The sequence below is a fragment of the Cetorhinus maximus genome, chromosome 6, assembly GCF_964194155.1.
Source record: "Cetorhinus maximus chromosome 6, sCetMax3.hap1.1, whole genome shotgun sequence".
Classification (NCBI taxonomy): domain Eukaryota; kingdom Metazoa; phylum Chordata; class Chondrichthyes; order Lamniformes; family Cetorhinidae; genus Cetorhinus; species Cetorhinus maximus.
Genome location: NC_135884.1, coordinates 18,313,908 through 18,385,996, shown reverse-complemented (window position 1 = coordinate 18,385,996; position 72,089 = coordinate 18,313,908). Strand labels below are relative to the sequence as shown.

The following is a 72,089-nucleotide window of genomic DNA, read 5'->3' as shown; positions in this document are numbered from 1 at the left end:
ACATGACCCATGATTGGCAGGAGGGAGTGACTATACATCCAGTTACCACTTCCTTCCCTTTTAGTTTTTTTACAATTACTCCTTACAGAAAAACATTTAAACAATCCAACGAACATATATACAATTTCAGATGATTATAAATCAAATCTCTGAGGTGCTCTTCTTATATGGCTAGAGCAGCGTAGCTCTACCACTGGAGGTTCCTGAACAGGATCAGCAGGATCTGGAGCTGCACTATGAGGCAGATCATCGGAACTGGGCAGTATAGGATTTAGCAACTCTTCTGAAACATCTGCAATGTCTGCCCTGGGCCAATCACGCACCTCAGAAGTTGACGGTTCAAAGTTAATCACAGGTTGATCAGTTAATTGTTAGAATGTCTCTCTGGCATGGATGTGATCTGCGTGCTTACAGACGACTCTATATCCCACTTGCACTTGGAAAGATAATGGATCAGTCTTTGAAACAATGGCTCCCAGAGCCCAGACAATCCTTCCAGAACTCATTCTGTCACGTTTGGAGGAACAATACACTCAGTTGTTTTGGGGAACTTTGTCAGTTTGGCATTTCCCTTTTCCACAGTGTCCATCATGTTCTGCTGGACGTTGAGGTCTCAAAAATGGAACCTTTATTTCCACTTGTTTCACAATTTCAACCATTTCATTTTTCAATGGTTCTCAGTATGTTTGAGGCATTTAGTGCTTTTTATTCTGGCTGCTTGAACTTCAGTGCTGGATTACATTTTCCAATCTTATTTCTGTCTTTTCTTTCTCTGTCTGCAGCAGAGCTCATATTTGTCCTCCGCTTCACACACAGTTGGCCAGGTCTCTCTCTTGTGAATTCTTAGCTTGCTTCAGTTCTGTAATTGTGCTACTCTTGGCTTCATTATCCACTCGCATCTTGGAAAATCCCTCGGCAAGCAATCAGCGCTGAATGGCATTGTCCTTGGCTCCACATGCCAATCGGTCCCGCTGCGGATCGTTTAAAACATCTCCAAAGTCACAGTATCCTGTTAACTGCTGAGGTTCGCTACATAGATTGTGAGGGAATCTCCTGGGGCTTGAATTCTTGAATTGAATTTAAAGCGCTGCATTATCGCAAATGACTTCGGCTGGAAGTGTGTTTTCACTAGGCCCACTAATTTGCTACATGGCTTGGAACTGGGTGCACTTGGGGCCATCAGGTTACGAATCAAGTTATATATTTTACTACCGCATACACTTAAGAAGATCGCTTTCCACTTTTTCTTGGCGGCTATTTCATTTGCTACAAAGTAAAATCTGAGGTGCTCAACATCCTGGCTCCAATCTTCAATATTAGCATCATATGGATCGATTCTTCCAAACAGCAGCATGACTGGTGAGTAGTTTTAAAAAAAATTCGATTTACTAACAGCAAAAGGGCGAGGTGTAGAGTTGAAGTTGATTTTACCCTTGTCGCCAAATGTGATGACTCTATGGAGTGGATTGGTTTTGTCAAGAAGCAGTTAAAATTTATGAGAGAGACACTTTCAGTTCTTGCACGCTTGACTAGATCACTCATCAGAAAAACCCCGCCTCCTGGATTGCCCACTATGAGAGCTGACTGGTCGGAACCCCCACAGTAAATCACATGACCCATGATTGGCAGGAAAGGGTGACTATACATTGGGTTACCACACCTACCGTCTCCCCCTTCCCTGCCTGCCAGTGTCCATCTCGCTCCATTTCCCTGCCACCTGCAGCTGATTCCTTCAATTTCAGGGAGGGGCAGTGGTAATTCCTTGGGCAGAGGCCGAAGGCCTAACAATGCCTCATTTGGAGGGAAAGAGCCCAGGAGTAGGCACCGCTCCCTTCCATTAGGCTTTCAGCTCCAGTACTTTCAGGTTCAACTCAGTTTGAGGCCTGAAAACTGCAGGTCCCTCCTTGATCTTCAGGGCTGTTCTATCCCCTCTTTGAATTGCCCAGGATTGGTCCAACTGCAATTTTCTTAGGTTAAGTGGGAGCCAGTGAGGAGGTTCTCCTTCTTAGTGATAAGTATCCTGCATAACTGATGTCAGCCTTGGCTTGGTGGTCACATTCTCGCTGTTGTTGGAAGGTCAGTGGTTCAAGACCCCTTGTGAGAGTTGAGCACATAATTCAGGCTGACAATTCATTGCAGTATTAAGAGACTGCTGCACTGATGACAGCCATTTTTCAGATGAGATGTTAAACTAAGGCTAGTCTGACTTCTCAAGTGGATATAAAAGATTATTAAAGATATAAAAGTGTGAAGTGATACATTTTGTCAGGAAGAATGAGGAGAGGCAATATAATATAAAGGAAATAATTTTAAAGGAGGTGTAGGAGATGAGGTACCTGGGTGTATATGAACACAAATGATTGAAGGTGGCAGGTCACGTTGAAAAAATAGTTAATACAGCATACAGGATCCTGGGCTTTACAAATAGGAGCACAGAATAGAAAAGCAAGGAAGTTATATTAAACCTTTATAAAACATTGGTTCAGCCTGTTACGTTGCGTTACATGTACATTTAAGGGGGAGTTTCTTAAACTGTTGTCAATCACTATCACCTCAACAGGATGTGATGTATTATCCCCATGATTTGTAAATCATTCTGTAAGCAGCAGCAGGAGGAGTCAGGCGCATATACTTAGTCTCCCAGTTAACTCTATTTGTATATAGCCTTACCTTCAAATAAAGAACCCACATCATTGTTTGACCAACCCTTGTCAATAATTGATATGTTTATGTTGAAGAGAAGAACATAACATGGTGGCAGTGGTGGCATCCTGGTTTTGAAGATTTGACTGAACAGAATAAAAAACTCACCCCTTCCATATCTAGCAGAAAAACTCACCATGTCAAAGCGATTCTACAGCTCTGTAGGAATCCTACACATTGTACCTTCATTCTGGGATCACATCTTGCTCCAGCAAGCAGGCACCAGGTCCTGGTAAGATTGTTTGAATTTGGGAGAGCTTAATCAGTATAAGTCAAAAACTACAGACATCTCCCTGGATCTGTGAGTTGATCTTGTGGACCTTGAAATAGAAGATGTTCTGCACATTGACCTTATGTATTTTGGGCAATCCAAAGTGCTGCAGCAGGAAATATCCAATGGTCCTGTACTACAGCAGGTATAGACGACAGTGACTGCTGGATAGCCAGAGTCCCTCCAAGATGTTCCAGGGGCTATAATACCATTTTGGCCCTATAGAGGTAAATTCGGAATATCTCAAAAAGGCATCTTTAAGGGAAAACAAATAGTTATCCCAGGACCCATGCGACCTGATATCCACCAATTGTGGCGCCAGACACACACGGAAATTGATTGAATCAGATGATTGGCTAGGGAGATGGTATATGGGCCAGGAATTCACCAAAACATCAAAGAGGTCCTGAGGGGATGCGAGGCATGTCAAACCTTCATACAGCAACCAGAAAGAAGCACTATTGCCTCACGTGGTAACCACACATCCATGGACCAGACTCACAACTGACCTCTTCAGCATCAATGGAGGTGCTCTCTTGATTGTAACAGATCATTTTCCAAATTTCCCATTATTCATCAATTACACGACATGTCTAGTGCAACCATTGCGGACACATTGGGCTGTAACTTCCAAGTTCCAGGACAATGTAACTGGGAGGTATGCCAAAGAAACACCGGGGAAACCCCTTGGAATTCCCCAGGTAGGGATTGCCCGGGAAGTTCAAACTTCCTCTAGGCAATTGCCCTGCACTAGCAATCATCCAAAACTGCGATTTGAATTGCAAACTTCAGATAGTCCCGGCAGTCTATCAGTAATAATTACCAAAAAGGTTTGAAGAATTAAAACCATTTCTAGATTCTGGGTACCTATAGCACTGACCCACCCCCCCTCCTTGACTCACCACAGGACTCCCCCTATGCCCCCACTACCACCGATGACCCATCTCGGGACTCCCCCACGCCCCAACTTCCCCCCACAATGGGACTCCCCCCCATGCAACCCCCGATTACCCACAGGAGTCCCCCCACCCCACCTCCCCACTGACCCCCCCTGCCCCTGACCCAACCACCCCTCCCCCACAAAATCCTACCTATTTACCTTATTCACTTACCCTCTCCCTAGCTTGTCAAAATGGCTGAACCTTTAAATTTAAACTTACCTGTTTTACGGCAGCTAGTGCTGTAAAAAAGGGGCGTGGCTTACTTACTTTTGACTCAGCTGCCCATGACTGTAGGCCTCTGGAACCTGCAGCGCTACACAGATCTCGCCCGGCCTGAGACGGAAGTTCGGGCGACCTAGGAGCGACTGGCTGGATTTCAAGGTAAGTAATTTTAAGCAGATGTTACAGGCCATTAATTTCAATCTTTGGTCTGCTCGGGGCACCACAGGAGGTTGTTTTCCACAGCAGACCCTAATACACTGGACAACCCTTTAAGGTGAAGTGTGAGAAGTTGGGAGTCAACCATACCACTTCATCACCGCATTACCCCACAACCAATGGAATGGCGAAGTGTATGGTTCAAACCATAAAATCATTAGTCATGAAGTGCTGTCAAACAAAACACAATCTACATGGGGCCATGTTGAATCTCAGAGTGACACTGCTTAGTGTGACTCTCCCCTCACCTGTGGAATTGATATTCGGTCGACAAGTGCGGAGAAACCTCCCCAGTCATCACTTGTCAACAGTCCTGAGTGTACAAGGTGCGTTATTCGAGAAACAGGGGAAGGTGAAGGAAGCCTATGACCAGCATGCAGGTAACAATTTACTCAACCTGAACATTGAACAAAAAGTTTGTGCACAACACCCAACAGATGGCACAGGGAATCCAGCAGAAATCATCAGCATATGTCTAGAACCAAGATTTTATCAAGTATAAATGCCATTGGTGTGACAGTGTGATGAAACAGATGCCAAATCAGTGTTTCTGGCTGTGTTTTTGTTCTGAATAATCCTACTGTGAACAAAATACTGTCTAAGATGTAACACAATCCAAACGCTCCTAATCAGCATTCTGAAAATGTGCAGTGGGGTTCCAGCAAAGATCATCGTGACCAAGTCTGGATGGATAAGCAAACATCTGATACATTTCAGAGGCTTGTGAATGTATAGTTCTGTGTTAAAGTACATTCAGACACTATGTTATTCTGCTTTGCTGTCATGTAAATAGTTTGATTCTTTAAAGATAAACCTTTAGTTGGAAAAAAGGGGATATTGTGATATGTGGTACATCTACATTTAAGGGTTTGTTTCTTAAACTGCTGTCAATCACTATCACCTCAACAGGATGTGATGTATTAGTCCCATGACTTGTCCTCAGTCTGCAAGCAGCAGCAGTGGAAGTCAGATGTATATACGTAGGGCCAGATATTTCGTTCATCGGGCGGGCATGTGCCTGACCCAAATGAGCGTAAAATGACACATGATGACATTGAGCAAGCGTCCCAACGTCATCATGTGATATTTCGGTCGGCGGGCGCATGCGGGAGTTGGCAGCACGCCCACCAAAAATTAAGTGGCCCATTAAGACCATTTAAGTCAGAATTAAAAGAAATTTTTCGCTGCCCTTACAGTTGGCAGGCAGGCAGGCGAATCGGCCAGGTGGTCTTTAGATTTTTTGCGAAACTTCATCCACGGGCGGGTTGAGGTTTTGGTCAGTGATTTAAAAAAATTAAAAATTTTCAAACTAATTCCTAACATGTCCCTGCTCATGTGACAGAGTCAAATGAGGGGACATGTTTTTAACTTTTTAAAATTCTTTATTTTTTATTTTAAAAATCTGCAGCTCCCTGATGTAGCTCTGTGCCTCAGGGAGCTTTAACTGCCCGCCCGTTTCATGTTGGATGGCTGTTAATTGGCCAGCCAACGTGAAATTGCATTCAGGGCCCGATCGCGGGCGGCGGTCCATTTCATGGCTGCTCCCGTTCGCCGCTGCCAAGCCCACCCAATGACTGGAAAATCCTGGCCTTAGTTTTCCAGTTAACTCTATTTGTATATAGTCTTATCTTCAAATAAAGAACCCACATTAATGTTTTACCAATCCGCGTCATATGTTTGGTATGTTTACAGCAAAGAGAAGAATGTAACAGGCCTCAACTGGAGTACTGTATCCAATTCTGGCCACCACACTTTAGGAAGGATGTAAAGGCATTGGAGTGAGTGCAGAAAAGATTCACGAGAATGGTTCCAGGGATGAGGAACTTCAGTTACATGGATTGGTTGGAGAAGCTAGGATGGTTCTCCTTATAGAAGAGAAGATCAGGAGGAGATTTGATAGAGGTGTTCAAAACCATGAAGGGTCTGAATGGAGTAGATAGAGAGAAATTGTTCCCATTGGTGGAATGGTCCAGAATCAGAGGATACCAATTTAAGGTGAATGGTGAAATAAGCAATGACGACTTGAAGAAAATGTTTTTACAGCGAGTAGATAGGATCTGGAATGCATTATCAGGGAGTGTGGTGGAGGCAGTTTCAATCATGGCTTTCAAAAGAGAATTGGATAAATTGCAGAGCTACAGGAAAGAATTGGGGATTGGGACTAGCTAAATTGCTCTTGCAGAGAGCTTGCATGGATACAATGGGCTGAATGGCCTCCTTTAGTGCTATAACCATTCTTTGTTCCCATGGCACTAATTGAAGAAGAGCGAAATACTTCAGATGTACTTCAATCATTGTTTGAGGCATCCTGATGTCATGAAAAGTGCTATATAAATGTAAGCTCTCCCCTTCTTATTTCATCATGACCCTGGAAGATGAATCGGTGTCTCAGCAGTGGGCAAATGTCCTGCAGGCCCTCATGCCACACACATCGTCTGAGAACATGGACTTATAACCATTTTCCTAAAGGTCTAAATCTAATTACTTGGAGGTACACAAGGGTATCCAAAGATGTACTAGCCTCTAGCCTCTGATTTTATCTATACTTTTCTGGGGAAGCGTACAATCAGCATTTCTTTCTCATGTATCCATGACACAGCACTGTGAAGAATTGACCTATTGTCCCCACCATGCTGCTAGTTTTATCCTAGGTTGCTTCAGGAAAAATGCATTTTTCATATTACAAAAGTCCTTACTAAATACTTAATAAAAATGAAGTAGTAACAGCGCAGGAATTCTAGGACATGCAGCATTACAACAGTTAAAAATGTTAAATGGGAATGATTCAGAAGAAAGCTTTGTCCGTTGGTAAGTGGGAGTGGATGGCAGAGATTTTCCATCATTAGGCAGACTTACATCCTCTGTGTGGCTACATCGTCTGAATTTTAAAGTTGGCCATGTTGTTGTCCAGACAATGTTTTCATTCATTTCAGACAACCCTGTAAAAGCTCAGAGTATTTAGAGTCATGTACAAGCTGGCACTTTAAAGGATCTCCACTCAGAACATATTTACTTTACAGAACCCACCATTTGTCATTGAATCAAAAGTATGGTAAATAAATACAGTAAAGAAAGATTTGCTTTTGCTTCATTCAGGAAAAGAATTACGGCTAATATAGAATCGCTTTGCCAGTCATATGGAGATGGGAGTTATCAGATACAAAACTGACAAAACATGAAGCATAAAAGCTTCATTTTAGATTTGACATTTACAACAAAGTTTAATGTTTATATTAATTGATGTTATGAAATAAAACTACTTTGAAGGCTTGTCAAAGCTGCAGAGACGGGGTTTAGATGTGGCAAATAAAAAGTAAAGAAGAGGTGCAGGCATGAGTCTGCCAACGTGTGATAGAGCAGCCAGTTCCAGTCTAGTTTGATGAGATTTGAAGAAAAGGTAGTGCTATATGGGCCACTCATGAGGAGGGATGTCCTCTGTGACATTCCATTGTACCATCCTCATAAGTCAACATTGCATCATGCCTGCAAGGAGGTTCAACTAAGTTCCAGGTGTCATTAGGAAAATAGTATTAAATCCAAGGAAGAGACATACAAACTGGCCAGAAAAAACAACAAACCTGAGGATTGGCAGCAGTTTATAATTCAGCAAAGGAGGACCAAGGGATTGATTAAGAAGGGGAAAATAGAGTGCGAGAGTAAGCTTGCGGGGAACATAAAAACTGACTGTAAAAGTTTCTATGGTATGTGAAGAGAAAAAGATTGGTAAAGACAAATGTAGGTCCCTTGCAGTCAGAAACAGGAGAATTTATAATGGGGAACAAAGAAATGGCTGACCAACTAAATACATACTTTAGCTCTGTCTTCACAAAGGAGGACACAAGTAAAATAACATACCAGAAATGTTGGGGAGCACAGGGTTTAGTGAGAGGGAGGAACTGAAAGAAATCAGTATTAGTAAGGAAATGGTGGGCAAATTGATGGGATTAAAGGCCGATAAATCCCCAGGGCCTGATAATCTACATCCCAGAGTACTTAAGGAAGTGACCCCAGAAATAGTGGATGCATTGGTGGTCATCTTCCGAGATTCTATAGACTCCGGAACAGTTCCTACAGATTGGAGGGTAGCTAACGTAACCCCACTATTTAAAAAGAGGGGTAGAGGGAAAACAGGGAATTATAAACCAGTCAGCCTGACGTCGGTAGTGGGGAAAATTCTAGAGTCTATTATAAAAGACTTAATAGCTGAGCACTTGGAAAACAGTGGCAGAACTGGACAGAGTCAGCATGGATTTACGAAAGGGAAATCATGCTTGACAAATCTACTGGAATTTTTCGAGGATGTAGCTAATAGAGTTGATGAGGGGGAGCCAGTGGATGTGGTTTATTTGGACTTTCAGAAGGCTTTCGACAAAGTCCCACATAAGAGATTAGTGTGTCAAATTAAAGCGCATGGGATTGGGGGTAGTGTATTGTGATGGTTAGAAAACTAGTTGGCAGACAGGAAATGAAGAGCAGGAATAAACAGGTCTTTTTCCAAATGGCAGGCAGTGACTAGTAGGGTACCGCAGGGATCAGTGCTGGGACCCCAACTATTCACAATATATATATTAATGATTTAGATGAGGGAACTAAATGTAATATCTCCAAACTTGCAGATGACACAAAGCTGGGTGGGAGGGTGAGCTGTGAGGAGGATTCAGAGATGCTTCAGTGTGATTTGGACAAGCTGAGTGAGTGGGCAAATGCATGGCAGATGCAACATAATGTGGATAAATGTGAGGTTATCCACTTTGGTAGCAAAAACAGGAAGGCAGATTATTACCTGCATGGCTATGAATTGAGAGAGGGGAATGTGCAACGAGACCTGGGTGTTCTCGTACACCAGCCACTGAAGGTAAGCATGCAGGTGTAGCAGTCGGTAAAGATAGCAAATGGTATGTTGGCCTTCACAGCCAGAGGATTCAAGTACAGGAGCAGGGATGTCTTGCTGCAATTATACAGGGCCTTGGTGAGACCATACCTGGAATATTGCATGCAGTTTTGGTCTCCTTATCTGAGGAAAGATGTTCTTGCTACAGAGGGAGTGCAGCGAAGGTTCACCAGACTGATTCCTGGGATGGCGGGACTTACATATGAGGAGAGATTGAGTTGGTTCGGGTTATATTCGCTGGAGTTCAGAAGAATGATCTCATAGAAACCTATAAAATTCTAACAGGACTAGACAGGGTAGATGCAGGAAGGATGTTCCCGATGGTGGGGGAGTCCAGAACCAGGGGTCACAGTCTGAGGATACGGGATAGACCATTTAGGACTGAGATGAGGAGAAATTTCTTCGCCCAGAGTGTGGTGAGCCTGTGGAATTCGCTACCACAGAAAGTACTTGAGGCCAAAAAAATTGTATGTTTTCAAGAAGGAGTGTTGATGGTGGTGATATTATCTAAGGAATGTGCTAATGGTAACATTAAGGGTAGAAAGCAGGATGAGCAAGTGACAGATAGCCCTAGTAGGGCTGGGGTGGGGGGAAGGGATCGAAACAGGCTAAAAGGTGGAGATAAAACAATGGATGGAAATACATTTAAAAATAATGGAAACAGGTGGGAAAGGAAAAATATATTTTAAAAATTATAAATTATTGGAAAAAGGGGGATCGGAAAGGGGGTGGGGATGGAGGAGAGAGTTCATGATCTGAAGTTGTTGAACTCAATGTTAAGTCCGGAAGGCTGTAAAGTGCCTAGTCGGAAGAAGAGGTGCTGTTCCTTCAGGAGTTCAAGTTTATGGAGGGTGGAATGTGGGTGGCTTTTGAGGATGTAGGGTGAAAAAAAATAGGCTTAACTGTAATTCCCTTTACATTCAAGTAGCCTGCTGAGATTCACCATCAATTCTCACATGAATAATGGCTAAATGCACAAGATGTTGTAAAGACATTGCAACCAATATAACTATACCCAGGCTTGGGAGTCAATACCTTCAACAAAGACAGATATGGAAGAAAACTGGAAGTTAAAATATGCAGGGCAATTTTCTGAATGTGTGCTCCTGGTGTACAGTGTTACTGCTTGGAGCATATTCCAAGAAATCACAGGTATACTTCCCACAATTTTCTATCCATTAAGGTTAACAGAATAGAAAATCTTGGACAGGGCGGTCATAATGTCCTATTATATGCTACAGGTGGGGGAGGCTCCATACTGGAAGCCTAGATTCGGAAAATTGGACTGAGAACTTCCTTTAGGCTTACATTGAGGATGATCTATTCAACATGTTGTGTTGTTACAATATTATGTTTTGTGGATCACAAGTACTTATTTTGGTGCTTGGCCAAGGGTCTTGAGCTCCATTTTCTTTAGCCATCTCATATATCAACATAACACACTTCTGATTGTCTGGTATTTTCTATGTAAACATATTATTCAATATATTATACAATGCCTAACACATTTCAAGGTATGGTATCCTGAATGTAATGGGTGTCACAGGAAAAAAAAATATTACTGCATTGCTGTTGGAGCTATATCCCATACTAGCCTCTGTCAAGCCTATGGTGATGACTGACACTCACAGTATTTTCCATTCTTCCATTTCCTGCTACATTTCTGAGCTTCCTGCTTCTCCAAGCCCCCTTTCTCTCTGCTGGGTACTCTACATTACCTAGCCACAGCTCATAGGCAGGAAACAGTTGACAGCAGAGTACAGCTGTTTTTCATTACTGTTCACCTTTGTTTGTGTCATTCTGAATTCAACTCTCACTTCAAGTAAACTGAGATGGTCCATACTCCTAAGACACAGATGTAACTCTCAATGGGCCTGATGTCTGTCAGTCTCAATCTGCAGCATTAGAAATGAAGCCACTGTTCTGTACCTATAAAGAAGTGGGATTGAATTGTCCAATTGTTTAACTTTGAATCAGCTCACCTCAGTCTTGGTGGGTGCTGAAGAAATATGGCTTTCCTCACCCTCTCTATGTGCAGGAGAAACACTTAGCATCATGTCATCTGTGTATGAGAAACACACAAAGGTCATGTATGGCACTGTGTGGAAGACATGAGAAAAACTCAACGCCCTCTCTCATCAGTGTGCAATTGTTGCTTGAACAATACATTCAATAGATGCAACATCGTAGATACTTGTAATTATTGGCTCTCTCCTCTTGAGATTATTAGCTGCCTTGAAATTACGGGCTTTCTTTTCACCACCTCATCAATTCAATGTCAATAAATATTCCTTTCACCATCTAATATGCTAACTCAAAGCTTTTATTGCCCTTGGTGCAAATGGATAGTGTGACAGTCAAGGTGCGACTTGCGGAGTCCTGTAGCAAGCAGCAAGTGCAGCTAAAGTTAGTTATACAGATTAGTTTAGTTTTGCTTCAAATGAAGTGCTGCATGGTTAAAGCAGCACAAGATGAAAGGGGGCATGCCAAGGATATCAGCAGGCACCTGAAAGTACAAGCGATCATTGATGGCATCCATATAACCATCTAGCCAGTAGATTCTTGATCTATCTGTGTCACCAGCATTTTCTCATCCTCACCTGTGCATTTTATTTCATCAAAGCGCTACCTCCTCAAGCTCACTAACTTCATCCCCAAAGATGTGTGTCGCTATACCGATGCTTGCGAACTTCGGTGAGGGGCAGGATGCTGTGTGTTGCTGTCTTGTTCTGGACCACTGGAAATGCTAACATGTTGCTAGATCAGGTCCACAATGTTAGAAAGGGACAAATGCTGGACCCAAAGCACATCCTCAAACTGAGTTACACTGCAAGGTACTGTGTGTAATGCTAGTATTATGTATGGTTGTGGATGTGCCTGTGTTGTTCTAAGTGAAAAAGAGTGGAAGCATAAGAGCAGGATTTGATGGGCAGCTCTACTGCATCAATTTTCTCTATTCTCTCCAGGCTCTATATTATGTGCCCTCTTAAGCAAACAGAGTAACCATGAGATTTATTCATAATGAGCACATACATAGTGACAGACATCCTAGAGGCCATCTTGACTGTCAATAAGTCACTATGAATCACTTAGCTATGACACACTGCAAAGATTCGATGTATAAAACCCTTAGAAAATGTGACCATGGCGAGACGTTCAGCTGTGAGTTGCATCTTGAATGTTCATGCTGCTGAGGCATGGGGGTTGGTTAGCTCAGTTGGCTAGATGACTAGAGTGTGATATAGACTGATATCAACAGCATTGGCTCAATCCCTGTACTGGCTGTCATAGTTCATAGCAGGCTGCCTTCTATACTCACTAGAGTTTAGAAGGATGAGAGCAGATCTAATTGAGGTATATAAGATACTAAAGGGAATAGACAAAGTTGATGTGGAGCGGATGTTTCTCCTTCTGGGGCATTCTAGAATGAGAGGCCATAGTTTTAGGCTAAGGGATGGTAGATTTAAATTAGAGATGAGGAGGAATTACTTTTCTCAAAGGGTCATGAATCTGTGGAATTCACTACCTCAGAGTGCAGTGGATGCCGGGACACTGAATACATTTAAGGAGGAGATAGACAGATTTTTAATTAGTAATGAGTTGAAAGGTTATGGGGAGAGGGCAAGAAATTGGAGTTGAGGCCGAAATGAGATCAGCCATGATCGTATTGAATGGCAGGACAGGCTCGAGGGGCTGAATTACTTAATCCTGCTCCTAGTTCTTATGTTCTCATGTTCTCCTTGCCTTGCCCTCCCCCATGCTTGATGCAGAGTGATGACCCTAAAGTTATATAACCACTTATCTCTCCCTAACAGAGGGAGATGCCTATGGCTAATTACCTTACCCTGCTGAGGTATGGACATTCATGTGGTACAGGGAGAAACTTTTGTCCTCAGCACTACAAGTGCAGAGCTTCAAAGCTTTGGAACATGATCTGGAATTGGGGTGTACAATTTCCACCTAATTTCCCTCATGATTTTCCGTCCACTAAGCATTAAAGATGAGAATTTACCCTGTAACGAAAGAGCTTGTTACAATTTTGCAAAGACAAGTTAATGAAGGAGCTCAGCTTCCAGCCTGTTGGGAATGAGGTTTACTAACAAAAAGTGCAATGAAACTACAGGGAAAGAAATGGATTTATAATTTGAAATATTAGTACAGGTCCAGATGAGAAAGAAATATAACTTGCCTGATCCTTGGTGGCTGTAATTACTCGCTACATTATTAAATCTAGACATGCCTTAGCATGTTTTGGGACCACAAAGCAAGATTAAATGATCAGCTCCAAAATTAACGCTAAGCATTACTACGCTAAAAGAAAAACCTCAATCACAGGTCCTTAGAAGATCAGAAATAACCCAAAGGGGCACCAAATTCCCCTTATAGGATCTGACTGCCTCTAGTTTTGATGCTGTTGTGTCAAAGTAAACAAGGAATTGTTAAAGATAAATATCAGGGGATGTGGAGAAAAGGCAAGTAAATGTAGTTGAGAGACAGAACTAACATTCTGTGTTTGAATGGTAAATGGTGGACAGGCTCAGGGGGTTGAATGGCCCACCCATGCTCTTATGTTATTTATTATCTTTATTATGGCCACTGAAGCCAGTTTCTCATAAGGATCTCAGATTTGAAAGTCCATTGAAAAAACACAAATATACTGCGCATTTTAATTCAGAGAAGTAAAAGGACACCATGTTATTTAATAATGTAGCATTCTGACAATCATACCGTCCATGCTGAACTGCAATTCTAAATAAAAAGAATCTCTGCTGATAACCATGTGCCCCCAGTCTAACTGGATGATGCATTTTCTTAAAGGGATTGCATGGGTGGACATGGGTGACTACACTTTCTCACTCCCCACTTCCTATGAAGACTCCATTCTGTTCTCCCAGTTTTTCTGCTTGTCACATGTACTCTGACGGTGCAACCTTCCACACAAGTGCTTCTGAAATGTTTCCCCTTTTCCTCAACCAAGTAATCCTCTCCACCATAACTGACAGGTCCCTCAACTGTGTGTGGTCCATTTCACACACTTCTGCTCTCACCCCTTGCCCTCTCTCCCAGAACCATGATAAGGTTCCTCTTGTCCTCACCTTCCACCCCAGCAGCCTCCATATTGAATGCATCATGCTCTGCCACTTCTGCTACCTCCAGTGTGATGTTAGCACCAAACACATCTTTCCCTCCTCTCCCCTTTCAGCATTCCAAAAGCACCATTCGCTCTGCAGTACCCTAGTCCACTCCTCAAACACCCCCAACACCCCTCCCCTTCCTACAGCACCTTTCCGTGCAAGCATAGAAGATGCAACACCTGTCCTTTTACCTCCTTCCTTCTCGGTGTCCATGGCCTCAAGTACTCCTTTTAGATGAAGCAATGATTTACTTGTACTTCTTTCACATTAGTATATTGTGTTCACTGCTCATGGTGTGGTCTCCTCTACTTCGAGGAGACCAAAATCAGACCACTGAGTAACCACAAAGTGGGTAACCGCTTTCCGGAAATGCTCCATTCAGTCTGCAAGCAGGACCCTGAACTTTCAGTCACTTTAATTCTCCACCTTCCTCCCACTTTCATCTTGTGTCCTCGGCCTCCTACAGTGCTCCATTGAAGATTGACGCAAGCTCGAGGAACAACACATCATTTTTTGATTGGGCACTTTACTTCCTTCTGAACTCAACATTGAGTTCAATCATTTTAGATCACAACCCCTGACCCCATTTTGTTTCCCTGTTCTTTGCTGGTTTGGTTTTTTTCCCCCTTGTTTCTCTCTTTTCTTCCTTTTCTTTACATTCAAATGGCAGCCGTTCACACCTCTTCTAGATGCATTGTTTGTTTCTCTACCCCCTTTGGTCTTGCATCATACACCCTTTTGCCATTTAATATCTTCCACCCTCCCCACTTTCACTTGCTCAAAACCTATTACATTTCTAACTTTTCTCAGTTCTGGTGAAAGGTCACAGAACTGAGGTGTTAATTCCGCTTCTCTCTCTGCAGATGCTGCCAGATCTGCTGTGCATTTCCAGCATATTCTGTATTGATTTCAGATTTTCGGCATCTGCAGTATTTTGCTTTTGCATTAAAGTTTTCCAGAAGCAAGGCTGGTGGGGGCAGTAACAAAGCTGCCAGAGATTCTGGATGGAGTGGTAACAAGGCCACCAGCATGATTACACAGCCGTTAGGAGCGACGGCAATAAAGGTGGGAGGGAATGGTAATGAGGCCATTGGGGTTAGCAACAAAGCAGAAGGGGGGAGCAACAAGGTTGCCAGGAGCTGTAGCAATGTAGCAAGGAGAATTGCAACAAGGCAGAGGCCGCAAGGTTAGTCAAGACAAATGGAAACTGATATGGTTAAAATTGGAAACTTACCTGCATAAGGAGTGAGAACATGTGCGAACATCTGTGAGTTAGTCTGTAGAGCCAAGATGAAGCAGATTCATTCTTTCCCCTCAATCTCTGGAGATAAAACATCCAACGTGAAAAACCAACTTTGGAAATCTCATGCAACAAGAAAGAACTAATACTCTTGGTATCCAGTGAAACAAGAACTGGAATGTTTCTCAAACTATCTCAAATCACTTTAAACCCTGCTGGTTTCACATGCCTTGTTTGCACGCCACATGAGAAGATAAGTGTCCACTCTGCTAAACAAAGTTGTCCAACAAAATGTGATATTGGTTGGTTACATAGTTTACAAGGAAGTAACTGCCCACCACCCCCAGTTCAAAGACACTACCATACTTAACACCTTGCTCATTGCTCACTGAATTTTTCAAAGAATAGGTTGTAACAATGAAAACCTTTGCACTAAACTATTAATATTTTATTTAAATTATGTGATAGGTTTCCCCAGAGGAATAGAGGGAAACACACTGACTGCTGTGGTACTGAACTACCTGGATTAAATCCCTTGATATGTGCTGTTAGCTGGCCTCAGCTGGATGAGCATTACAGATCCTATAATTGGCCTGAGCTTTCCCTCGATTAGGGGGGAGAAAATCATCCCAGATTTCTGTTGAAAAGAAACGTATGGGTGCTTGTTGACTTTAGAATAGGACTTGGGCACCTTCACTTCATGTTCCCCACTGTCTAAGCTCACATATGAAGGTGGTTAGAATGAAATAACATAACCTCAGCAAAAGTCTGCCTTCATGAAAAAAGAAACTGGGCAAAATATTGGTTAAAGGGAATTAGATGATAATCTTTGCTACATCAGATTCTGATGATTGGTACCAGTTGATCAATACCTTCAGATCATAGCTCAATGTGGTACTTGCATAGGATGCTCTTATTCAGCAATTAAGCATGTCTGGAGGCAGATTTCAACCTTCACTACATTTAATTTAAATACAACTTAATCTGCAAAAGGAGTGTGATTCAAGGAGAACACTGTACATTTCACTGATGACTAGTTTGAAATTCACTCCCTCTAGAAGCCAATAAAAACAATAAAAACTTCTACGAATAAACTATCCAGTTCAGTAATGTGTGCACACACCTACAGTCTGAACTCAAGCAGCCAACTGTGAAAGAGCTGGTAGAGTACACAATACATGACAGTTAATTAAGGCAAATCCATTTAGATTGTTAGCTGACTACATATGGTAAATAATTGAGTGGAATTTGTAAAGAGCATTGGCAACAGAAGACATAATGGCAGTGAAGCAGCAAGGAACCTATAATCGGACTTTGCAGCATAAAGGTGCTTCACTCAGAGGTTGTTGGCCATGCTGGGTTAATACCAACCTATTTAAACTGAATATTCTGACAACTGTCATTGACTTATTGGTGGCAATAGGTTAACCAATCTAGTGGAAAATTGATAATATAATCATAGAGGCATACACCACAGTGGGAGGCTATTTGGTACAATTGTACTCATGTCAGTTCTTGGAAACAGCTATCCAATTAGTCCCACTCCCCTGCTCTTTCTCCACAGCCCATGTAAATTTGCAGTTATTATTTGAAGTTGAAATCATTTATTATTTTTATATTTGTTCTTTGAGAAAGAATGCTATGACATTTACCCTTTCAGTCCTGAATAAAAATATCAACTTTAAAACAATATTTTATCTCACTCTTGATCAAATCTGCATCAGGCAGATGACCAGGTTTCATTCTTTTCACCGCTTGCTTCTCAACCAGCCAAGCTAACCGGCCTGTTCACCTCCTGATGCCATTCAACAAGACTGTTCAATGCATCCTTAAGCTGAAGTAGTTTTCATTATTACATTGTAAGGGTTGTTATTGTGAGACATGGATATTGTACATAATAAGAATTATTCATTGGCTTAGTACTGATGCACTATTTCTGTTTCAGAATTGAAAATTATATTGTAGACCATGCAATTCTTTAACTGCATTGAAGTTACATTGGATATGATGTTGGTTCCTGTAAGTGATGCTTATTCCTTGGTTAAATGCTGTAAGGTTAGCTGTAGAGGACATATATTGACTCATTTTATAGCCTTGATTAAAGCTGCACATGGCCCTGAAATTAATGTATTATGACCAGCTTCTAGAACCTGAGGCTAAATGCTTTAACTATTCTTGTCCAATTCATGTTCAAATTGGACATGAAATTGTCAATTTATATGAGCTCGACAGTTACTAGAAGATCTGTTTCCCAGAAAGGCACCAGAATTGATGTTGGTGAGGAGGATGTTAAAATCAATTTAAAAATGAAATCCCAAATCCATTTCTGAAAGTTGCTCCATTGGAGACCTACCTCCTGGCTAGCTGTTGAGTACAGTACAACATAACAGGATTCATTATTTCCCCAATGAGGGATCAGTGTGAGGATTCTATAACAACCTTTCATTCACCTTCATAAGCAGTGGGTAAAGATTGAACACCCAGAAAGCAATTGTAAAATAGTCCTGTTTTGACAGAGCATAAAGTTGGGAAGAGTAAAAATATTTGCAGCTGATGCTGCTACAGTTTCTTTCCCTGGTTTTCTGTCCATTTTAGTGATATTCTACATTGGTGGTAGTGACAGGAAAATATTGCCAATGGAACATAAGAAGTAGGAGCTAGAGTAGGCCACTTGGCCCTTTGGGCCTGCTCTATGATTCAATCAGATCTTCTACCTTGACTCCACCTTCCCACACTACTCCTTATCCATTAATTCCCTTAGCATACTTGACCTCATCCTCAGCAACTTGCCTGCCGCAGATGCATCTGTCCAAGACAGTGTCGGTAGGAGACTAAGTCAGTCAGTCGTTGTGGAGACTAAGTCCCGCCTTCAGGTTGAGGATACCCTCCATTGTGTTGTGTGGCATTACCACCGTGGTAAATGGGATAGCTTTCGAACAGGTTCAGCAAGTCAAGACTGGACATCCATGAGGCGCTGTGGGCCATCAGCAGCAGCAAAATTGTACTCGAACACAATCTGTGACCTCACGGCCCTGCATATCCCCCACTCTACCATTACTATCAAGCCAGGGGATTCAATGAAGAGTGCAGGAGAGCATGCCAGGAGCAGCACCAGGCATACCTAAAAATGAGGTGTCAACCTGGTGAAGCTATAGCACAGAACTACTTGTGTGCCAAACAGCATAAGCAGCAAGTGATAAACAGAGCTAAGTGATCTTACAACCAATGGATCAGATCTAAGCTCTGCATTCCTGCCACATCAAGTCATGAATGGTGGTGGACAATTAAACAGCTCACTGGAGGAGGGGGCTCCACAAATATCCCCAACCTCAATGATGGAGGAGCCCAGCACATTAGTGCAAAAGGTAAGGCTGAAGCATTTGCTACAACCTTCAATCAGAAGTGCCCAGTGGATGATCCACCTCGGCCTCCTCCGGAGGTCCCCAGCATCACACATGCCAGTCTTCAGCCAATTCAATTCACTCCACATGATATCAAGAAACAGCTGAAGACAATGGATACTGCAAAGGCTATGTAGCCTGGCAATATTCCAGCAATAGCACTGAAGACTTGTGCTCCAGAACTTGCCGTGCCCCTAGCCAAGCTGTTCCAGTACAGCTACAACACTGGCATCTACCCGGCTATGTGGAAAATTGTCCAGGAATGTCCTGTACACAAAGAGCAGGACAAATCCAACACAGCCAATTACCACCCCATCAGTCTACTCTTGATCATCAGTAAAGTAATGGAAGGGGTCATCAACAGTGCTATCAAGCAACACTTGCGTGGCAATAACCTGCTCACTGATGCCCAGTTTGGGTTCCACCAGGGCCACTCAGCTCCTGACCTCATTACAGCCTTGGTTCAAACATGAACCAAAGAGCTGAACTCCCAAGGCAAGGTGAGAGTGACTGCCCTTGGCATCAAGGCAGCATTTGACCGAGTATGGCATCAAGGAGCCTTAGCAAAACTGGAGTCAGTGGGAATCAGGGGGAAAACTGTCCACTGGTTGGAGTCATACCTAGCACAAAGGAAGATGGTTGTGGTTGTTGAAGGTCAGTCATCTCAGCTCCAGGCCATCACTGTTGGAGTTCCTCAGATAGAGTCCTCGGCCCAACCATCTTCAGCTGTTTAATCAATGACCTTCCTTCCATCATAAGTCCAGAAGTGGGGATGTTCGCTGATGATTGCACAATGTTCAACACCATTCGTGACTCCTCAGATACTGAAGCAGTCCTTGTCTAAATGCAGCAAGACCTGGACAATATCCAAGTTTGGGCTGATTAGTGGCAAGTAACATTCGGGCCACACAAGTGCCAGGCAATGATCATCTCCAACAAGAAAGACCATCACCCCTTGATGTTCAATGGCATTAACATCACTGAATCCCCCACTATCAACATCTTGGGGGTTACCGTTGACCAGAGACTGAACTAGACTAGCCATATAAATACTGTGGCTACAAGATCAGGTCAGAGGTTAGAAATTGTGCAATGAGTAACTCACCTCCTGACTCCCCAACGCCTGTCCACCATCCACAAGGCACAAGTCAGGAGTGTGATGGAATATTCTCCACTTGCCTGGATGAGTGCAGCTCCCACAATACTCAAGAAGCTTGACACCGTCCAGGACAAAGCAGCCCACTTGATTGGCACCACATCCACAAACATTCACTCCCTCCACCACTGTCGCACAGTAGCAGCAGTGTGTACCATCTACAAGATGCACTGCAGGGATTCACCAAGATTCCCGAGACAGCACCTTCCAAACCCACGACCACTACCATCTAGAAGGACAAGGGCAGCAGATACATGGGAACACCACCACCTGGAAGTTCCCCTCCAAGTCACTCACCGTCCTGGAAATATATCATCGTTCCTTCACTGTCGCTGGGTCAAAATCCTGGAACTCCCTTCCTAACAGCACTGTGGGTGTACCTATACCACATGGACTGCAGCGGTTCAAGAAGGCAGCTCACCACCACCTTCTCATGGGCAAATAGGGATGGGCAATAAATGCTGGCCTAGCCAGTGAAGCCCACATCCTGTGAATGAATATTAAAAAAAAGCACAAAGACCTCTGTCTTGAATATATGACAGCATTCGCAGCTCTTTGAGTGGAGAATTCCAAAGATTCACAACCCTTTGAATTAAGAAATTTCTCCTCATCTCAATCCTTAATGGCCAATCTCTATTCTGAGACTGTTACCCCCATTCCCTAGGTTCTCCAGCTAGGGAAAACAATTCCTCAGCATCTACCCTGTCAAGCCCCTTAAGCTGTTTATATGTTTCAGTTATGTCACCTCTCATATTTGTAAATTCTAGGGAATATAGGCCTAGTCTACAAAATTTCTCTTGATAGTGAATTCCCAATATCAGTCAAGTTCAAAGGGGAAAGATTCTGAGTAGAAACAAGGTGCTTTCACCTTGTAGAAGAGGGGCAATTGTGCCACTTCATTATGCCTGATGGCTGAGAGGTCTGGCAGCAGACCAAAGACTTTGATTAGAGCTTGGTATAAAGACAGGCCTAAGGAGGCAGAAATACTTAACTTGAAAAAGGGAGGATTCCGACAGTATGTTCAGTACAGATGAACTAAAAATGTTGGCATGACTCTTGAAATGATTTACTAACTCCAGCTAAGGCGCACAGTCAAATTCACGCTGCACTGTAAACAACTCCATAACAACCAATTTATAAGTAAGTTAAGGACGGATGTATGTACACAAGAACTCTCCATAAATAGTCGTCTTATAGCAAGCATGTTCTAACCACTCTCAGACCCATTCGAACGTTATCTCTCTTGCATGCTAATATTCGCTTACTGATACGCCACTTTTATGATATAAGGCCAATGTTAGCTTTCTGTATCTTATTTTTCCACATGTCATTGTACAATAATTTAGAACAGAGATTAGGAGAATTTTTTCTCTCAGAGGGTTGTGAGTCTTTGGAGCTGTCTTCCTCAAAAGGCAATGGAAGTGGAGTCTTTGAATATTTTTAAGGCAGGGGTAGATAGATTCTTGATAAGCCAGGGCATGAAAGGTTATCGGGGGTAGACGGGAATGTGAGGTTGAGGTTACAATCAGTTCAGCCGTTATCTTATTGAATGGTGGAGTAGGCTCGAAGGGCCATGTGGCCTATTCCTGCTCCTAATTCGTATGTTCATATATATAACCTGTTCTTAAAAATTTGCTGTTGTTACTGAATTTTTCCCTTGAGAAAGGAGCAGGAAGCAATTGTGGATTTAAAAATTCATTGTTTTATCTTCTTCATTTTGTACCTGTCAACAATACCTTCCCGCTGTTATTCTAGGCAGTTGGTAGCAGTAAGCTGACTGATTGCTATACATACCCTAAATAGAACAGAGTGGAATAAAACAGACTGACAGACTGTTACACAGAATGCAATGGAATCATCACTGCTAACTATTATGAACCTGAGAGATTTAGAATACCAGGATGAATATCTATTATACTGTAGCAGAATCCATGGGCTTTGGGACAGAAAACCAACAGTTTCATTATCTCCCATTTATCAAAGTTAAATCAGGTGGACCTATATATATTGGAAATGAATGGTGCAGAGTTTTCTGGCTTCAAATCCGGGCTAGATTGATGGGATGAGATTTCATCTATGAAAGTGAGTCCGGCATGATGCTGAATTGGGCAGACTCAATCGAGTTCTTATGGGAATGGGTCTAAGGCTCAAAATTGTTCCAAATTCAGCACTAATTAGCAATCTCATTTAGAGGAACCACAGTATCAGTAATGATGACCATGTAACGACTGAATTGTTGTAAAAATCCATCTGGTTTACTAATGCCCTTTAGGGAATGAATTCCGTCGCCTGGTCAGGCCTATATGTGACTCCACAATAATGTGATTGACTCTTAGCTGCCCTTTGAAATTGTCTAATAAGCCACTCAGCTATAAAGAAGGTACCTCATGACCACCTTCTTAAGGGAAATTAGGGATGGGCAATAAATGCTAGCCTTGTGAGCAACATCCCATAAATTAATAGAAAAAAAATAGTTTTAGGGGACTTAATCACACTGCCCTTTATGTATTTAGGAAATAACATAACTTTTGGATGTAGCAATTGTATCCCCTTGAGTCCTGAACCAGATATTCATGTATTTCATACGTGTAATTGTTCAATTTTTTTTAAGGCGCCCAAGCAGACACTTGGTTAGATAAGGCCAGACTCGGTAAGCTGCTGTATTTCACAGTTGACATAACTGGATTCACCTAATTAAATCTTCTGTACAACTAATCTTTATACAATAATGCAAAGTAAAGAACATGCCGCACTAGCTCACGTTCATGTTGTTATTTAACTTCATGTGTTATTTAACTTAAAAAGAATGGCTTCCAATGGTCCTTCCGCATCTGTTCATGTCAGATTTCCCTTGAACAAATCTGATTGACTTCACAGTGTATCTTGTTTCATAAGGTCTGTCATACTGAATCCCCGCTTCTCTCCCTCTCTCTCTCTCTCTCTCTCTTTCGTTTTCCCCCAGTTCATAGCCAGATAGAGGATGAAAGAACTTTTGAACATAATGGGTGTGAATTGTTCTTTGATTAGCTTGACAAGCTAATGACCTATCTATTGGTTTATCTCTGAGGAAAAACTTCAATTTAACATAATGGATCAGATTTTGCTCTCAGCACCAGCCATTCATTGTTATTGCACGTGCCCAAAGACTTTCTATGGAATTTTGCATTGGAACGTACTGTAAATTAGAGAATGGTGTGTCACCCACTACAGGTGATTTGGGACCTGTGTGAACAGGGCAAGCAACTGTTTATCTCCTCATCCTTAACCATTCAAATTGAAGAATTGTTCATGTGCAGTGCAGAGCCTGAGCCAGAAACTGTCAGTTTAGAATATTTAGTTCAGTGCCAGATCAGATACAGGAAATACAATAAAGAGATGAAAAGAAAGCTGGAATTAAGAGGAAGAGATAAAAGAGACATGATTTTAAAAAATAATTATTGTATTATTTTTAAAATTTCCCACAATGATTAAAATCTGAAGGAGTGAGACTCCACATTTAAAAATGAATTTTCAATGCCAGAGGTTCTTTGGTAGTCATTAAGATTTATCACACCAATAAAAGCATACATACATTGGAATGGAAAATGCCTAACTTTTTCTAGCAAGTTTAAACCCTGTCTCTGAGGTAGGTGTAGCATTTTTAAACTGTTCAATGTATTTGGACAATAGGTCAGGCAGTGAAATACCATTATCGTATAGCATTTGGAAGAGCAGGCCATCTCAGGCAGCAACTTCCAGATTTCCACATTTAACTGCACATATGCGGCCATCTGAAGTTGCTGTCTGATTTTTGATTGTTAGCCTCACATAGCTGCAAAAGAGGGGCAGGCAGTCAGGCTGGATGACTCCCTTGGCCACTCGCTACCTGGACCAGTTAATGGATACATTGGCCAGTGTCCCCTATTTATACTCTTTTGATGAAACAAAAATCACTGAATAAATAAAATAATAAATCAGGGGGGGTAAACAGCCCCCGATAGGACAGCCCTATTTATACGTGCTCAAAGACAATTAATACTCATCACCCGTTTCTATTAATCTGAACAATGTAATTGACATTAACAAACCTTAACAATGTAATTGATAAGATATTGACATAACAGACTACTAAGAAGATTTGGTTGAAAATTATAGTTCTGTTTGAAATAAAATCTAGCTTTATCAGGCCATTGAAATGTAGCACTGGGCATATCACAGTCAAAAAAATGGGACTTTAATGGACCTTAAACACTTCCATTGTTTAGATACCATCATTCGTATTCCCCAGCTATGTAAATTTTTGTTGCTATATTCTATGAACTGATTCTATGGCATTTAAATAGGACAGCGAACCACAGATGAATGTTGCACAGTGAGTTACCTCCAAAGTGTTGAAATTCACCATATCAACTAAGTGGCATAGTAAGTGATGGATTAGATTGAGTTTATCAGTTCCGCCTCTGGTTAATATATTACTGCAATGCAGTTTATTAATTAATACTAACATTAGATACATCATTGTTTAGTTTGGCTCTGTGTCAACGCTGAACTTTTAAATAAGAGTCTCACATAAGGAACCGCGCGGTGAGGAATCGCAGATATTGTGGAACCTCTGGCGTGACCCTTTACAAATTGTTGATTGTTGCAATACGGGCCATGGTTAGTGAGGGTCTGAAGAAGGGGACACTTTTCCCTCCACTGCCCCAGAAGAAAAACCACGAGCCTGAAAGAGGGACTCAGAAAAATGGGCCAGGCATTAGGGCTTGGTCCGAAATCCTCAACAGCGCTGAGAACTCATTGCAGTCCAGACTTCAACCCACAAGAATTTGTCGAGGTCGCTCAGCTTCGATTGGAGTCTGTGCGGCAGGTGACGAGCTCGGCTGCCCTCTCCTAAAAACACAACCCCCAATAGCTGTACACTCTCCAAGGAGGTCCAGCGTCAGCTTCAACCTTCACCCAAAGGACTTCAACACGCAGTGGAGGCTGCCCGTCCCGCAAGAGGCCATTCTCACGCTTCCTAGATCCATCCTGAAGAAAGGGGGTCCCGAGTGCAACGACTTGGCTCTGAGTCAGGAGGAAGACAATTCCCCAGCCTCTGGCATGTCTCCAGTCAGAGACTTACCTCCTGCTGTCAGGGGGCCCCTCTCCATGGGCTGCGTTCGCAGAAGGTTCAGTCTCCAGCAGGTGATGTGCAGCTCAGAATTCGCCTCTGTTCTGCTGGAGCTCGGGAAAGGGAACAAGGACAAGCTGGCATCCCTGTAATTGGAGGCAAGCTTGCAAAAGTTACTCGCCACCTTAAGAATTTGAGTCCGAGGGGATCTGCATCAGCTTTCGAAAGACATGTTTTCTGGAAGGTTTTCTAGTATCCAGAGCAAACCTCAGAGCCTGCGGTTGGGAACTGCATTCCCTCTTCCTTCACATGGACTAGGAATAGGACAAGATGGACTGGGGAAAGATCTAAGAACTCTTGCTTTCAAACATTTTATAATTCAGAGAGGACAATGTGAGATCCCAGTTATTTGCAATCACCATGCATTGAATCATATTAGAAAATGATTATTTTTGGATAGTTCTGAGGTGGTGGCGTGTTTCTTCACCGTACCTGGACCAAACTACCTGCCTAGAGTTAAAGGGCTCCATATTTTTAACAATAACATATCTTTGATCTTTACATGTATATATAGTTTACTCAGCTGCATTTAATAAACTTCAGAAAGAATCTCGCGTTTCTCTGCCTTTCAGGATCATTCAACCCATTAACATAAAGACGATACAAAAGCTGGTGGAGAGAGAAAGATCCGTGACTTTTCATCAGAACTGGTAAAAGGTAGAGATGTCACATGTTTTAAAGAAGTGTAGAGGCATGGATAGTGGAGGGGTGGGGGTGAGGAGCAGAATAAAAGGAAAGACCTGTGACAGGCAGGAGAGATTAAATGACAAAAATAAAAATACCTGCAAAAACCCAGCAGGTCCGGCAGCATCTACGGAGAGGAACACAGTCAACGTCTCGAGTCCGCATGACTCTTCAACAGTTGGGTTTTTCCAGGTATTTTTATTTTTGTTTTTGTTTTGGATTGCCAGCATCCGCAGTTTTTTGCTTTTATCTTAGAGATTAACTGACAAATGGGAAGTGGGAGATGGGAATAAGACGAGTAGAGGATGAAAAGATGGGTCTAGAAAAGATGCAAAATGAAAAGGCAGAATCATGGCTAACAGCAGCCATCTAAAAACAAAAAAATATATGCAAAAAGAGAAGGCTTGAGCAGAGATAGTGACCTGAAATTGTTGAACCTAGTGTTGAGTCTGAAAGCCTGGCAAGTGCCTAGCCCTAAAGATAATGCACAGTTCCCTGAGTTTATGTGAGACTCATTGGAATACTGGAGGAGGCCAAGGACATAGGGGTCAGTGTGGGAGCAGGGCAGAAAATTAAAATGACAGACGAGTGGAAGTCCAGTTCACACTTGCAGGCTGAATGTATATTTTTCATGCTGCAATCACCCCCAACCAGTGTTTGATCTCCCCAGTGTAGAGGGGGCAACATCGTGAGCAGAGAATACAGTACACTAAATTGAAGGGAGTACAAATAAATCATTGTTTCACCTGGAAGGAATGTTTGGGGCCTTGGATGATGAGAAGGGAGGGGTCAACAGGGTGGGTGTTGCATCTCCTGTGCTTGGATAGGAAGGTGCTGTGGGAGGGACAGTAGGTGTTCAGCGTGAGCGAGGCCCCTTTGGAATGCTGAAAGGGGGGAGGTAGATGACAGCCCGCTGGTCACTTGGGCAGGGATTTGGTAGTTGAACATAGCCCCCAATTCACAAATGCAGAAAGCATCACTTTATAAGGGTAGATTCTGCAATCCCTACACTTACTGAGTCACTTGCATATTTGCCTTCACTGACAAAGCACAGCAGCATCTGCTGTACTCCAGTCCAATACTTTCAAGGTCAGCCTCATCTTTCCATCTGAAGAAATATTATGTATTTGATATTTGTCAAAGTTGGAAATATAACATTGGCTAAGTCCAAACTGCCCAAAAATCCAGATGTTCAATCCAAATTCTTCTGACTCTACGCCACCATAAATTTTGATGGAATTTAATGAAATCTGAATAGTTGAATGTGACTGAAAATATCCACCAAAAGCCATCAGAGGTCAGCGGATTTGTGACTTCAGTAACCCCAGCAGATCTAAAAAGTGAAGTTTATCTGGTAGTACCCAGCAATGCCTTAACATTAGACTGGTATTAATACAATCAATACATATACAGCAGTGTCCCTAAATGAATTTGTTAATTGCTAAAGTGAAGTGTTTTGTTTCTAAAAATATGTTAAGATGGCAATCATCATTTGAAATATGTTGGATGTCTCAAGATGTCTCACATTGCACATATGCTAAATGGAAGAAACTTAGTAAATCTAGAATGAATATAGCCCTCAGTCTGGTATATATTAAAACTCCAACATAGCAAGGCATTGCAATTACATCATATATCATCACGAGCTTCCGGCCACATATCTGTTCCATCATCAAGACAGCCTACTGTCAAATTATCCTTCTCAGCCCCTGCCTCAGTTACTTTGTTGCCAAATCCCACATTCATGCCTTTGTTAGCCCTAGACTTGACTATTCCAATGCTCTCCTCACCAGCCTCCCATCTTTCACACTCAATAAACTTGAACTCATCCAAAGCTCTGCTGTCCATATCTTGACACACAGCAAGTCCCATTCCTCTATCACCCCTGTGGCTGCTGACTTATATTTGCTCACAATCCAGCAATGCCCAATTCTAAAATTCTCGTCCTTGTTTTCAAATCTCTCCATGGCCTTGTCCCTCCCTCTCTCAATAGCCTCCTTCATTCCTACAACCCGCTGTGATCTCTGCACTCTTTCACAATCTTGACTTTAATAGCTCCACCATCGATGGCCATACTCTCAGTTGCCTTGAACCTCAGCTCTGCTATTCCAACCTTAAACCTCTCTGGCTCTCTACCTCTCTTTCCTCCTTTAAGGTGCTCCTTAAAACCTACCTTTTTGACCAAGCTATTGGTCACCTGTCCTAATTTCTGCATATGTGGCTTGGTGTCAAAATATTTTTGATAATGCTCCTGTGAAGCATCTAGAGACACTTGACTATGTTAAAAACACTAAGTACAAGTTGTTATTGTCTTCAGCAATGGTGGCCAGAGTCTTCCAGCAACCACCCCACCCCCAGCCACGGTGGGTTCCCCGCAGTGGGGCCGGCAAGCCATTGAAATTCCATTCACATCAGCGGCACCAGAAGATCCTGCTGGCATGAGGGGCTGGAAAATTCCAGCCTGTGTTTCTGCACTGCATGGCTTCTCAAGTATACCCTTTGTAGCTTTGCAGGAAGAAGACAATGCGGCATCCATACGATTTTTATGGGGAATTGCACTATATGAGGTCATGCTTGCCATGATGAAGAGAGGTTGAGACATTTATGCCTTTAAGAGAAATGGCCTTGAAAACTAGCAGGAGGAGGAAAAGTCAGTTGACGCAATGGCTTTGAGTAAATAAGGCTATTGAGTGTTTGCAGAGATTGTCCTTAGCAGAAGTTGTTTTTCTTAGATGGCTAGGAGCTGGCCAAGAAAGACGTTATAAGGTAAATAGGTGAATGAGTCTGTATGAATGGTCGAGAATATGCCTTGGTACCAGAGCCTTGATAATCCACCACCCTTGTGAGGTTATTGATCCTCTTTCAGTCCTATGTGTATTCTTGAGGCATTACCACCTGGTTCAAGCATGGACAAAAGAGCTGAACTCTCAAGGTGAGGTGAGGTGAGAGTGACTGCCCTTGACATCAAGGCCACATTTAACCGAGTGTGGCATCAAGGAGCCCTAGCAAAACTGGAGTCAATGGGAATCAGGGAAAACTCTCCACTGGTTGAAATCATACCTGGCACAAAGGAAGATGGTCATGGTTGTTGGAGGTCAATCATCTCAGTTCCAGGACATCACTGCAGAAGTTCCTCAGGACAGTGTCCTTCAGCTGCTTCATTAATGACCTTCCTTCCACCATAAGGTCAGAAGTGGACATGTTTGCTGTTAATTGCACAATGTTCAGCACCATTCATGTCTCCTCAGATACTGAAGCAGTCCATGTCCAATTACAGCAAGACCTGGACAATATCCAGGCTTGGGCTGACGAGTGGCAAGTAACATTTGTGCCGCACAAGTACCAGGCAATGACCATCTCCAGCAACAGAGAATCTAACCATTGCCCCTTGACTTTCAATGGCATTACCATCACTGAATCCCCCCACTATCAGGAATCCTGCGACGAGTAACCCACCTCCTGATTCCCCAAAGCCTGTCCACCCTCTACAAGGCACAAGTCAGGAGTGTGAGGGAATACTTCCCACTTGCTTGGATGAGTGCAGCTTCCACAACATTTAAGAAGCTGGACGCTGTCCAGGACAAAGGAGCCCACTTGATTGGCACCACATCCACAAACATTCACTCCCTCCACCATCAACGCACAGTAGCAGCAGTATGTACCATCTACAAGATGCACTGCTGGAATTCACCAAGGCTCCTTAGACAGCACCTCCCAAACCCATGGCCACTACCATCTAGAAGGACAAGGGCAGCAGATAGATGGGAACACCAGCACCTGGAAGTTCCCCTCCAAGTCACTCACTGTCCTGGAAATATATCATCGTTCCTTCACTGTCACTGGGTCAAAATCCTGGAACTCCCTTTCTAACAGCACTGTGGGTGTGCCTACACCACATGGACTACAGCAGTTCAAGAAGGCAGCTCACCACCATCTTCTCAAGGGCAATTAGGGATGAGAAATAAAAGCTAGCAAAGCCCACATCCCCTGAATGAATAAAAATAAATAAATAAACAAAGGCTGCTTGACCGCATCTGCCACCTCCCTCCAGACATGAGTCTCTTATGGGACCTTCTGCTCTCAGTGATCAGCAGACATTCCTTCCTGGCCTTCGCCTCCACCAGCAGCATCTTTAAAGACACATCAGAAATTCCAGCTGCTGAAACTTCAAGGTTGCTGCTCATTCGCCATCTTACTGAGATGGAAGTTTGCCCTTTAATTGACCACAGCACCAGAACTAGATTTCCTTCTCGGCAGTGGTAAGACAATAAAAAGTGGTTTTCTAGCGTCCAAGCTGTCCTACATCGTGAATGAGGAGAAAATTGCAGTCGGCAAGCTCATACTGGCAGATGTGAGGATTGTCCACTGCAAACCCACCAACAACAGAAAAACCAAATGGGAGGGTAATTGGAGCAGGATTGTTTGGCCAATATCTGTATTCCAAAATGACAATTATTTCTTGTGACCACCCAAAACCCGGCAACTCTTGAATACACATTGCAGCATGAAGAAAATCCTGACAATCATGTAATGTTGTGGTGTTGCTTCCATTAGTTTATCTTGATGTCAAGTAGCAAAGGATCCCTCCAAACCCAGCCCACAGATTGAAGAAAAATCCAACACCTGATCTGGCAGAAGATTAAATCCCCAATTATATTCGGTGGGAGTTTTGTAATGTTCCAATTTCACGAGAGACAGGAGATCACTTCAGGAATTGTGCTTGACTAATATATACACTTTAACCAGAATAATTCACCTTAAAATAATTCTGCTTTAAGTCCTTCATACATTGTTCCATTGTGAATTGATTAGAATTAATTAATTAATAATGCCACTCCTGTTTCTTGAACTAAAATGTTTCATTGAATTAAAAGTGCAGTGAAGTTGCCCTATCCAGGATTTCTTAAGGTTCAAGGACTCCTCATCTATTTAGGCCTCCCTTAAAAAAATTACCCAGTCTCATTGAATTAAATATCACAAAGTGTTAAAGCATGTGACTGGATTTCAGGAAGCCAATTCAGCAAGGGTTTTACCCATACATTTTAGGAAATTTAAATAATGAAATTTTTATGAAGTAACAACGTTACTCGTAATTTTTAACTTTAGATCTTTCTGTGCTGTGGGGCATAAACTACTTAAACTGTATAACCAACTGAGTTGTCAATAGTGTATTCCTGAAACATCCTTCCTGCACATGTAGTAGAAAGGATTAGAGGGTTATGCTGATAGGGCTAAATGAAGAGAGATGGAAGAAGGTTTATGTGAAGCATAAAGTATGGACCAGTTTCTGTGCTGCACACTCTATGCAATGTAAGGTGAATGTGCACTAATAATATGAGCCTGAAAGTGAGACAAGATAGTCCATGAATCAAATGACGATTTGTTGATTAAAATGTCCATTCTATTTTATTTCAGTACTTTGACATCATGAACCATTGGATTCGCCAGACCTTGTCTGTTCTAAGAAATTAAGCAGAGTCAGATCTAGTTTGTACTTGCTTAGGACACTGTAAGCTTTGCCTGTGGCCACACTATTTTGCTTGTGTCGGATCTCTGAACGTAATCAGATTCAGGCCTGGTCAGTACTAATCCTGACTAATTATGTTTGTGAATATTAAATGCAACAGCCTTTATTCCTTCAACCTAATGTGACAACTGTAATCGAACTGAATGTTTAATTTGGACAAACCATCTGTCATTATTAGTAGTGTCACTTTGTTCCGCAGGAAGGGGGAAGATTTTATAGATGCTTCTGGTGGCACTGGCGAAGGCATAGTTCCAACAACAATTTTTAATTAATTACAACAACAGCAAGAACAACTTGCATTTGTCTGGTGCTTTTAACGTAGTAAAATGTTCCAAAATGCTTCACAAGAACATGAAAAATTTGACACCAAGCCACATAAGAAGATACTAGGACAGATCATCAACAGCTGGCAAAAGTGCTCGGCTAAGGTGCATCTCAAAGGAAGGGAGAAAGGTAGGGAGGTGAAGAGGTTTAGAGAGGGAATCCCAGAATTTAGGGCCCAGGCAGCTGAAAGGACAGTCGCCAATGGTGGAGCACTTAAATTCAGGGATACGCAAGAGATCAGAATTGGAGGAGCACAGGGATTTTGGAGGGTTGTAGTGCTGGAGGAAGTTATAGAGATAGGGAGGAGAAAGATCAAGAAGGGATTTGGAAACACAGATGTGAATTGTAAAATTGAGGCATCTCCATATCGGGAGAAAATGTGGGTCAGCAGGCACAGGGACGTTGGGTCAATTTGGCTTGTTCACTAGACTGTACAAAGCAGGAAACAATGGTGCTACAACCATTTACTGCCCCCCCCCCACCCCCACCCCAATACATTCATAATCCCGTCGGGGGGTTGTACAGGGGTGGGAGGGGGTGGGCGCAAACCCAATCGGCGCCGCCGATCGGTTCTGCGCTGCCATTTTACGTGGGCGGGCCAATTAAGGCCTGCTCATTGTGACGCTCGCCCGGAAGTGCTGTGCACTCCTTGTGCGGGCGGTGGGGGGTATTCCCTGAGTGGTTCCCTGCACTGTTTCACACATGCACGTGCCTCAGGGGGATTTGTTTGTGTTAAACTTTCAAATAAAGGATTTTTAAACTTTTGAAACATGTCCCCTCATGTGACAGTGTCACTTGAGTTGGGACTTGTTAATGACGTTTTGGAAAAAATTTTACTGATTTTTTTAACCACTTCATGAAATCTCATCCCGCCCGTGGATGAGGTTCCATGAAAAATGTGAAGGCCGCCTGGGCTCTTCGCCTGCCCGCTAACCTTATTTAATTTAAGCTCATTTAATTATTTAAATTAGTTTTTAACAGGCCTATTAAGGCCTTTGACAGTTCGGCGGGCACGCAACTGACAATCTAAATGATGCGCGGTGACATCGGGGCGCACTCCTGACATCACCACACGTCATTTTACGTGTCGGCGAGAGGGCCCCGAGGGGAAAATGCTGCCCATAGAAAAGTTACGATGCAGAAAGAGGCCATTCAGCCCAATGTGTCTGTGCCAACAAACCTTAGGCAATTACTTCTGATTATTTCCACTTCTTCCTGTGTTGCAAATTGAAAGAATTGTCTTCCTGAGTACACTCAAAACAACCATTTTATTTCTTCAAATGATTGACTTTAACAGATCTTTATCTGGTATAAACTAAGAGCTGACAAGAAAGCAGAGTAATTAAATTGAAAGTGAATGACCCGCAAGGCGAGATTGAGAGTAATCAATTGGGAAAGCTTAGAATGAGCAAATGGGTCAAAGTGTCTCCTAATGACTCTATGAGTTTTAACAGTGAGTAAATGTACTTTGCCTCTGAGGAGACTGCTCATTGCAGATTAATTATCTCTTAATGGCTTCATGTTTATTGGTTCAAGTGGCATAATCCTTCAGTACACAGCTTTGGCATGCTGGTAACGAGTTACAGAAAGCTTTGGAAATGTCATTTATGTAGCAATTATATGTCTCTCAGAAACACCTCAAAAATGCCACATAGAATTAATTACATTATACAGCGTGGTGCTGTTGTGTGTTAAAAGTACAGCAGCCATTTTGAGTACAGCAAATTCCTACAAATAACAATGATATAAATAAACAGTTAATCTTTCTGGTGATGTTGGTTGAACAAGGAATTTTGGCCAGGAGAAAACTGTCTATGCTTCGTTGAATAGTGCCATGGGATCTTTAATATTCACTTGTATCACACAGATACTCTGTTTGATGTTTCACCTACAAGATGGCACCATTGAAAATTTAGCACTTGGGCAACACTGCATTTAAGTGTCACCCTAGATTATGTGCTACAATCCGGGAGCAGAATTGAACCTACAACCTTTGACCCTGAGTCAAACTGACACTGTGACCTTACTCCAGCTCTGTCGTGTTAGATTTCAGGTGGATCCAAGTTGGAAATGTTCCTTGGGATGGAATCTGTTGCATCCCCACCTCCCAGTCATTTTTCAGGGGGAAGCCCAGTGAGCTGCAAAGCATTCTCCCATATGTGGGTAGGGACATGCAAATTAATTTAAAATGAGGGAAACATGAACTCCACTATGCTTGGCAGTGCATGCATTCTTTGAATTCTGAGGACACAGTGTGCATATTAGGCCCCAATGGACAATGTTTAAATAGTAGTGGAGGGAGTATAGGACTTTATCCTGGGACAGCACCGTGTAGTCACTCTGGCATCATTAATAATCAGTGTTAAGAGGACAGTTTTCCATGCAACTTTCAGAAACACGCCTGATAAGACGAAAGCAAGAATGGCCTTATCCATTTGGCAAAGTTCTTCTTAAAATCAAATTGTTTTTCCAAGTGATCATTTTGATTAGTGCAGACTTTAAACTGTGCCATGTGTGCATTAGGTGTGATTATGGTAAACATGATATTTACCTTCACCACTGAAGGTGGATGGAGCTAATGTTTTCACCCCTACTAGTCTGTTTGTCTGTAAACAATATATCTCAAAAACTAATGAACAGGTTTCAACGAAGCTTTGCACACAGATAGGATATGGCCCAAGGAAGAACTGCTTAGTTTTTGGCAAAGATGTAGATCTGGATACAGACCTTGGAATTTTTTTAAAGATCCATTAACATTGGGAGATGGAATGAATAGACTTTTTTTTAGAATGTTGTGGGTTGTTTTATTTAGAATGTTGTTGATTGTTTTAGAACGTTGTGGATTGTCCCAGCTGCTGTGGTGGAATTTGTCACAGCTGTCAAAATGTGAGCAGAGTTTTCAGAGCAGGTTGTTGGGTATGGATTGGCCTGAAGCCTCCTCAATGAGATGGAAGCTCTTCATAAAAAGATTTCTTTCCTCATCTGTGTAGTTACAGAACATCAACTAGGCAGAGAAAAGCCTCAGGGAAGAGCAGCATAAATATGACAATGTTGAGTCAACACAGCATGGCAGAGGTATGCGCTCTACTGAGTTACCCTTTCAATTTGTTGTGGATGCATCTGGCAGACAAGAGGGCATCTCCCACCTTGGATTGTGGCCCTTTATCTTTATCTCAGAAATACTGACCAATTACATTGTAGATCATGAGGAATAATGTGGATGAAAGATGGTGAAATGTCAGCAATCCAAGCCTATCAGGTTGGGATTGGGACAAAGCAATCACGAGTCGTGTCATTAAACGGATGACACTCGTTTTGTTTACGTATTTCTGACTGTAAAATAACGTGTGAATTGCAACCACAATAAGGACTGAGGCACTGGGGCGACCTGAACTCCAGGTGAAAGGATATGAAGCTTCATGACGATCACGTGTTAAAATTCGAAAACAAAATCCACTGCCCTAATGATCTTGCTCATTTTCCATCGGCTCATAGATTGGAAATAACCAAAATATAAATTAAAGCAGAAAACTGAAAATGTGCATGTCCAAAATATTATAACCTGCCTCTTTCCCTTTGCAGACACGGGCTGGCTGCTGTCTTTGGAGCATTTTCTGTGTTTATTTCTGATCTCCCAAAGTTGCATCGCTTCCCCTTTTTCATGTTGAACATCCGAGATGTTTGTTTATATGCAGACATCCAAGAGGGGGGCTTTGAAGAAGTAAATCCCTTTGATAAAATCCAAATAAGAATCCCAAACAAAAAAAAACTAGCTGAATCCAGCCATTAGAAGCTCAAACAGTCCATAATAACACGAGCCTTTCATGCAACCCTGAAAGCCCATGAGAAGAGCGCCAGGATTTGAACGCGCGCCAGTGGCTGGTACGGGTGCGCTGTCGCTTTAAGAAAATGTTGGCGACTCAAACCCCTTGAAAACTGATCTTGCTTCTGTGAGGTTTTTTTTTAAGGATTTACATTCAGTGCCTGGTGACAGATTAGCCACAAAAATCACACAAATCCGGCAACCCACACGGACCTCGTTTAATGGGATTCTATATGCATTTCGTAAAGTTATTTTAAAGGATGCAAATTGGCTGCAGAGGACAGTGAAGAAAGAAGCAAGGAAAGATTGTGCAAGCTGGTAAGGGTTTAAACGATTCCCACTCACTCGACAGACTATTATTTTTTTTTACCATCTGAAGACGACTCTCCATTACTGGATTGGGACTGTGGTAGAATGAGGTGGGTCATCCCAATCTTGCTACTGACCGCCCTGGGAGGAGGCTGGGGCTGTCAGCTACCCCACGACTGGAGACCACAAAGTGAGCCGTGCCGAGCTGAGCTGGCCGAAATCATCATCTACGCGAAGGTGCTGGCTGTCTACAAGGACACTTACAGCGTCTATAACTACCTGCCCTGGCAATATGACACCGACCTCTTCTACTCAGCAGAGGTCGAGCTGCTGTGTGACCAGGCCTGGGGCAGTATGCTGGAGATGCCAGCAGGAGCCAGATTTAACTTGACTGGACTGGGATATTTCCCTTGTCACTCTTACACAGTCATGGAAAACAACACCTACTATTTCTTTGTCAGGTAAGATTAGCTGAGGCAGTGTGGAGTTAGGGAATGGGAGGGGGGTGGAGGAGGGAGGGAGTGGGGGTTGGTCTGGGCGGCCAATAGTTCACAACAAGAAGGATCTTACACTCTCTCTCGCACTGAGTGCATTTCTCAGTCCCAGCGCCTAGGAGCAGATTGACCCCATTTGCACACAGATGTACATCCAACCTGTTCCCCTCACATTCAGACGTGTTCTGCAGTGCTGCTCAAACCTTCCTGCATGGTAACATAAAACGTCACGATCCCCTCAAATGGATGGGCATCTTTTGGACAGATCTGTCTGCACCCTAACTGTGGGGTAAAACGCTTGATTCTCGGATACTTTTCCATTGGGTGGGAAGTGAGGCCAGTGCATGAACAGTAACTTCAGGGAGCGCCCGACTTACCACTTTGCCTTCACGCTTTCAATAACCAAAACTCTTGTTCAAATTCTATTCGTCTGCATGTGGGGGTTCTGCTGGTTGTCTTCTTCCGTCGGGAAAGCCGGTCCAGTGCCAGTGGCAGCAATCTAACTTCGAACAATCTGTCTCCCGCCATAGTGGTGGATGGTCTTAGCTATTTCTGCAAACATTTATTACAGAAATGAGGTCCATTTTGGGATGGGGAAGGGGGGGGGAGACATGATTTGGAGGTTATAACCTAAGTTGGTTGGAGATAGGGGGATGATGGTGAACGTTCTTATTAACATCCGATGGCGTTGCTGCCCTTTAATGCATTAGGTACAAATATTTCCGGGCAAATAATATAGTGATTAAAGTGACTCAGGTAATAAGGTGGAGACTTAGATATTTCTGCTCAGTTGATGAAGGGGAGAGGTTTTCTCTCCCCCCCCCGCCCCCCCAAATCATATAAAGGAGAGGACGTTTTCTGTCCAACAAATTCCTCGCCATCGGAGAGACATTTCAGTCTGATGGAGAAAGAATGTCCCTTTGCCATCGCTTCGAGATGGGGACGCTTCCAATTTACCTTGCGGAGTACATGCTTCTAGTTTTCGGATTGGGATGGAAATGTACCCGTCTGTCTGATGAAAGCACTTTGGTCCATCAAACGCAGATGCCCCCCCCCCACCACCACCTCTATCTGATGGGGATTTTTCTGCTCATCAGACCGAGATGTTTATATTTGATGCAGATGTTTCGCTACATCAGGCGCAGGCGCTTCTGTTTATCTGATGGAGATGTTTATATCTGGTAGAAACGATTTTGTTGATCAGACACAGATGCTTCTGTCCATCAGATGCAACAGTTTCTGTCTACCTGATGGAGATGTCCTAGTCTATCTGATGGAGATATTCTAGTCTATCTGATGGAGATGTTTCTATCTGATGCAGATGTTTCAATCTGATGCAGATGCTCCAGTTCATCAGAAACATATATCCCCAGCTGCTGCAGATGTTTCTGTCAATGAGATGGACATTTTTCTGATATGTTTGCCCATCAGATGCAGTTATTTCTATCTCTCTAATGGAGAAGTTCCAGTCTGTATAATGCAGATGCCTCTCTCACATTGAGACACTTTTTGTCTATATAATGGTGATGGGACATTTTTGCCCACCTGGAAATAAATGGAATTGGGAGAGGTTTCTGTCCATCTGATGGCATTAAGGTTGTTTTGGGAGTCACTTGCCTTTAAGTAGGTCCGACTATGATTGGCAATAAAACAGGCACTGGATTTTGTCAGAATAAGCTCAGAGATGAATTGAACAGTCATTTAGAAAGTGACAAGTCAAACTATTATTGAGAAATTCATTTGAAAAATAATGGTGTTGAGTTGATATGTTCCAGTGGTGAATCTCTCCATAACAAGTGTAACTGAATCCAATCATAGGTGTGGCAGATTACAGGAAAGAATCTGCAAAAACAGTTATCAAAAGTCTTTTTGATGGTTTTCTTTCCTCTAGTTTTCAAACAACAGGAGAAATGAAATGGAAAGTTCAAAGTGGCCTCTGAAGACAGCTTTCTTTCACATGAAAATTAAATCATTATTGGTATTGTAATAAAAAAACTTTGATATGATTTAAGCCCAGCCACAATTAGAGATTGGCAAGTGAGAGTGTGAACAGTTTGCATGATTAGAATGTGCTCCTGCCTGGCACTGGTCTCCCTATTATTGCCAAGCATACATGCCATCCCATTGTGGAAGTTAGTGATGCTCTCAGGCTGCCACACCTTAGTAATTAAAACCAAGTTTTCCTTTAAAAAGAAGTATTCCTTCATTGGATGTGGGTGTCACTGGCAAAAACCTGCATTTATTGTTCATTCTTAATTGCCCTTGAGAATGTGGTGATGTGCTGCCTTCCTGAACCACTGCCGTCAGTGTGGTGAAGGTACTGGCACAATGCTGTTAGGCCAGGCATCCATGGTTTTGACTCAGTAATGATGAAGGAACAACAATATATTTCCAAGTCAGGGTGTTTGCGACTTGGAGGGGAATTTGCAGGTCATGATGTCCCATGCACCAGCTGCCCTTGTCCTTCTAGGTGGTAGGGGTCATGGGTTTGAAAGATGCTGTTGAAGGAATCTTGGTGAGTTGCTGCAGTGGATCTTGTAGATGGTACACACTGCAGCCGCAATGCACTGGTGGTGGAGGGAGTGATTGTTTAAGGTGGTGGATGGGGTGCTGATTAAAAGACTTCATTTGTCCTGGATGGTGACGTGCTTCTTGAGTACTGTTGAAGCCACACTCATCCAAGCAAGTGAGGAGTATTCCATCACATTCCTGACTTGTTGGTGCTGGAAATGCTTTGGGGAGTCAGGAGGTGACCCACTAAACACAGAATTCCCAGCCTCTGACTCGCTCTTTCAGCCACGTTAAAGTTCTAGTCAGCAATGATCCCAAACTGTTGATGGCGGGGATTCAATGATGATAATGCTACTGAATGTCAAGGGGAGGTGATGGTCATTGCTCGTACTTGTGTATGTTACTTGTCACTTGCTCCCCAAAAGCCTGAGTGTTGTTCAGGTCTTGCTGCAGACGGGCATGGATTGCTTCATTATCTGACAAATGCAAATAGAACTGAACACTGCAATCAACACCGAACATTCCCACTTCTGACTTTATGATGGAGGTATAGTCATTGGTGAAACAGCTGAAGATGGTTGAGTTTAGAACACTGTCCTAAGGAACTCCAGCAGCAATGTACTGGACTTGTTAATATACTCCCAATGAAGGAGGCACTTATTCACCCAGCTGCCAGCTGGCATGAATCCTCTGTGCAGTTATTATCATTTTAATAACACTCTTTAAAATTCAGGCTAATTGTTTAGTAAAACAAACAAGATATCTCAGAAATTAAAGCTCCCCCTGAGAGGATTTGGCTTGGTTTAAAGGGGGAAAATGCAGTAGAGTATGTTCGTTTGGGGGTTTCAATGAGACATGTATTTAGCATAATGCTGTATTTCAATTATACACAGATATTAACACTGTTGTATGGTTTTAGTTTGCAATATGTAAAAAAGCTCTCGACTGTCTTTCAGTCGACACTGCCAGCCTGTTTTCAAAGGATTTCACCATCAAAACTGTGGGTTCATATATTAAAACAAGATTAAAGGGTATTAAAGCATACTATCTCAACCCTCACCAAGTTTAGTTCGCCGTGCAAGGAAAGCAAAACTCATATTGGCAACATTCTTCCATTTTAAAGTCAGTCTCCCAGGTTTGTATTGCTTTTACAAATCATTTCCTTTCAGAATACTGCAATTTATATCAACATACAAAACAACCTAAGAAACCAGAAAAAGCCAAGCAAATGTTTCCAAAAGAGCAACTCAAAAGTTGCTCTGAGTGTAACCCTACATTGGTCCAGAATTTACTGTAACCAGTGAACAAACAGTGCCCACGTTTTGCTAGGCTTGCCCTTGCGCAGTTAGTTTCTGTACTCAGGTACAGAAAGTAAAATAAAGGAGAAAGAAAGATAGAATGGATTAAAAGAGATAAAGAAGACAGTCAGCAAGAGAAAAAATAAAAACAATTTAAAAAACTCCTACAATGCACAGCTGAAGGAATGAGACTCCATGTTTGTAAATTGTAATTTTCAATGGCAGAGAGGTTGTTTGATAGTAATTAAGACATATCACATCATTAAAAAAGTGACTTGGATTGAAATGGACAAGCCCTAACTTTCTGTGGTGTGTTTAGTCAATATATATGGCACAAGTGCAGGAACTTTATGTCATTCATTATATTTGAATGGGGAGTCAGATGATGAGATACCTTTTACATGCAGTTTAAAGCAGAGCAACTGACCTTGGACAACTTGTGGATTTTCACATTTAACTGCCTATCTGCACTTACTTAAGTTGCTGTCTGATTTGCACATAAATAATGGCGAGCACAGTTATCTTCACTGTCACAGTAAATTCTGGCCTAATATTTAATTGCATTGAAAGTGCAGTGGGATACCAGCTACTCATAACTTAAGATGCTTATGCAACAGAGATTGTGGCAAAATCTTCAGAGAATTTTGCTCATTTCATGCAGAGAAATTGTTCTTAATATGTATTGGTATTCTGCTGCTAAACCTGATTGTTAAGTTGTTTGATTCTCCTCCTTCAGTTCAAATTTATGCTGCCCTCCCTGCATCATGTTGCATTCTCCTCCTTTCCCCTCTAGTTCATGACAGCCACTCTTCACCCTTCTGACCTTAAGCTGCTGACAACCACATGAAAAGCCTATCATGCTTTTCGAGACCCAAGGTCTTTTGCAGAAGGAACACTGAATACAAAGCATAAAGTAGAACCAAAACTGTGATGTGATGAAAGAGATGGTAGAAGGGAAAGATTTTGTGGAGACTTTTGACGGTGGGGCAAACGCATAAGAAACCTTAGTAAGAAGAGTAGTGGTGTTGATGGGATTTTGGAATGGAGATTGCAAAGTTAGGGTGTATACAGGACATGGGGAGATTCAAAGCCAAATGATATGTTATATTGGTCAGGGAATTAGCAGAGGTTGTTAGAAGTAGGTGTATGCAAAAAATGAGGCAGAATTTCGACTTTGGGTGCAATAGGTGATCCAGGCACAATTTGCAGCCAAAGCTGTGTTAGTTTTGAGAAATGTGTTTTTTCCTCAAATGTATATACCCGACTTAAAATCTACCATGAACCAGCACAATCGGGCAGTGTTTTAGAACATATTTTTTAAATTACGTTTTTCTTTAAAATATATTCCTTGTTATATTTAAAAGCGGTAACTTGGTGCAGTGAGATTAATACTGAAAATGAGTTTATCACAAAAAATAAGTATCTCAATCGGTGTCTAGTCCACCACCTACTAGTAACCATTTTTAAAAATAACTGAAAATGACTTTAAAAATATATACAGAACCCTTTGCTAGTTATATTGGAATACAGTAATCAATTTCATATACACACACAAAAGCTTCAAGTGTGTGGCTATTACTGTCCTTGTGCTGGGAAGAACCAGCTTAATTTTACTGCCTTACTGAGGGCCTGCAAACAAGTGCAATGAATGCAAGCTCCCAATAGTGATTAATTTGATTTGTATGTGTGTAATTTAAAAAATACATTCTAATGCACTACCTGATTGTGCTGGTTCATGGTAGATTTTACTTGGGTATATACATTTGAGGAAAAAGCACGTTTCTCAAAACTAATGCAATTATGGCTGCAAATTGTGCCTGGATCACCGATTGCATCCAAAGTCGAAATTCTAGCCCATTCTTTGCACACCCTTGCCTCTAACAACCTCCACTAATGGGTGTGGGTGTGGCCAGTTTTGTAGGCAGGGCCTACATCCTAGAGCAATGTTTTTTAAACTTGAACAAAAGAATTCACCAATTTTAGGTGAATTGCACTGAAAAACCAGCACAACTGAGCAGAAACTCCAGGCTAATGTGTTTATTAATAATCGCTAACAATCATGTGAATCAGCAATTGCAACAGCACTTCATCTTCTGTCTCTCTCACTCTCTCATATCTACAGAAACGTCTGAGTTTTACTTTAGATGCCTACACATCCCCATCCTTTTCCTCAGGGATGGGAATAGCCACAGCCCCAGCTTATTACAGAAATACTGCTCCACATTTATTAGACAAGCTAGGAATTGGAACATCAGTCGAGTGGTACATGACATGTCTGTCTGAGACTAACTCAACTCAGAGTCCAGACTTGAAATGTTAAGTTTTCTTTACTATACAGACTGGCCTGCTATTTCCAGTCTTTACTGCTTTTACAACTATAAAAAGTTTACACCAGTGCCAAAATGATTTAATAATGCGAAACAAGACTAGCATCGCTAAATCCATTCTTCACAACACTCCCAGACTTGTAACAATTCACCAGCTTATTATTCTAACAACATAACACTATATTGCCAAATCAGATTGCTTTGCAATATCAAGCTGATATCAAGCAATCAGTGAAGAACCTCTCCATGAACTTATAACCAGGTAGTGCTAATTGTTGTCATATTGATATTAACTGCATAATATTTCTAAGTAGAATGTTAATTAATAAGAACAATTATGCAACATGATTACTTGCATCTTCAAAAGATAATTGCAAGGCTCAAATCACAATTCCAATATAACAATACCAGAGGGAGACAAGGTGATATTGCACATGAGGTCACTTTGGAGAGCATAAAGTGAGTTTGAAACAAATTATTTGCAGCACTCAGCATTATTATTTGAAAATTGAAGTAATTATTTCCATATGCTCTAAAAAGCATCTTTTTTGGTTATTTCTAAAAACTATCGCAGTCCCCCCTCAAACAAATACCATTATATAATGCACTCAAATTGCATTGAGTGAACCCTACTTATCAACAAATTATGTTTTCATGCTTTTATAGTAATACTGTAATTCCTGTTTATTTTGAACAATGCAGCCAACTTTTTAGAATTAACTGTCTCCTTGTTTTAATAAAATATCCCAACAGATTTGGTCAAATTTTGCTTCATAACATATCATCAATCATGCAGTGAGACCACTGGGAAGAGTATAGAGCATTAATCACACAATGAGACCACCCACCAATACCATCAATCACGCAGCAAAACTGCTGGATAGGACATAGTGCACAAAACAACATTAAATTACTTAATAATCATACATTATTTATGACTCCATTGAGTCCGTTGTATGACATATATTTGTTCACTATTAATATCACTAGAGAGCATAGAAGAATACAAGGCAGTATGGATCACGATGTTCCAAAAACTGTGGAGGGAATTTTGAGAAGCAAGGAGAATTGGGTTAGGGTACTCAGTTAAAGAACCTCAGCAAAGGCTGCTGAAGCTGTCATTGGATTCCTGACCTGCTACAGCTCTCACCGATTCAGCAGGGACCATCAGCTGAAAATTCCATCCAGGACCTTTCAGTTATCTGTGTTTACATGATCAGGATAATTTGCAAAGGATCTATTTGTTATCTGCATACTGGATGGTTTAGCACTCTTCTCAAATGGCCACAAATTTAATGTAGACCAGAACGTACACAATTTAAAGCATCTAAAATATTTACTTGCAATTCAATGCAATTAGAAACCACAAAACAATTAGGATTAAGGATGGGGTTGTTTAAGTGCCAAGATGCCATTTCAGAGAATTTGGCCTTCTTTAACTAGTGTGGTGCGAATAGGTATTAAAGAGAATCTGGATATCTCTAGGACCTTATTACACAACCTTAGCTTCATGAATTATAATATGGAAAAGAAGGGGGTTGGTCTCAAGCCATCAATGTTTTTTGCTTTAGGCTCAGACTAACATTTCTTATCTGAATGTTGCAACAACCAGCTATTTAAAAAACTATTAAACATACACAGTTCAATTAGGATAGAAACTTGGAAAGGGTAGGCCTGTCCCCTACAGAAACTGATTAGTATCTTTCTCTATGCTTCCCTGAAGCGAGAACAGCGTTTTCCGCTAATTTTCCACTCTGAAGAAAAAAGAACTTACATTTATATAGCATGTTTCACATTTCTGGACATCCCGAAATGCATTGGAACAGATTAATTTACTTTTGAAGTGTAATTATTATTGTTATGCAGACAAACACAGAAATGGGCATATATATGCCAATATGCATAAGGCAAGGTCACAGAAATAGCAAGTGAATGAATGGCCAAATAACCTGATTCTGATGAGAAAAGAATGTTGCCTAGGATATCAGAAGAATACTCTGCCCTACTTCGAATAGTGGCATGGAATCTTTTACAGCCACCTAAAAAAGCAGATAGGGCCTCAGTTTATCATCTCGTCTGCAAGATAGCATTTCTGACTTTGCAGCACTCATTCAATACTGCACTGGAACATCTTACTAGAACTGGAGCTTGAACTCATAGCCTTCTGTTCAGAAATAAGAATTCTATTAACCGACCAAGCTTACATTAGTAGACTTCCTCCTTGTGCATCAAGTGCTGCACATTGGTAGGTCATTAGTAAGCCACTGTTAGAATATTTGCTTCTATTTTGGGTGCCACACAATGAAGATTGTGCAGAAGAGGTTCATTGAGATTATAACCTGGCAACAAAAGTTAATATTACTTCTGAAAACTGAATATTTTCCAGTATTTTTATTTTCTATTTCAGGTTCCCAACATCTGCAGCGTTTTATTTTTTGTGTTAATATTACCTTGCCCAATTTTAAATAAGCACAGAACATTTTGTGGCCCTCAGTAAGTAGAAGTAGCAATTGTCCAACCTCTTTAGAAAACCTGACAATTGTTTCTACCCCATCCCCATTCTGGAGATACTGGCTGCTTCTTCCTCTTCCTCCTTCCTTCCTGTGAAAACTTCTTAAAAGCAATTTCTGTCCTTCCACCTGCCCTGTTACTCCTCTTAGAAACTAAGGGCAGAATTGTTCCAGACTTGCACTAAGTGCGGTAGTGGGCAGGAAAAATGACTTTTTACCCTCTGGCCACAATGGCGGGTTTTCGTGCCGTATCGTCACAATCCCGCCTCATTAATCATGCATTCCCAGGAAACATGCTGTTTCGCTGGTGGGCGGCCTCCAATTCACTCATCACATTGTCATCTCGCCACGTCCTCATGCTGGGCGCCATATTTAAAGTGCAGCCATGTGCACACCCCTCAGTGCTTCCAGCCCAGGACAGCTGCACAGAAGACATGGTCCAAAAGGCAAGAAGGCTGCAGCCCCCAGTTCAGTGATGCATCCCAGGGATGTCTTCTGGATACCATTGGCGTCCGCCGCGATTCCCTTTACCCCCGCTCTGGCCGCAGGAGACCCATCAGTGTCACCACTCCAGCTTGGGAGGCGGTCGCATTAGTGGTCAGTGCCAACACTGCACAGAAGATGTTCGCCATCCAGTGCAGAAAGAGGATGAATGATCTGATTCGTGCTGCCAGGGTAAGGCAACCATCTCATCATTCTAAACTCACACACACACAAGGCCATCACACATCCACTGGCATCTCACTCACTGCCAGCTCAAGGGACATCACCACTCACTCTCTCTCACACACAACCTCACATCTCCATCTGGATTCATCTCCTCTGGAGACTGCCTCCTCAGCCCTCACCCTCTTGAAGCTACTTGCACATATCAACATGTGTCCCCACACGCACCCTGGGATACTCCAGCAATGCCTTAGCCCTGTAGTCTCTTCCCTTGCCTGAGGCCACTTTTCCCCCTTCCCTAAGCAAGCCATAGTCCTGCAGCCATTGAAAAGCCATCCCTGCCTTATGGCTGGTCTCGTAAGTAGAGACCTGCCCATAAGCCCCCCTAAAAGTGATGTATTGTTGCCTGTGAAGCCTGGTGTTGATGACCGCAAGTGCTGCCCAAAGCAAGGTAGGCAAACAAACCTCAAAGTCCTGAGCAAAGTGCAGCTCGCCAGGTGCACATCACTTATGTTCAGTTGTGAAACATGTGCCCAGATGATCCAGCGTGGGGGGTGATTCTGGTGAGCTGGGCTTATAATAATATGCAGATGTATTACAGTGAAGTTCCTGGCATGTGGCGGTGGGAAATGTGGCCCGCCATTGATGGGCAGAGTGGACAATTGCAAACTGCTTTCACAACGTGGCGAAACCGATTTTTGGCCTCCCTGCCATGTTGTCTGCTCGCACCCGCTATGAAGCCCAATGCCAGCGGGCACGGAAAATTCCGCCCTAAGCTGACTGGTTCGTGGAAATAAAAGTGTCAAATTCTGAGGTCATTACAAGACAATCCAGGTTTTTCTGGTGTTTTGAGAATCATATTCCACTATTCCATTTGTTTGTAACTGGTTCACAAACCATTGGTTCATGGTGCCCAGAGTAGTCAAATTCTATTTTTTGTACATTCTGTATGATCACAGCCGGTGTTAATTGTTGCACAAACCAAATCCCAGAGGGAAACTTGGCTTATGGGCCACAACCTTTTTTTTTTGTATTCTGATAATGAGAAGAAGATGTACTAAGCTCAGCAGTAAAAGGTCCAGTAACACTTTTGGGCTTTTAAAAATGAAAAGTAAAAGTTTTATTTTAAAAAGAAAACTTAAGCACACAAGATTACAATTACACAATTAAGGTTAGTCTTACAAAACATTCCCCCAAAAACCATCTACTTGGTCAAACCCACAAGTAAACCCCTTCCAGGCAACACTCCCTTATAGATATTAGCTATAAAAGAAATCCAGTAAATTACACAAGGCAAATTTCTGTAGCTTCGATAAAGGTGTACCATATGACCTTTACCCTCTTCCACTTTGTGGTGGAATTCACTTGAGAATAAAACTGCTTGCTGCAGTCCAAGGCTTTTCTGGCTGGACTGGATGGGTGATTCAAACTGCATCTACCTCCAGCCCAGCGCTCCAACTATCTCAACCGCTCAAACAGCTCCAGCTATCTCCAGCCATCTCTAGCTCAACAGCTATCCACAGTAACTCTAATATACCTTTTTCCCTTTCATCTTTCTATTGTTCTCACACCCTTTTGAAACTCAAACACTTCCAAATATAAGACCTTTTTTGTCCATCTTGTCTCTGCTTTTGGGTCAATAAAATATCATATCCCCACTACTTGTTTACCTATGAACTCCTGCAAGATGTAAACATTTTCCTTAGTACCTCTGACTCCCCTTTGATATTCAAACAAACTCTCAACTTACCTAAAAATGCAAATGTTAGATCTAACCTATTTACATGTACCTCAACTTAACACCTCTATACTTTTCATGTTCCCCAGACAACCTGACTCCTATCAAACTATTTCCCAGCCTAATTAACTCACACACACAAACACAGACCTAGCTTCCTTTACAAAATAACACAATGCTCCCTAAAATATTTTTTAAAATAACATCCATTCTCACGATATGTGAAAAGTAATGTTGCAGACAGGAGGGGGATTAATTTAAACAGCCCTGATTTCTACACTCACTAACCATCTGTAAACAAAAAGGTGTTTTTGATTTCTGATTTCCCCATTTATAAGTGGCGGCGTGTTTTTCTCAGCCCTTCAGTTTGGAGTGATCCAATCCTCTATTAATAACCCCACAGAAAACTTGAGATAGGGTAAAATCAGAGGTTTGTTTATTTTACACAGAAACAAATGTGGGAAAGGGGTTTCTCAATGTCTGCCCCTTTTTGCACTCATGCAGTAAAAGACGGCTAAGGGAAAGAAAGGGGTACAGGACCAGGCCACTATAATAATGAGTGATGTTTCACGTGAGTCCAGAGTCCAGGATCAAAACTTCAGTGGTGTATTCCTTCAGAGGTTAGCAGGCTGAAATGTTGCAGGATGATCCATCTTTCCAGAAGCAAGGACTTCCTTGATGGAAGAAGGCACATAGAGATGAATGAGTCTTATAGGCACTGATACAGGAGTTCCAATATTCCAGTAGTACATAGTGTAGATGAGGGCCAGGCAATTTTAAACCTGGATAGAGCTCTTTCTGCTGCTAACTGTTTGATGATATATGGCAGACAGAGGCAGGCTGCATGCCTGGAGTCCTGCTTCTCTTCTGAGGTCAAACAGTGACTGAAGATAAAATTCAAAAGCTGTATAATTAAAGGAATTCAGACAGCTCAAGTTTCGGTCATGTGACAGAGTAGTTTCTGGTTGAGATATTCAGGTAACGAAGCCCCTGGTTGAAACCCATTGTGTTTTGGAGCAGGTAATGGCGGGGCCATTAGCACAATATTGGAGATTATGAGTCACAGTAGCTCTACCATTGTCCATAACTGTCTGGTGCAGATGTATAGTCTACCATCCTTTGTGTCGGCTTGGCTGGAATGTTTATATGACGCAGGGTATGTTACATTCCGGGGGTTTGATGTGTTAGCCTTTGTTCGCTTTCAAACTGCTCAGAAACTTCCAGAAACCAGCATGTGATCAGCTGCAGCCATTTTCTCAGCCCAGCAATTGTACATTTGGAAAAACAGAAAAAATAATTTTATAAAGTAGCCAAGCTGACATAGATACACTACCATCTAGAAGGACAAGGGCAGCAGATAGATGGGAACACCACCCCCTAGAAGTTCCCCTCCAAGTCACTCACCATCCTGACTTTGAAATATATCACCATTCTTTCACTGTCACTGGGTCAAAATCCTGGAACTCCCTAACAGCACTGTGGGTGTACCTACACCGCATGGTCTGCAGTGGTTCAAGAGGGCAGCTCACCACCATCTTCTCAAGGGCACTTAGGGATGAGCAATAAATGCTGGCCCAGCCAGCGAAGCCCACATCCCATGAATGAATTTTTAAAAAAAATATATATATATTTTGCTTCCTGTCTCCTGGATGGGACAGTAAGTAGAGTCCATTATTGCTATTCCATCAAAGTCACACACATGTTGGAGGGAATCTGAAGTTAAATATGTATCAGTGAGGTTCTCATGAGGAGTAGCACAGCACTGTCGTACTCAGAAACACTGTCAGCCGCTGGAATAATACAGTGCTTTAACACACAGCAAGGGGTATCATGTAGGAGCTATCTTGTCAATTTCTTGCACAGGCTTATGAAATTTCATTCTATTTCAGGCTGGATGAGAATTACAACATTGTACCACAAGGAATCAATTTCCAGGATCCAATTTTTCCAGACACTACCGAGAACAAGCGGATGTTTGCGAGTCTCTTCCAGTTCTCTAACTGTACCAGTGGCACCCATCATCACACCTACATGCCGGAATGGGAACTGCAAGAGGATAATCGGGTAGGGCTATATTGAATAATCTGTATAATTAAAAATCTAGGTCTAGAAATTACATCTCACTAAGGGTCCAATATGGCGGGTGCTCATTCCATGCTAAAATTGTGCCACCCACCGCGTTAGTTACGACTGGTTAGTAGGTATCCAACGTCTGAAACAGGAGTTAGGCCTATTATATAGGCAAATGTCTTAATAGGCTTAATGCCTATTCAGACCTCTTTGCCAAATTGGACTGCAAATATCCTCATCTTGTCTCGTGTATGCTGTGGTCAGTTTCTTCAGGTGCCCAGCACTGTCCTTCAAGTGACCACTGGAACTGTCACCAAAAAGGTAAGTCCAGTGTTATTTTACTTACCTTTCTGTGGAGCTAAGGAGATGAGTCCTTCTCCACTGGTGCACCCCAATCTCAGTCTCCTTTGACCCCAATTTGGATGTTTCCTGGGCTCTTATGCCATGCCACATTTATCATACCACAACAGCAAAATGTCACACATCTCTAAAGCACAAAATCATAATTGGCTCAGCCAGTTAGCTGTTAACTTAGCAAAGGTCCGAATGACTCGACGTTAAAAAATTAACAAATGTTGTAAAAAGTACCAATGAAAAGCAAGTAACCAGCGGAGCAATTGAATCCCTGATATTTGTGTAAAAGCCTACCATTCAGCAGGTGCAAAAGAACCAAATTATTCAAATTATTTCTTTATACTATTTTTGTGAATGCAAGTACCATGCAAGGCAGAGAAAAAAGTCATTTACATAACTGGGAACTGGAGGTTTGGGGAGGAAATAACAAGCTCTTAGTGTTTTCTGCAGCTTTTGTGAATTTTGGGAAATAGTGAGTGGGAACTAAGAGTTGCTGGCTGGTTTGACATTAATAACATTTATGCTTTCTCAAGTCAGTCATCACTGTAATAAATTTGTGTTAAAGTGAGGGCTGAACTGCTGTCGACCTTAAGGTGGAAACATAGACTCAATAAATGTGAAAAATCACATAGGATATTTACTAGTGCCATTATTATGTACAACTTACTTCTTTGTAATTTGATAACAAGCTCCTGGTATTACTACACCTCATGAATCCATGGTGCTTTTACCTTTAACTCTTTCATCTACAAATTGCTGTCTTTACCATACCTTTACCATGCAACCCAGTGCCCTGACATGCTACATACAGGCACATTAACTAAGGCCGCTGAATGACTCAGCCAAAACAAAAAGTCCCTGACTGGGGCTGAATCATCCAAAGTCATTCCACATTGCTGAGGAATTAAATAAGCCAGTGGGGTCTGGCACCAGGAGCTCTGATTTTTATGTATTACAAAGCAAAGAGCAAAAGACATATTTTAAAAGTATGTTCATCAAGCGTAGCATGGTCTTTAGTTTGGAAAAGAGCAATTGCAGTGCTGTTTGCTAGAGAAGAATCTATTTTAAATTCTGACTGCTTGCCTCTGCACACATGACCTCTATTTTCAGCTTTTCTAGCTATTCATTTTTGGTTGATGTATTTAATCTAAATTTGGAGTAATGTCAGGGTACTGGGATATTTATAATTATCACCAGTGACCTTACTCTGTTGTAGCAGTTGGGGCGGAAATCGACATCTGCAATAGAAGAATTTCAAAAGAAATTTACAAGACATCTTCCCAGAGACGGAATAACTGTTTGTTTTTGTCCACCTACCACCCTGTTTCTCAATGTAAACAGGAGGTAATAGGACAAATATTGAAAAAGAAATGTAATCACTGACTTACCTCTTGATGTTCGCCTGCTCCAGTTTTCAGGCGGACCTCATTATTGGTGGTCAAGCACTTTCCAGAAACAGGCAGGGTCCTACTAAATATATTTCAAAGAGGACGTTGTTCAGATTCAAAATTTCATGTAATTCAAGAGTCACTGCTTTTTCCTCAATCCATCCACCAATCGTGGGTCATACAGGAAAGGAGGCTGCCATTTAGAGTGCTACATACATAAAGGGATTATAAGCTACAGATGGGTCAAGCTGAAAGCATTTCTGGCATTGACATTTTATCATTATTTTTGAGATTTTTAAACCTTAATGGCTCCCTTGGTTCAATGCTTTGCTGCTTGATGGGTTCTTTGTATTTCTTTGCCACTTCAATTTGTTGCTCCGTTTCCCTTCCGAACTTTCCAATCCTTCCCTTTAAGGCAGATTTGTCCAACCTCTTCGCTTGGGGGATGGGTGGGGTATATTTGCATATTTTTCTCACTCTCAAGGTCCAATGAGCAATATTCAGAAAGCTAAGGTTTGGCACAACAATAAACTGAATTTCAAAAAAAAAGTTGAGGTTTAAGGAAAGAAACAATTGCTGAGCAAAAGTATAGCAATGTCATAGCAATAAATTGTTAAGTTAAAAAAAAAGAGTAATTAATAAAAGTGACCAGAGCGTGAGAGGGTCAGAGTGTGTGTCCAGCTCACTCCCGGTCTCAGGGTGCTCACTCACTTACTCTCACCCACTGTGAGTGGGTGTGCGTGTATGTGTTGGTGTGTGGTGCTGAGAGTGAGTGAGAAACCTGAGACTGGATGCAAGGCAGACCCACACTCACCCCCACACACTCAGTCACTCAGTCTCTTGCACTCCACCCCACACACTGGGCGGAATTTTCCCATCCCACCCGCAGCGGGTTTTGTGGCGGGTGGGAGCAGAGAATCCAGCGGCAGGAAAAAAATCGCAAATCCAGCATGAACGGGAGGGTCAGGAGGAGAGACCCAGACAACAGGGGCGACTCACCAGGCCTAGGATTTATCGTCCAAGAGTCTCCTATTTACAAATGAGTGAGAGGCAATGCTGTGCACGTCTGTGCTTGTCCCAAACTCTGGTACATTACATATGTCACATTCTTCATGAAGACCTGACGCCACGTGGAGTTGGAGGGTATCCCCTGCTAGTGGCTGTGAAGGTGACCGCTACACTCAATTTCTTGCTCTCTGGTTCTTTCCGAGGATCAATAGAGGACCTGTGCGGCATCTCTCAGTCCGCAACACATCGAGGGATAAAGGAGGTCTCAGATGCCCTTTACAGAAAGGCCCATCATTAGGTCAGGTTTGCTGTGGACAAAGATAGCCAGGCTGCAAGATTCCCCGGCTTCGCCGTCATCTCAGGCTTTCCAAGAGCCCAGGGTGCAGTAGACTGCACCCATGTGGCTAATCGGGCTCCATGGCTAATGTTTGTTAACCACAAGAGCTATCATTCCAACAATGTACAACTGGTGGGTGATCACCAGAAGCACATACTGCACACGTTTGTGCATAGTCCCCTGGGAGTTGCCATGACTTCTACATCCTGAGTCACTCCCAGGTGCCTGAGATTTTCAAGGGGTCATTAAGTCTGCATGGATGGCGGCCTGGGAATAAGGGGCACCCACTGAAATGCTGGCTGATGACACCAGTTATTCACCTTCAGAGTCATTCCGAGGAGAGGTACAACCCTGCTCACAGCTCCACACGCTCCCTTATAGAGCAGACCATAGGGCTTCTGAAGATGCGTTTCAGATGTTTGGACCACTCAGGTGGCTCTCTACAATACACTCCCGACAGGGTTTCCCACATCATCACAGTGTGATGCGCCCTTCACAATCTGGCAATGCAAATAGGGGAACCCCCTGCCAGAGGATAAATGAGAGGAGGAAGAGACCTTATTGGAAGATGATGATCCAGAGGCCCAGGAACCTCAGGAGGCCCTCAGGGTCAGTATGAGTGTGATCACGCAATGGAGGCAGGAAGGCATGGGAGACGTGCCCGTGATATATTAAGACTTGAAGCCGTTGCCGCCATCCAGTGATACAAACATTGCTGCAGCTGAGATGTGGACATACCGGAGGATCTCCTCATCCCATACATGTCTTTTCCTCTGCCACTACCACTGAGGAGATACAAATGCCGCTAGGATATCAATGCTAATGAGCTACCTTCGCTCAATGGTGTTCCTTGAGGAAGAAGGGTTAGAAACACTTACATCACACACTTCCAGCCACTCAGTCTCTCACACTCCCACACACACTCAGTCACTCACTCTCACTCCCCCACACACTCAGTCACTCACTCTCACCCCCCCCATACACTCAGTCACTCACTCTCACTCCCCCACACACTTAGTCACTCACTCTCACTCCCCCACACACTTAGTCACTCACTCTCACTCCCCCATACACTTAGTCACTCACTCTCACTCCCCCCACATGCTCAGTCACTCACTCTCACTCCCCCACACACTTAGTCATTCCCTCTCACTCCCCCACATGCTCAGTCACTCACTCTCACACCCCCACATACTTAGTCACTCACTCTCACTCCCCCCACACACTCACAGACACATTCTCTCACACTCCCCCACACACTTAGTCACTCACTCTCACTCCCCCCCACACGCTCAGTCACTCACGCTTACTCCCCCACACGCTCAGTCACTCACTCTCACTCCCCCCACACACTTAGTCACTCACTCTCACTCCCCCCACATGCTCAGTCACTCACTCTCACTCCCCCCACACACTTGGTCACTCACTCTCACTCCCCCCACATGCTCAGTCACTCACTCTCACTCCCCCCACACACTTAGTCACTCACTGTCACTCCCCCCACATGCTCAGTCACTCACTCTCGCTCCCCCCACACACTTAGTCACTCACTCTCACTCCCCCCACATGCTCAGTCACTCACTCTCACTCCCCCCACACACTTAGTCACTCACTCTCACTCCCCCCACACACTTAGTCACTCACTCTCACTCTCCCCACAAGCTCAGTCACTCACTCTCACTCCCTCCACATGCTCAGTCACTCACTCTCACTCCCTCCACATGCTCAGTCACTCACTCTCACTCCCCCCACACGCTCAGTCACTCACTCTCACTCCCTCCACATGCTCAATCACTCACTCTCACTCCCTCCACATGCTCAGTCACTCACTCTCACTCCCTCCACATGCTCAGTCACTCACTCTCACTCCCTCCACATGCTCAGTCACTCATTCTCACTCTCCCCCATACGCTCAGTCACTCACTCTCACTCCCTCCACATGCTCAGTCACTCATTCTCACTCTCCCCCATACGCTCAGTCACTCACTCTCACTCCCTCCACATGCTCAGTCACTCACTCTCACTCCCCCCCCACATGCTCAGTCACTCACTCTCACTCCCCCCACACACTCACAGGCACACTCTCTTGCTCCCACACACACTCACAGATACATTCTCTCGCACTCCCCCACACATGCTCAGTCACTCACTCTCCCTCCCCCCACACACTCACATTCACAGACACACACACACTCTCAGATACACACATGCACAGGAACACTCTCTCACTCCCACACATTCACAGACATAGGGCAGAATTTTGCCGTTGGCGAGCGATCTCGGCGATGGTGGGTGGGGGCAGACGAGAAGCTGACGTCCGCCTGCGATCGGGACTGGACCGCGATTTCACCCTTGTGGGCCAATAGAGGGCGAGCGGGCCGGGCGCGAGTGAGCACTGCATAAACCCCCTGAGGCACGGAGCTGCCTCAGGGAGATAAAGCGTTTTTAAAAAAGAAAATGAAGAAAATAAAAATGTAATAAAACATGTCCCCTCATGTGACTCTGTTGCATGAGCAGGGACATGTTATGAATTAAATTTCAAAGCTTTTACTTTATTATTATTTGCTTTTGGAAACATCATCCCGCCCGTGGATGAGGTTTCCAAAAAAATGCAAAGGCTGCTTGGCCTCTTGGCCTGCCCACCAACTGTTAGGAAGCCCCACCTACCATCCACCCATTGTACGCAGGGGCAAAGTTCACCCTGGTAAATGAAGTGACCTTTGATTTATTTCTGCCTTGAAAATGCCTGGGCCTTCTGGCCTACTCTACTCCAAGTCTGTCAGGAGAAACGGACTGGTACTTTGCAAATGCCAGGTAGTGGTGGTGCCTGAATGGATTCAGGAAGGCCCCGTCCGGGATGGAATCTCTGTCCATCCTAAGTACACTTCCCCTGAATCAGAGCATTGACCTCCTGAACGATACGTGGGGCTCACCAGCGGGATTCAGGCTGTGGTTGGGGCCTGGGTCCCTGAAGATTGTGGGGGAAGGAGAAAAAAAAAATCAATCAATATTTTTAAATCGACACAATGGGCTGGATTTTCATTCTCAAGGCAGGTAATGGGAGTCGGGAAAATTCCCGGCTCGGACCGCCCACCTCGAGAAAAGGTGCCCACAAGGGCAGGATTTTCATTGTGGGGGTCGGGTACAAGATGCAGTCGGGCCAGTCGACCCAGGAAAAAGCTTGGAGGCAGCCACAGGAACTGCTGCGTGCGGAGCTGGGCTGCAGGACTTTGTCCCAGTTATAATAAAAACAGAAACACTCTCCAACCCCCACCCCTCACACTACTTCACCCCACACACTCCCCATGCCCCATCTCTGCTGCCTCATGCCCCCCCATCCACCCCCCTATGGCCTTTCATGCCCCCATGCCAAAGTATGCCCCCATCCACCCCTTTGGCCCTTTGTGCCCTCCATGCCAAGGTATTCCCCCACGCCAAACAAATTCCCCCAAACAAATTCTATGGCCCCTCGTGCCCGGTCATGACTTCTCCATCACAAACAAAAACAGAAGATGCTGGAAAAACTCAGCAGGTCTAGCAGCGCCTGTGGCTCTAAGAAGAGTCACACGGACTCGAAACGTTAACTCTGTTTCTCTCTCCACAGATCCTGCCAGACCTGCTGAGTTTTTCCAGCATTTTCTGTTTTTGTTTCAGATTTCCAGCATCCGCAGTATTTTGCTTTTGTCGTGACTTCTCCATGTCCATTCACTCACGAAAGATTGTATAGAAGCAACTGACCCTAAAGGTACAGCGGGATGTGTGAAAACAAGCTTTTAAAAAACGTACACGCATTGATAACTTCCCACTTTTAGTAGGCAAATGGATTTCTGGGTTCTCGGCCAAGCATACATAATGAGTGGAGACAATACATGCTAAATGGTCCCATTTTAAAGGGGATGCAGGAGCAGAGAGATTGGGATGTTTGTACATAAATATTTGAAGGTGGCATGACAGGCTAATAAAGCTTAAGGGATCTTGGGCTTTAGAGAGCCATAGAGTACAAAAGCCAGGAAGTAATGCAGAACCATTGTAAAAAGTTCATTTGTCATTATTCTCCTTGAAGCAAAGAAGGTAAAGAGGCAATTTTCTAGAGGTGTTTTAAAGCATGAAGGGTATACATAGAATAAATAAAGGGCAACTGTTATGAATGGCTAAATGGTCACAATGAGTGATTAGAATGTGGAAAGGATTGCCTGGCTAGGTAATGGAAACAGATTCAATCGTAGGGAATTGGATAAATAATGAAAGAGAAAAAACTGCACAGGTACGGGGAAAGATCACAGGAGTGCAGCCACCTGGATTGCTTGTTGAAAAAGTTGCTGCCGATTTGATAGACTAAATGGCCTCCTTCTGTGCAATACTATTCTATATACATGATATATAAAGAAAACTAGGAAGTTTTCTTCCCAGCGTAATGGTTAATATTTATTCCTTAACCAAGACTAAAAACAGATGATGAAATTTGTTGGAATCTGGCCATTTGTTGACTGCTCTTTGTCGGCCTATGCTGATTGACAGCCAATTCACTGTATTATAATAGTGGCTACACTTCAAAAGTACTCATTTAGCTGTAATATACTTTGGGACATCCTGAAGCGCTATATAAATATAAGTTTTTTTTTAAATTGTTACACAGAAAACAGTTTATATATAGATAGATATGATAAGCAAAACAGGCATTAGATATGCTGTTGGGATTTTACATGGAGGTGATGTCTCCACCCACTGTCCGGAAAGTCAGGGGCAAACCCGCCTCAGTCATCCTGGAATTCAAGACTCAATCTTATGCTGTTTCCGCCCCTCTAAGGCAGGATGTCTCACCCCCAGGGAGTCTCACCCCCAAGGACTGCCTGCTAATCCGAGGGCCTGCAGCTCTTTGGTCCCAACAGCGTCACCAGCAGCAGTGACCACTTTTGGGACTGCGGAGTGTCCCAGAGCAGCAGCTATTGAGGAGGCCCAGAGTGCAGGTAAGTGGGGCTGGGGACCATTGTGGCCAATCAGGCAGTCCCTGGCAAGAGGGGAGGGGGCTGATCGCGACAGAAGCGAGGCCTCTTCCAGCGGAGGCAGCCCTTGCCGCTGGAGGGGGCCCCTCTATGCATCACAGGGCGCTTGATCAGGTGGGACCCCCCCACCCCCACCCAAAGCCTGCAGAGAGGCTACCAGGTTTTACTGGGTAGCCTCCCCAGGTGGCAGTGCCTACCTGCTGTGGGTAAAATACCGGTGGTGGCGGGAAGAAACCCTCAAGTGGTCATTAATTGGCCACTTAAAAACCTCAGTTGGCCTAAGGGCAGACGAGCCACCCACCACCTGCCTCACTGATGGTTAAATACCAGCGGAGGTGGCATGGCAATGGGCACAGCACCTCCTGCCATCCCACCCAATTTTACACCCCGCCATGGTTCCCAGCCTGCTCCCAGTGGGGTGATGTGGAGACATAATGAATATAGGGAGGCAGTGGTGTAGTGGTAATGTTACTGGCCTAGTAATTCAGAGACCCAGGCTATCACTCTGACGCCATGGGTTTAAATCCCACCAAGGCAGCAGGTAGAATTTACATTCAATTAATAAAATCTGGAATTGAAAGCTATCATTGATTGTTGTTTAAAAAAAAAACCTTTAGGGAAGGAAATCTGCCATCCTTACCTGGTCTGGCCTGCATGTGACTCCAGACCCACAGCAATGTGGTTGCCTCTGAAATAGCCTTGTAAGCCATTCAGTTCAAGGGGCAATTAAGGATGGGCAACTAATGCTGGCCTTGTCAGTAACACCTGCGTCCCATCAAAGAATAAAAACCACATGCATACATAGCAACATATTAATTTGCGATGTATTTGTTAACATTTCCCATGTGAACCTGATAGCGTTCATGTAATAAGTTTTACTAGCATCACCGCGAAGATCGAATACTACCAGAGTTTCCAGAGGCTAAGTTCCTTCCTAAGAGTATTCCAAAAGATGGCAAAACTATTAAAACTTTAAGAGTGAAGGTTGTTTCACTCCCCCAAACCAAAATTTATGTACTTTAAAATAGTATTTTATGAAACATTATGTTCGTAATTGATGTTAGGGGCCTAGAGAGTATTTTCCACAATGTAAAATGTAGGAATGACTGCTGAAATCATAGTCTAGATTCCAGCAAACGTACCAATTCACAGAAAGTGTAATCCAGAACTCAGCAACAAATTCTATGGAGACCATAGTCTGGAACTCAGGAATATATCTTTGTAGAGAGTACAGTTCAGAACCAAGGGACACACCTGTGCAGAGAATACAGTCCAGAAGCCAGGAATATATAGCTGTGTAAACAGCATTTTACTGAGTCTGCGGTAATTGTCTGCATTTTAAAAATGCTCAGAAAATGGAAAATGTCAATCGTGTTTATTTTGGCTGCAGTATAGAGACCCTATGCAGTTCCTACAGAATGTTTTCATGTCTGATAAGGATCAATGGTTTTTAAGAGGAAACATTTGTCTTTGATTTTATCTGTGTTTGACTATAGAATGTCGATTCATCACATCCTACTTAAGGACTACGTATTTATTTAAGCATAGAACACAATTTCATATACATAGATGGTGATAAATTAATCACAGTTCCAGAGACTCTATCAAAACTATCAAATCTCTTTGAAACACAAAGCAGCTACAACTTTGTTTCTGATGGTAAGGAGCTGAATTGATATTTGTGATATGGGGAGGTTGGAGTGATTGAATAATTCATTGTAAATATATGGGAGTAAATCTGTAAATATTGAGGAATTAAATCAGCCATTGTAAATATTGAGGGATGGAATTGTAATATGGGGACAGTCAACCATTGTAATGTAGGGGGACTGAATCATTGATTGTAACACAGGGGTTAATTGTAATATAGGATCATGTACCAGTAATTGTAATATGGGAATTTAACTGTAATATGGGGCACTGAATCAATTGTTGTATTATCGAAAAGCAGAATACTGCGGATGCTGGAAACCTAAAATAAAAACTGAAGCTGCTAGAAATGCTCCGCAGGTTATGGCAGCATCATCGACCTGAAATATTAACTCTGATTCTCTCCACAAATGCTGCCGTAACCTGCTGAGCAATTCCGGCATTTTCAGTTTCTGTTTCAATTATTGTAAAATGACGGGTTAATGATTTGATATAGTATGGTGGGTGGGCGGGGAGAACTGAATTGTCCATGCAAGAAGAAAAGAACCGAGTCAATCAGAGTAATACCGGGAGTGCTGCAAATCACTTGGTGTAACAGGGAAGAATAGAACTAGTTACTATAGTGTTAGAGGGAGATTATATGTAAAATTGGATAATTCAATTGCCCTTGAAAATAGGATTGCATTGCATGATCAACCCATGTCCATTCAAAGCTACACAGGCAGCATGCAAATTGGGTGCTGCCTGCTAATTATGATAGTGGCATGTAGCCCAGCTCTAAATGTGCTACTGAGTGGCTGCATGCCTCAAAAGGGGGTCCAAACTTGTGCGACGCTAGCACCACTTAAAGACAGCCTGCATTACTTAAAACCAGAACGCAGCTCTTAGAGGGGATCAGCTGCTTGAACTGTTTCTGAAAGTCAGTCTGCGTAGGAAGATGATTGAAAATGCTGCTACAGGGCAGATAGTGTGCTCCAAGGTTCTCTGATGCAGCACTGAATGCTTTACTGCAGAAGTTGGACAGGAGAGAGAGCTCCTCTTCCCACGGTGAGTCAACAAGCCTTCCAGACAAACTGTCAGAACACAAGAGGAGCAGATAGCTGTGCAGCTCAATACAAGCAGTCTAGCCCGAGGACCTGGACACAGTGCAGGAAGAAGTTTGATGACCTTACACGAGTGGTCAAGGTCAGCGAATGCATCTTCAAATGCCATATCCTTACAAACCAATCAATAGCCTCACACATTGCTCCATTCACTTGTCCTCTTCACAAACTTAACAACATGTTCCATCAAGCAACCTTACATTGATTGTTTTACCGCACCTCCACACACTGAGCACTACTGCAAGCCTCATACCCACATACTGCAGCTTGTGCACACTGCCAGCTATGGAACCATGGCAGCCACATCACCCAACATATTGCAATGCATTCAGTGATACCTTCTAACTTACAGAACAAGGTGGCACATAACCGCTGGCAGCAGCATCTAATCGACAGGGGACGGGCACAGCTGCATTCCCTTGCATCCATGGAGAAGATGGTGTTTGCCAGTATTGGAATGGCCATGATTGTTTTGTCAGCTGTAGGTCTGAAACCAGTGAAGATGAGTGTATGTTCTTACCTAATCATCCTCCTCACTTACCACTTCCCCCTCATCCCACAATTTTTTCTGACTTACAAACTGCAAATGGTATAAACATGCACCTCTTGCTTTTTGCCCACCACCCTGCACCACAACTCTACCCTAGTGCCTTTTTCTTTTCAAATACCCAAGTATTGCCACCTGATCAATCACTACTGCTGGGGTCTGAAATGCAAGAAGTGCAGGAAGAGCAGGAGACTGATGATGAAGAAACATCGTGATTTAATCTCACTCTTCCAGCCACCAGCTCAGATACCAGCACGGCGCGAATGTTAGAGGGTAGCATAGAGACAAGATCTGATCACTGGTGAGTCACTGGGCATGATTGGCCTGTACCCAGGGTTGGGAAAAGGGTAGCACAGGTGCCACCTTGCCAGAGATTGAAGTTGCACACGGTTTCTGCTATTCAGGACTCAGAAGAGGACTTTGATGGGTATGCACAATGATATGCTTGGTGCATTGATGGCCTGCCAAAAAGCTTGCTATCATGTCAAGGAGCGTGGAAGAGTCTAGCACCAACTTGGCACAGGACTGTGCACAGAGCTTGGAGCCCACTCTTTCCAGCATGGGCGTGTTAGCCAATCCTATGACAGCACTTGTAGATCTAATCATGATGCAGTGTCTAATGGCTGATGTCTCATTTTCCATGGCAGTACAAGCAAGAGGTGGCCAACATCTGAGGGCTGTATTGGAAATTCAGACTGAGAACATGAAACCTCAGCTTGTTGCTATGGAGGCTCAGACTGGCTGTGGATATCAGTGTTCCAAAGGGTTTGCAGGTTCTCATTGCAGTCCAGCAATCTGCCCTCCAACAAGTTACTAGGATTGCTGAGGAGCTGCCCTGAGGGGCAGGCTGTGGCTCCATGGAGGTTTGAACTGCTACCCTCTCTCTCAAGATAATAACATTTGTCCACCCACCACTGCCACTCTGCTAATGCCCTTGCTGTTGCCTGTCAGCCAGCCAACCCAGAGTGTTGGAAGAGTAGGAATAAACGGGTCTGAACAAAGAGTAGGAATAAACGGGTCTTTTCCCGAATGGCAGGCAGTGACTAGTGGGGTACTGCAGGGATCGGTGCTGGGACCCCAGCTATTCACAATATATATATTAATGATTTAGATGAGGGAACTAAATGTAATATCTCCAAATTTGCAGATGACGCAAAGCTGGGTGGGAGGGTGAGCTGTGAGGAGGATGCAGAGATGCTTCAGTGTGATTTGGACAAGCTGAGTGAGTGGGCAAATGCCCAGCAGATGCAGTATAATGTGGATAAATGTGAGGTTATCCACTTTGGTAGCAAAAACAGGAAGGCAGATTATTATCTGAATGGCTATAAATTGAGAGAGGGGAATGTGCAACGAGACCTGGGTGTCCTCGCACACCCAGTCGCTGAAGGTAAGCATGCAAGTGCAAAAGGTGGCAAAGAAGGCAAATGGTATGTTGGCCTTCATAGTGAGAGGATTTGAGTACAGGAGCAGGGATGTCTTGCTGCAATTATACAGGGCTTGGTGAGGCCACACCTGGAATACTGTGTGCAGTTTTGGTCTCCTTATCTGAAGAAGGATGTTCTTTCTATAGAGGGAGTGCAGTGAAGGTTTACCAGATTGATTCCTGGAATGGCAGGACTGACATATGAGGAGAGATTGAGTCGGTTCGGATTATATTCGCTGGAGTTCAGAAGAATAAGGGAGGATCTCATAGAAACCTGTAAAATTCTAACAGGACTAGACAGGGTAGATGCAGGAAGGATGTTCCCAATGGTGGGGGAGTCCAGAACCAGGGGTCACAGTCTGAGGATACGGGGTAGACCATTTAGGACTGAGATGAGGAGAAATTTCTTCACCCAGAGTGTGGTGAGCCTGTGGAATTCGCTACCACAAAAAGTAGTTGAAGCCAAAACATTGTATGTTTTCAAGAAGGAGTTAGATATAGCTCTTGGGGCGAAAGGGATCAAAGGATATGGGGAGAAAGTGGGAGCAGGCTAATGAGTTGGATGATCAGCCATGATCATAATGAATGGCGGAACAGGCTCGAAGGGCCAAATGGCCTACTCCTGCTCCTATTTTCTATGTTTCTATGTTGCCACCCATGCCAAGGTGGTGCAGTCCAAATCCAGGCCTTCTGAGCCTAGAGTTACTCAAGGGCATCCTGCAAGCCCATCTGTGGTCTCCCCCACTGAAAGTCAGCAGGTCCTCCGCCAGCCATCCTGCAGTCACTGTGATAGCACTGCATAGGAACACCAGGATAGGCATTAAGGGAATGCACAAGGATGAATAATTGACTTTTATATGCAATATTGGACGGTTAATTTGATAAAGTTGGTTTGGAATGGTTGCTGTGATGATCAGTGACAGAGGAAAGATTGTTATAGAATGGGAATTTGGGGTTGTGTTCAGTAGAATTATAGTTGCATGAGGTGGTCACAGACAGTTTGGCCAAGAAAGGGGATGTGTTAGCTACTTCCTCCATTCCTCTTCCTCTTCCCCTTCATTCTCCTCTTCCTCCTTTGCCTACTCCTCCTGCTGCTTACCATACCCCTGTGCTCTCATGATGGCATTATGCTGGATGATAGATCGGGACACATGATCTGACCAGTACTGCAGGGATCTTATAGAATAGTGGAATTTCCAGGCAGCAAAACCATTGCTCAAGCACCCTAATGATGTGCACCATGATGTTTCATGTGGTAACATGGTTCTCAAAGTACACATGCAGGCCACATGTGGTTGGCTTGTTCAGCAGAATCATGAGAGATGTGGACAACCCAAGTCACCCAGCAGCCACCCTCTGGTTCAACTTGATGGCTCAATTAATAAGGAACCAGCAGATTGGAGCAGAATAAATGCATCATGACTGCTGTTATGATTGTGGACATTCACCTCCATGATGTCCTGAGCATGGTCACACACCAATTTCACATTCAGTGAGTGGAAGCCTTTGCAGTTGAAATACATCTCTGCATTCAGATTCAGATTCAGCACCTGCAAAGCCCTGTGTGTGCCGTCAATGGCATCCTGCACCTTGGAGATTCCATATCCTAACAAAGCCATGTGGATGCTAATCCTGTTTTTCTTAGAGAGAAGGCAATGTACTCACATCATTTGGCATAAAGACTGTCAGTAAGCTCCCTTATACAGTAGTGGACAGCAAACTGGGAGATGTTTACAGATATTGCCTGCTCAAGCCTGGAAGGATCCTGAAGCAATGAAATTCAGGGCCATAGTCACCTTCACAGCCACTGCCAGCACCATCTATGCCCTGCTCTGAGGCTGCAGGCCTGGTTCCAGATTTCCATGAGCAATTCCTTCATAAAACAGATGCGGCCCACACACACTGTTCCTGGCTTAGGTTGAAATAAGAGAAATGCTTCCAGAAGACCGTGGGTGGATCAAGCCTCCTTCAGTGAGCTCTTCTCCCTCTCTTTTCCTTCCATTTGCAAGATGCTTGTTCTCTGCTGTGTAGTCTCTGTTCAATCTCCCTCTCATGTTGTAGATTAAGGGGGATGGTAACTATTACACCCATGACTAAGAGCAAATGATCTGACCAGAACCCTTGAAGTCAGAACCAAGGGATTTTGCACATACATCATCATTGGATGTTGATTTCACCAACTTTAAACAGCTCTGCAAACCATCAAGCATTTCTACAAACTCAAACAGAATCAGTAGAAATTAATCAGCAACTACCCTAATAGTTGATGATTTCTTTATGTGGAGTTGGTGGGCAGGGTCCTTACTCTTGCTGAACACATGTCTAGTTGTGCATGTTAAGAGAGGGTGTTAGCCGGAGCACTGAGGTCCAAAATGGGCAGCGTTGGCATCAAATCAGCGTTACAGGCTGACTGCCTAGTTGACATACTTCCGATGCACGCTCCTAACAGCCATGCTACTGACCTCCCCAAAATGACAGCCGGCATGGGTTGTGCCACGGGTGTGTGCACAAAATGCAGATGCCATTTTGGTACCAAAGTGGCAGCTGTAGCACCAAAACTACAGGTGCCACAGAATCAAATTTTGTGAAACTTTAGTTTATACTCATTAATGTTAGTTATATAAGTGAATATGTAAGCAGAATCTCCTTAGAGCTGACAGCACTGTAAAATGATATACCCAGTGATGGTAATTTGGAACCAGCAATCTTAGAGTCAGTAATCCAATACTTTAAGCAGTAAAGCCTACAATACTCCAGGCACCATTAATTATTGACCAGCCAATGGTGGCGTAGTCCTCTCTCTGGGGCCTGGGATCCTTCCTGTTTGGCTCCAGATAACACTGTCAGGAGAGGTGATCCTAACTGGACTTGCAGTAGGAAGCTTGCCAGTATTTTATGCTTGTAAGCTAAGCAATTTTAGCTGAGTAAAGTCTAGCATTACCCTTGCACACTAAGCCTTGGATCTCCTAAAATGCTTTAAGCTCCTTGGATTTGGGTAAATTGGATATATCCATGGAGAGAGAGTGTGCACTCTGTATTCATCAAGCAGAAAGTTTGCATGTACTGTATACATATCCAAATAGCACGGTTTGGAGATTCTTAAACATAATACTGGGCTGCCACACAAGTCAAATGCCTGGCTGATCAAAAAAAAAATACAAATCGTTCTAAACAACATTATCAAAATGTTTCAACTGGTGATATTTTAAGTCCAATGGTGACCAATTTATTTTAAAGGGATATTGCTAATGTTAAAATCTAGTGCTATGAATCTCACAGTTTTTATGTCAAGTAGATATCTACTTTGTAGTCATTTTACATGGACATCCTATTCAGAACCACTGTAAAAAAAATAGAAACCTCAATGTCATGCATTCTAATAGATGTCTCCAATGTTTCCTTCAGCTCCTGTGCTCAACCGTGCAGAAGGCACTTTATGAGGAGGAAGAGCGTGTGCGGAAGCTCTCCCAGCAAGTCAGATCTCTTGAAAAGGCCAACAATCACCTGCGTGAGAAGGTGAAGAGGATTAAGCGCTCCCTTCGGCAAGTGAAAAAAGAGAGCAAGAGAGAAGCAATACTCATGAAGCAGATCCTGCAGAAGGAACAGAACAAGGAGAGAGGAAAGTTGAATGCCAAACAGGACACTGGCAAACAGATCCTGAAGAAACCAGTCAAGAAACCAGTCAGCCATAAACTGTAATGTTGCAGATTCATTTGTAATAGTCTATAAATCAGAGATGTAATGCTTCCCTTACCAAGTGGGAACATGAGACATGTGGAAAGTGCCTACACCACAGTGGCTAACCATTCCCAATAACACTATAGTGCAGTGAGATAGAAAACAATAAGTGTGTTATTTGGCTTTCAGTTGCATTGTATTATTTGAGCATTTTAAATCAACTTTTTGTTTTTAGTTAACACTTGTAGGAGTCTTAAGTGAAAATAGTTTGGAACAGGATGAAGGAGGCATGGGTCCCACAGCAAAAAAAATAGAAAAAGCTTTCTTACAATCATCACTAAATTGGCAATCTCACTCAGAAAAACAGCATAAGCTGTTCATGATGTACTGAGGCTGGGAAAAAGTGTTTTATTGGTAAAAGGAACTCTACTCTGTGTTGTTTATAATGTACCAACTGTTGGAGTACTTAATGCAGGCATTTGGTTTAAAAAGGAAAAAAATATCCTTTTTCCTAGTATTGATTTCCCTCACTAAGCAAAAATCATTGCGTATTAAATACATAAATGTATTTTCCAATCTCTTGTTGTGATTGAAGTGGCCATTCTGTAAGTGAATAGTAAAGCTCAAAAGCATTTTAAATTGGAGAAAAAATCATAAACATCATGTCTTAAAACATAAAGGATTGGCAACAGCATTCCACATAAATCATTTCAGTTTGTATCTTGCAGTTCATCACATATCCTGAACTCCTTCAGTACATTAAAACATCATCTTTCTGCTATTCTGTACCCAATACCACATTAGTTGCCTATTATTTTCCATGTAACTCGCCACTGTAGAACTGGTGACTAAAGTCTGGGGACCTGGTTTCAACTTTATGCAAGTTTAAAAAAGTGAGTTAAAATCTTGCCCTATGAGTGAGAAAATGGCCTGGTCAGAATTCTCTAACCATGGTCAAAGCCTCTCAGTCATTAAAGACTTCACTGATACCCTGTAGTGGAATTGGTAATTACAAGTCAAGCAATTTGATTCAAGTCCATTTGAAGCTTATTATACCTGCTCCCTGTCCCCAAATGCAGTCAGTTAACTTGAATCACCATTACCAGCAATCCATTGAACTGTGTTCAGATGACACTGTTGTGGTTGCTTTAGACTAGATTAGGTAGGTTGCTTCCTGTCATAACCACTTTTCATCTTTGTGCTTATAATGCTTTATTTTTTTATTAATTCTTTGCTTGGCCAGAGCAGATTTATCTGGTTTAGTTTATTTTTGTTTAAGGATTTATAGTTTAGATGGAAAATACTGCAGTTTATATAGAACTCCTGGAGCTTGGCCACTTTGGCAGCTGGGGGAATGGAGGTGGGAGGGGTGGTGGAGTGCGTGGAGAGGGTGATCTTAAATTGCAATCGCTATTCCTGGAGCTCAGTAATTCTTCGGAGGAATTCTCATGCTGATTCCTCATTGAATTTATAATTTTCTGTGGGGAGGGTGTGTATTCAGTAACTTGCAGGAGAGGTTATAGTGTGGTGGTTACTCTGAGCTTATTTGGCTAATTTGGGAGGAGTTAGTTCCTGTTAGTTTAAGGGAGAACCACGCAATTACATCTCACCTTTAAGAAAATGGTTAGCAAGCTTTTTCATTTAATTACAAGCACAGTGACATAAATCACAGTGAAATAACCATGAAATGAACAGAAAGATCCTGATGGACCTTTGTAACAAAGTATTTGTGTTAGAATTTCCATTGATATACTGACTTGTTGTAATTGATGTATAAGTACCACTGACATGTAATAAGCAATCTCAGTGTGTACACAAATGTAGATTTGTTACTGATTATTAAGCAAAAGGATCTGGATCCAAGTATTAATAAAACAGTTCTCACCTTTTCTAGCTTCTTGGTTTCACGGTCTACTTTCTTATTCAACAGCACAACTTAAACCAAGAATATAGGAGAAGGCAACTAAGGACATATGTATGGCAGTGGTTCATTGTTAACTACAATGGCACCATAGTATAATAGGAATGATAGGACACCCATTCCTCAAACCGTGAGCTTATAGTCTCAACTGTATGATCTCAAAGAAACATGAATGGAGACTGAATGCTGTCGCCACAGGGAGAAGGAAAGTAAACCCACTTGACCCGTTCCATGCCACCCTTTATGCCTTTCACACCAGCCTGTTGAGAGTACATCATATGTTTGCTTTCTCAGCTCGTGAAAGACCTTATGGAAAAATGCGAGTAGCTAATAAAATCAGATCCCAAACAAAACCAAAATAAGCAAGTGGATTGTGTCATTTCAATGCTGCTGCAAAATGCTTGTGCTACTCTACTAAAATTGTGGTAGCTTTTAATAAAAGCAAAATACCACAGATGCTGGAAATCTGAAATAAAAACAGAAAATGCTGGAAAAACTCAGCTGTTTTGGCAACATCTGGAGAGAGCAATAGACTTGGAATAAGCTGTTTAACTTATCTGTGTTAAAGGGGCCGTAGCTTCCGACTAGCATCGGAAAGTGCTGGCCTGCAGGAGTTAGAAGAAATAAATGCACACTTGCCTGGTCTTGAAAACTGCATTGTCATTTCTGCTTGGGGCCTGCATCGAAAGAAACCTCGCAGGCTCCTGTGGAGTCTAGGTCCAGTGCATTCAAGAAGGCCACGCCTCCTTTTTTACTTGCTGTCAGGGAGCAGGTAAATATAAAGGACCAGGGAAACTGACAGGCCAGGCTAAGGTAAGTGTCTACTGTAAGTAGATAGGGTTTGGGGAGGTCCGGAGGTCAGGGGTGTCCAGAGGTCGAGGGTTCTGGGGCGGAAGAGGTCAATGGGTGGGGGGGAGAGAGGTCAGGGGGGGAAGAGGTTAGAGGCGGAAGGGCAGGAAGAGGTTGGGGGAAGAGGGTAGAGATTGGAGGGGAAGGGGGTAAGAGGTCAGGGGGAGAGAGGTCCAGGGGGGAAGAGGTCAGGGAGGGAAGAGGTCAGGGGGGGAAGAGGTCATGGGGGGTGCTTGTTGGGGGTGTCCAGAGATCGGTGGGGGAGAGCAGGTCGTGGGGGAAAAGAGGTTGGGGGAGGAAGAGGTTGCGGGGAGACTTCAAAATGACTTCGTCTGTGAAGTCCTTTAGGATGCCCTGAGATCATGTAAAGCGCTACATAAATGCAAGCTAGTTCCTTCTTTCATTTTCTTTTCCTTTTTATTTTTCTTGTTATTTTATTGTCAAAACCTGCACAGATTCTAGCAAAATACCTCGGCCATCTTTGATATTCCAACTGAGCCTGCAAACAATTATTGTCCAGGATTACAAAGGGGAGGCAGAAATGGCAGCAATGCAAAGGTGGTTACTTGGGGGCTGGACATTCCCTGCCTGACCACTGTCTTCTGATCATCTCTATGAGGAGAATACTCACCAATATTGCGAACTGAGAGTGCAATAGCTTTTTAGTATGAAAGTGTTTTTCAGATTGGTAAACTGCTCATTCTGTCCTCCCCACATCCCTCCACATGTCAAAACCATGCATGTTTCCTGAAGAGAAAAATACTTTATATAGAGAGAAAGTTCCAAATCATATAATACAAACTATATTTTTACCTGCTCTTCTAATAGTCTAAGTATAAATCTGTGTAAATCAACCAGAGTAAATAAGTTTCATTACCTCTAAACTTGTGAACTGAGTCTTGGAATAGTACAAAATAATGCTCTTCTTATAGATCAGGGATGTTGATCCTGCTTATAGATTAGGGATGTTGTTAAGATGCCCCTATAAGGATGGCACCCAAATAATTTGCTCTTTACTCACGAAATGAGCAATTTGATTCCAGGTTGACTGATCCTAGATCCCAGAATGTAACAATTTGTCTCAAAGATTCCAACTTGCAAATTGAATGGAAAATAAGGGATAGATGGGGACAAGTCTTCCACATGAGCAAAAGAGCAAATTCTGAAACAATGATTCTCTGAAACAGAGGTCCTGCTGGGGTTTCTGATGTAAATGGAAGAGAGGAAGGAGGCTTTAGGAGTACATCCAGTGGTAGTGTGAGAAAGGACAAGTGGACATATCTAATTGTGCATGTTGAAAAGCACAATTATAAGAAGATGCAACATGAGAAAAGTAGAGGGAGGAGGGATGAAATGGCTCTCCTCTTTTTCCATTCATCATTTGACTGCAACAGGTTTTTTTCTAAAAAGGATATACTTGCCAATTCCATGAGTATTTAACTGTTTACATGCTATGACCATAAAAGACATGATCAGACAGGTTTTCTTGAGTTTTTTAAAAAGAGGGTAATCTTTATTATACTTAACCCTGTCAAAGGAAAAAAAACACTCTGACTTTCACACACACAAACTTCACACACGCAAATAGATTACAGAGTGGGAGGATAGATTAAGCAATGTAAAGTCGAGTAAAATTAAAGGGGTCGTTGGTAAATTGGGTGGCTTCAGGCTGAACTTGGCAGTCCTGCTGCTTTCGGTGGGCAGCGGTTTAAAGATGCAGATGGACAATTTATCTGCTCTTCCGGAGACAGCAGTGCTGGGTAGAGTTCTTTTTCAAAACCTCTGTCTGCCGCAGCTGGATACTCAAAATCAGCAGACAGGGTTCAAGGCTTGCAATAGAGAGAATGAGAGGGAAAACACTCAGGGTCTTGCTCCTTCAGCAACTCTGTTGCTTGTCCTGGTTTGAAGAAAAAACAGGTGCTTAAACACAAAGGGTTGGCTTGTCACTTGACTCTCTCTCCCTCCAACTGCCAAGTGACCCAAATATGGTCATACCTAGTGTATTCCAGGTGTAACTTGATTAGATCATGGCTGGACATTCCTCTCTCGGCCAAGGTTTTCTTCTGTTCATTCACGGGGTGTGCGCTGTGCTGGCTGGGCCAGCATTTATTGCCCATCCCTAGTTGCCCTTGAGAAGGTGGTGGTGAGCTGCCTTCTTAAACTGCTGCAGTCCATATGGTGTAGGTATACCCACAGTGCTGTTAGGAAGGGAGTTCCAGGATTTTGACCCAGCAACAATGAAGGAATGGCGATACATTTCCAAGTCAAGATGGTGAATGGCTTGGAGGGGAACTTCCAGGTGGTGGTGTCCCCATCTATCTGCTGCCCTTGCCCTTCTAGTTGGTAGTGGTTGTAGGTTTGGAAGGTACTGTCGAAGGAGCCTTGGTGAGTTCTTGCAGGACATCTTGTAGACAGTACACATTGTTCCCACTGTGCGTCAGTGGTGGAGTGAGTGAATGCTTGTGGATGGGATGCCAATCAAGCAGGCTGCTTTGTCCTGGATGGTGTAAAGCTTCTTGAATGTTGTTGGAGCTGCACTCATCCAGGCGAGTGGGAGTATTCCATCACACTCTTCACTAGTGCCTTGTAGATAGTGGACAGGCTTTGGGGAGTCAGGAGGTGAGTTAAATGTCACACGATTCCTAGCCTCTGACCTGTTCTAGTAGCCACAGTATTTATATGGCTAGTCCAGTTCAGTTTCTGCACAATAGTAACCCCCAGGATGTTGATAGTGAGGGATTCAGTGATGTTAATGCCATTGAACATCAAGGGACGGACGATGGTTAGATTCTCTTTTGTTGGAGATGGTCATTGCCTGGCACTTGTGTGGCATGAATGTTACTTGCCACTTGTCAGCCCAAGTCTGGATACTGTCCAGGTCTTGCTGCATTTAGACATGGACTACTTCATTATCTGAGGAGTCACGAATGGTGCTGAACTTTGTGCAATTATTAGCGAACATCCCCACTTCTGACCTTATGATGGAAGGAAGGTCATTAATGAAGCAGCTGAAGATGGTTGGGCCTAAGGCATTACCCTGAGGATCTCCTGCAGTGATGTCCTGGAGCTGAGATAATTGACCTCCAACAACCACATCCATCTTCCTTTGTGATAGGTATGACTCCAACCAGTGGACAGTTTTCCCCCTGATTCCCATTGACTCCACTTTTGCTAAGGCTCCTTGATGCCACACTCGGTCAAATGCTGCCTTGATGTCAAGGG

The 72,089-nt window shown here is 43.0% G+C and overlaps 1 protein-coding gene across 1 annotated transcript; it reads left to right on the top strand.

The window, feature by feature from the left end:
• The first annotated feature begins 35,746 nt into the window (after window positions 1-35,746).
• On the top strand, window positions 35,747-67,990 carry LOC144681591 (coiled-coil domain-containing protein 3-like). Its single transcript, XM_078543313.1, has 3 exons — window positions 35,747-36,453; window positions 49,426-49,600; window positions 65,825-67,990. Exons 1-3 carry the CDS (start codon window positions 36,098-36,100, stop codon window positions 66,116-66,118), a joined length of 825 nt encoding a protein of 274 aa, XP_078399439.1. The 5' UTR covers window positions 35,747-36,097; the 3' UTR covers window positions 66,119-67,990.
• Window positions 67,991-72,089: the final 4,099 nt, after the last annotated feature.

What these genes read in the sequence shown, in the direction of transcription:
- LOC144681591 (XM_078543313.1), top strand. Translation starts at nt 36,098, where the DNA reads ATGAGGTGGGTCATCCCAATCTTGCTACTGACCGCCCTGGGAGGAGGC. An exon ending in ACCTACTATTTCTTTGTCAG is followed by an intron (nt 36,454 to 49,425) that starts GTAAGATTAGCT and finishes ATTCTATTTCAG; the next exon opens with GCTGGATGAGAATTACAACA. An exon ending in AACTGCAAGAGGATAATCGG is followed by an intron (nt 49,601 to 65,824) that starts GTAGGGCTATAT and finishes TGTTTCCTTCAG; the next exon opens with CTCCTGTGCTCAACCGTGCA.